This window comes from Nomia melanderi, chromosome 9, assembly GCF_051020985.1.
Source record: "Nomia melanderi isolate GNS246 chromosome 9, iyNomMela1, whole genome shotgun sequence".
Lineage (NCBI taxonomy): Eukaryota > Metazoa > Arthropoda > Insecta > Hymenoptera > Halictidae > Nomia > Nomia melanderi.
The window spans coordinates 1104970-1162471 of record NC_135007.1 but is presented as its reverse complement, the minus strand read 5'-3'; the positions used below and the strand labels follow the sequence as shown (position 1 = coordinate 1162471).

The window sequence follows — 57502 nt, the reverse complement described above, 5'->3', positions numbered from 1 at the left end:
CACAAATGTCCGCTTCTATTATGAATGTTTTTGACATTCCAAGCAGTAGCATAATTCTGTTTTACTTTAATTTTTTCATCAATTTTAATCGCTAGTATAATAATTATTTATAAAAGAAATTAGGAATATGTTATCGGGGTCGTAATTGTGAATAACTTTTTCCTGTACATGTTACCGCCAATCGGCCTTAGTTTTCGACATATACACGAAAACATGTTCGGGAAAAAGCAGTTACCATAATTATTCAGAAAAAGGCAATTTCTCATTAATATGTATTGTTAATATCATTGTTCTGTGTGTCTAGCATTTTACATTTTTTGACAATAACTATTGCTTCGAAAGTTATGATGCATTAAAATTTCACATCATGCTCCAATTGTTCACTTTCGCATTTGTTTATTGATGTTGTTTCTTACTATATGTACACACAAGTTTCATTTAAATACTAGAAATAGATGTTAGTGTGCCTCCGACCGCATTATTGCTTCATAATTGGAAAAATCATTCGATTCTAATAACATTATTAATAATTATAAAGTGATAATGTAGGTTGCAGCTCCATATCGAAAAAATTAGCCCAATTGATACCAATCTATATTTTCTAAGCAACATTCATTTCTACATATTATATGAAACAATTCCTGTAAATAAAGTTAAGTCAACCAGCTGCAATTTAACTCGAATGCGACGTACCAAATACAGTATGTCGAATATATTTTTATGCAAATCTTTAAAACTAAGGTCGAGCGGCTCTAACATGTATTGATAGCAGCCGTTCAGAATTAAGCTCCCATTAAACAATATACTTCAAGGTTGTCTAAGTCAGTGACGAATCGCTAATGGCGATTGAAATCAATGAAGTTTAGTTTACTCTTTAAGAAATGTGAAATATATTTTTATAAATATCTCGGAAACTAAGGTTGAGCGGCAGTTACATTTATAGGGAAAAGTTGTTCAGTATGACGTTTCTGACAACACACTTCACGGTCATTGAAATTCATAAGGAGGCCCTTTTTCGAAATAATTACCAATAATTATTTGTATCCAAATTTTACAAATTCGTATAATCTTTTTAAATATAGTTTCTAATGTTATTACATTTAAAGTATTGTTGCGCTTTAAATTATTTAATTTAAAACTTTTTAATTGCGTTTTCAATTCTTTCTACACGAAATATTCCTCTTCTTTTATTTAGTACAATAGTTTGCAAAAAATGATGGAAATACCTGTATTATAGGTCTTATAAGAAGACAACATCGATCTGTAGTTGTCCTTCAAGGTTATTCTATTTAAAGATCTAAATATTAAAAATGTTGACAAAAGTTTCAGCTTTTTAAGACTAATAATAAATACTAACGATAAGCATATAACTCGAACATCAAAATGTTTAACTTGTGTGATGAAAACGCAGGAAATTTAACACGTTTTTGCCGGCGCTTTTTCTATATATGGTGTTTCATATTAGCTGTGAAACACTGGTGGTACATCCCGTCGTAAACACGTTGCAAGTCGACAAATTGTATCGTAGAAATGAAAGCAATGGATGTTTAATTTAAATTCCGCTCCTATTTCTACTGGTAACACTGGAAAAGATTGCAGCGCCATATATCCAAGGTGCATAGCGGCTACACACCACACATCTGCATATATGCAATGTATGTGTATATGTATATTTTTATCTTATTAGTAGCTTGAAAATGTGCTACTAAGATGGATATGGAATATTTTAAACAGTATTTGAGTGTTTAGTGTATAGTTTTATTGAAGTTTATAAGTATTTTCACACTTGTTTAAAACGGTAAGGAGCTGATTGGTCAGTTCTACTAGCTTTGATATCAATTCGGCATGATATTATATCATTGTATAGCGTGCCTATGTACTATGTATTCAATATGATAAGGTTACGACCACATAGGGGAATTTATTTTAAGTGCTATTAAGTGAATAAAAAAATGCGTATCTATACTATCAAAAGGGGCTAGTGATTAGTCACTTTTGCATACGTAAGCTGGCGCGATTAGTATTTAACATATATAGGAAGTGGTATGACTCGTACACATGAATGTAACACACGCGTTACTGTCCAGTTGACAGTTTAATTAATTAAATTAAGTAAAGGCATTAACTTTCTTCGGTGCACATCGTGACTACTAGTTATTTGATATATGCCAAAGTCGTTGCTTTTTTACTCAAATGTGCAACTAATGATGACTTAGAAAAAGATCGTTTTACATTGCTTCAACGCTTCGTCACGTTCGTACTTTAAGGTTAAAAGGTAATACATTTGTATTTTATTATGTTATATTGTCACGTACTGTATTTAATATTTGATAAAATAAAACATTTATCATATTACAGTTTAAAAATATATATCATACATCAATATTTTTACAAAAAATCTACTGGTATGAAATCAATTATCAAATCTCAAATATGTTTTCATGGCTCAATGTTTCACGTGCAATTTGTAATTTGTTATATAAATTAAGGAATTGTCGGTAGTGTAAGCTATATGTGAATATTTATATGTAAATGTTATTTTGAAAATAAATATGAATATGATGATTATTACTATAATCTAACATTGTATTTGATTAGAATTTTTATTATGTAATGTAAAGGCTAAAATCTAATTTTATGAAATAATTTAAAAATATTAATGTACACTGAAGTTTTAAATATATACAAATATGTAGAACATATTAAATGTTAAACATGATTGTACAAATTATTTCATTTATTTATTGTAGTGTTCATAAATTCAATGTAAATAATTTTGTGTGCATGTAAAAGTTTATCTATGTTGCTAAGATTAATATTTTTTTAAAAGATTTTTTTGGGTTGAAAATTTATATAATCAAAGTATGTCTTTTAAACATAATTAAAATATGTATGCATATGATCAATTGAATAATTTATTGTGTTATATAATAATAGATATAAAAGTTTTAATGGTAGTATATTACGATTATAACAGATCTCTTCTTCTGTTCTTTATAAACAGAAAATTTTTGAATAGATATGTTAAAAGTTCCTTATTTTTATTAAGAAAATTATTTTCTTTTATTCCATAGTTAGAAAGACATTTAAATACTATTATGTGTATATATAGAATATCCCTAATATATTTTGAAATACTTATAAGATACTTGTTATGATTAACAATAGCAATATTATGTTGTTAATGAGATTTTAAACATATAATCTTTACATTAATATTATTAATGTATGTGCATAATGTTAATAGTTAGAGAATATTTTTCAGATTTATTGGAGATCTATGGATCAATAGAAGTTGATACATTTTATTGTAGCTGTTATTATTACTATCATGAAGTATTTGTAAAAGTAGTAGTTAAATATTAGTAGATAATATGTGTTAATCATCATAGTTACAGAGGCATTATTTGAGACTTTTAGAACATTCCACATATATTATCTTGTAGATGTTTGTTTTACGGATATGCATACATTATATATTGTAAAATTATACAATTGATTTTAATGTATAATGATTTAAAACATAAATAAATGTAGATATGGTGACAAAAAATATATTATATAAATGTAGCTTCACAGTTTTTGTTTGTATCACAGCTACTGAATTTTTATAGATACTAATAAATTATTATGGTTGTAAGGAATTTTAACAATTGTTTTTGTGTATTAACATAATAATTAGATAGTAGCCTTTTATTATCTCATAAAAATTCTAATGATGTATAATCAGATTGACTCGCACTTAACAAATTCAGTGTTAGTAAACATTACATATAGTAATTAAGTTATAGTTTTCTTCTAGCTATTATGAATATTTTCACTTAATAATATTTACAAATTATTTGCAAATCTTTTCTGTAACTTTATCTACCTACTGTATTTTTTTTACAGATATGAACAAATTCTAATTACTAAAATTGCATGGTACCTAATATTTTGATAATAATTTTTTTATAGGTGAAAATGGCTTAGAATTTTCAAAGTTACATTTATGTTTTCAAATACCAAGTTGTATTTTTTCTATCTTCAATAAGTAAGCAAATTTATATCTATACATAATTCCAATAACTTATAATACAAGGCTATTTGATATTAAATAATCAAGTGAAATAATTTTATAATTAAATCTTATTTTATGGGAAGCAATTGAAGCGGTAAATTGTCTACACAAGCCTTTTCAGTTTTAAATTAATCGTAATACTTGTTGTAATCATTTTTTATTTTGTATCTTCTGGCATTCTTAGCTTTTTTGAGTACACAGCATCTTTTTTGTATTAAAATAAATCAATTGATAATTAATCAATAATCAAGAAAAGTTATAAACTTAATATGTCCATTTCCTACAAATTTAAGAGAATTTTATTAAATATATGGAATATAGAGATCAGCATATCTGAACTAACATTGAATCTGCTATGAACTAACTTGAAGATTGACACTTTTGTGACAGGAAATGCAGTCCTATGTCATTTCAAATTCTTTAACTGAATACATTTTATTAAACAAAAAATATTTTCTATACACATTTTTGATGTTTAATCTTTTAAAACTTTGAATAACAAATGAATGTATCATACTGAGATGTAATATTTTTTATATTCACATACTTACAAATAACAGAACTCAGCTGAATTAGCATACTCAGATACAGACTTTTGGAAATTATATGCCATACTTTAACATAATTGTAGGAATTTGAGAGTTGTTCCTTTTGTATTGATTTCATATAATTCATCTACAATTGTTTATATTTTAGTATATTGAATATCTTCAAGAAATTAAAGAATTGATATATTCAGTTGATGCAAAAGTTTTGACGTTTTTGTACAAGAAATAAAAAGAGTTCTCAATTGTTCACTGACTAAACCAAAACAAAGTAACAATAAAGAAAGAAGTGTCCTTCATATACCTTATAATAGTTTGAAAACAGATGTTATTTATTTAGAAAGAAATTTTTTTGTTAACCACGTACAAAAAATATCAAAATTTTTGCATCAACTCAATAATTTATTATGCATCTGTTGTTCCAAGAACTCAATAAGAAATATTAATTAATGCACTAGTACTGTGATTTTGATTACATGTACCTGGTGAGAAAGAATTATTATAAAGATACATACAAGATTCAAAATACTTGGATGCATATAACGGTATCACATGACCCAACATGTTACAGGAATCAAGCTTTCAGTTTTTACATGCAATACATAAATTATTTAGTATTACTAGTTGAACTATGATTTAAAAGTAATTGTTTATAATATTGGGATCACAAGGTGGTATTAAAGTATGAGGTGTCCCAATTTATTGGAGGGACCTCTTGACAGTGGATTTTTCACATGGAAACTATGAAAAAAAATTACTGTTTTCATGCATAGAAGCCTCTATCAAGAAATCTTCCCAATAAATTGAGACGACTCTTATACTAATGGTAACATTACAGTTGGATCGTAAATATAGAAAGATATAAAAATCAGTTTTGGTTTAGCAGTTATTGAAGAATGTTTTGTTAGTTGTCTTTAGATCATGTTAGTTAGTTTCCACTTTATTTATATCATTTACTTCAGGATACAAAATTTCATTAGTAAATTTAGTACTGCATATTTCACATATAGTTACCACATTGTTCTTATTTTAAAACTACTATTACTCTTATTCATATAGAAATTTACCTATAAAAGTAAAATTAATAATGTGAACAAACATTAAAATTGCATATAAGGATAAATATTTGAGATAGACCACAGAGTTTTTGAAATAATTAATTCACTACACAGCATATGTTATATTCTAAATATTTGTAGGAAACTTCAAATATAATAAAAAATGTTCTATAAATTTTTATCTGATCTGCTTCAATTTTACAATAATAACACTCTACTATGAAAGTTTGAAATTGGTGGGATTAGTTTACGTGTATTACTGAGATAATTGTATTTAAATAGGTATAAATTGGCCAGTTTAGGCATGTGCCTTAGAATGATTTATTCTTGAAAGTAGTGTATCTGTAATTATACTGTAAAGATAAAATTACTATTCTATCAAGGTTTTTCATGGAACAATAGTAGAAAATTAATAAAAAATAAGAGATTTATTATACAGTGGAAAATATAACTGCATAAAAGTAAATGGATAGATATTATTTCTTTTTTGGAAGGTTTATGCTGTGTCAAAATTCCATAGAGTCTTGTTGTAAACCATGTACATTTCAATGCGAGAATTGGTTACTGAGTCACTCGAAAAGCTGAATATGATGCAATCCTGGGTTGTTATGCTGTACCTATGTGCATGAGGTAAGCTCATTTCTATGTGCATCTTGAATTTGCTAAATTTCATATCAACTAACACATATTAAGATCTTTTTTTGCATTTTTGCTTAGTAATAAACCGATAGAATTAGTAAATTTCATAAATGGCATAAATTTAAAATAATTTAAATGAACAAACTAAAATTTTTTATAACTTATAAGCATTATTATTGTAAAACAGAAGCAGATAAGACATAATGCAATAAAATTTCTCATCTGTTTGTAATCTTTTACTACTTTTTAAAATAATTCGATATATGTGTCATATGTATATTACATGTATATGACAAATACCATGTATTAAAAACAGTGAAAGTAGTTGTTCAAGTAGCTATCATTCAAGAAGTTTATAAAATTTCTAAAAGTTTTATAGATCTATAGTCTGTACAATGTTTTTCCCCATTAATTCCAAACATTAAAGATATTGTTCATATTTGTTATAACTATTATTATTCTAATCATATCTGTATTTTCACATTATGTACATTGCATTATGTTACTACATTTTTCACTTGTTTCAATAAAACTATGTATGTTCCTGTAAAGTTTCTACTAGGGTAACTGTAGTCAATATTTGAATCCGTGATGAGCAAAACGCATTTCAAAGGGTATTCCAATTATAAATATTTTACTAATTTGTAATTTAGTTTGTGCTCAAACTATAGAATACTCTTATCCGATGTCCTTGTTAATAAAGAATACTCACATTTTTTATATTTAATTGATTCAATGAACACTAAATACATTACAGTTTTATATTTGCTGCATAACTATATGACAAGTACTCTTACTCACTTATTCTCAAACTAAATACATTGGTATCAGTGATAGGTAATGTTAAATGCTTTTGTAATTTAAATGTGTGTTACATTCTTCAAAAGAATGTAAACATATTAGAACTCTCTTATACAGTATTAAAATAAGCAAATACATCTATGATATTTATTTCATAATATTATGCTACGCTACATTACAGTTCAATACTGTACAAAAGAATTTTAATATGTTTACCTTCTTTTAAAGAATATAATTTGTATTTAAATTATGAAAGCATTTAACGTTACGTTTTACTATTATTCACGCAGGTAGTTATATGTAATTACATTAATGTGTCATTAATAAAATATGTTTAATTAATTGTATGTTCTTATTGACCTACAACACGTGAATATTAATTAATTAACTGGACCAAAGAGATTTTGAGAAAGTAATTTATTTTTTATATACAGCAAAAATACAACATTTTGTATCTTCAGCAAACAAAAATATGAAATACTATTATATTTGGTATTCTATGAGTTCTTAAATATAAATTACAGGAGTATTTTGTATTCAATAACCTAATCAAATATAAAATACAATAAAAGTATTATATATTTTACACTTATTTTAATTATGAAAGCATTTGATACTGCCCGTCACTGATCTGAGATAATTAAATGATTACCAATGTATAAGTAGTTGGATAATTTTTCTATCTTTTTATATAAACATGAAACAAATACAATTGTTGAATAGGGGGGATATAAACTCACTTTTAAGATTAGATTTTCAATGTAATAATAATGTTAACAATTATTGTAGAAAAGACTATTAACGTTCATTATATTAATAATAATTCTAAAAGTTTTGATTTATATTTGTTGTATTATGTTATACATCTTTATTACCTTTATTTTATTACATAAATATTCTAGTGTTGATTTTATGTTTAACTCAAAGTAGAAGATATTAATAAATATTATATGAAAACTTATAATAGTGTATTTCATATATATTTTTTTCTAATTTGTAGTATTTATTTAATAGTTAGATGTAGTGAAATAGAATTATTGGTCTTATTAATGTTTGTGATCAATATTACTCAAGTGATTAAATATATTTAATACTTGTGCCTTTTTTACAATTCGCATACAAACTATTTATTCTGTAGATAATTTATATAATTTATTATTACAATAATATAAATTCTATTTAATGCTATTAACCAAATATTTGTTTATATTTTAATGTTTTCCAGAATTCTCAAGACTAGTATTTGTTACCGTTTTTCAAATAATAAAAAAAAAATTATATTGGTATATTAAAAGGTGTATCCACTCAAATTTATTAACGTATTATGATAATATATTTTTCAAGTATCAAATTTAAATATCTGAAGGAATATTATAATAACAAGGACAATTAAATTTCATACAAAATTAATGAAAAGAATTTAATACATTTTAGATAACAGTTTTCCTCGATTATTAGCTACAAATTTTAATTATGAAAAATTGAAAATACTACAAAATACTTAAACAAAACTGAAAATCGATTTGCTTATTTACGTAAAAAGAAAATAAGTGACTCCTTAACACTAGAACTACCGCACTCGTCAAAATGACGGGTTTCAGTTTTCTCATTTCGTATTTATCGATATCTTAAAAGTGCTAAATATTCGAAATGATTTTAAAAATAAATAATTTTACTCGGATACTATAGTAAATGTATGAAGAAACATATTAATTCTAGTGTTAAATCCCTTTATATTTTTCATTACCTTTTTCATTATATTTCATATCCATGAGAAAATCGGGAAGAGGTGTAGTATGAATTCCCAATTTGCATCTTTAGCTAGATACGCGCGCTCTCACACGCATACACATACACGTTCCTGCGTTGAAAGGAGGATCCGCGATTATAACCGCCGATCACAAACGGGCAGCATTGATCTTTAATATTGCAGTGGTGACGGATCGGCAATGCTTTGACAGTGGCAGCAAACGTGTTAAATGACCGTTTCGTGCGATCTTAAACATCACTACATCAGCGAAGTAATATATTAATTAAAGAAATTCAGTTCAATTAATTATGTAAAATTATTCGGTTGCGGTGTCGAGTCTCCATTGATACTAATATTTTTTAAATCGATTGAAGTTTCGATTAAAATAGCGGAAAGGTTCGATGTCGGATAGATTTGAGCATTCAGTTTTTCGAAACAAGTCTAGAAAGCTTGAGCGTTGGCCTCAAATCAAATCGGGTTCAGGTGCAGGTGATTCGGATAAATTGAGACACGTGCGACTAAAAAGTGGGGCAAACTCGATCAAACCCGTCTGTTACCGAACTTTGTAACACTATTAGTGGTAGTGCAGTGTTGTATATTTAGGATGGCTTTGTTAGCCGCCATGAGACATTCGCCACCATCGTGTCTTTGCTAATAAAGTCTGTGAAAGATATTTTAACAGGCACGCTAAAAGACACCCGTAAAGGCAGCCAAATACCTAAATCTGGCTTAACTTTACTCTGTTTGATGTGAAGGTAAAATCTCTTGTGAAATTCGTTGTTGACCACGGTATATCCCAAATATACTTATATACTTCCTAAATATCAGGTTTGCTTCATTCTCTCGATAAAAATTTACTAACAAGTTAAAGAGGCGACCATAAACAGAGTGAAAGAAATATAAAGATTTAATTGTATCGTTTTAGAAGAGGGTAGATGGTTTGAATATATATACTTTATCCAATCTAAGGAGGATAACGATTTTCATTAAGGATTGAGACTTTTTCAGTAATGTTAGTGTATTTAAGATGTTCAACACAAATTCTATTTGTATTTTATATTGCACGTGAAACTAATAGCCATAACCATATGAACATTTTAATCTGTTTATTATATTTTGTTGAATATATATTTCTAGCTGTTTATATCTTTTGCTTACTTTAATACAGTGTATCCTATTTAAATTTGAAGTCACTGATAATTTTTTGCATACAAATAGTAAATATTAAAGTACGTTCGAGATATACAGCGACATAATTTGGTTAAAACTATAAGTATTTTTTGACTTTCAAAATTGAATTTAAACATGAAAGTTCTCGTTAACTTTCACCGTAATCATTCTCGTCTGCATTTTATGTGTTGTAGTTGTTGCTTTCACGCGCTTCTTTACGTCAACGTTATTACTTTCATGAAAGTTCCTTGCTAATTTTTGTATGTATGCGATTACGGAAATTTTTCTCTATACATTTCAATAGATTTTTTTAAACAATAATGGCTTTTGTTGGAAATTACAATCGTAACCATTTTCTAAATAACTCAATTTTTTTAATAACTCATTGCAAACAATTGATCAGTTTACTGACGAATTGAATGATAACGATCAGGCTTTCTAGATACTTGTAGAAACATAAGAAACATATGAAGCATGATACAAACAAACGAGGACTTCTGCCGGGTCTAAAAATAAACAAGAAATATAGAACAATCTGCTTTTATCGCAGATTTTACTTTATTGACAGAATGGATTTTCAAAATTTGTTATGTACACTTACATAACTAATAATTGTCGAGCTATATTGTAATACTAACCGTTTGTGCGTATAGTGTAAATTTGATACGAGTTATTAAGTTCAAAGAAGTTGAAAAATAAATCTTATCAGTAATTCTTTGTCTTATCAATTAAGGAATTATTGAAACAGACATTTGTTGCATGAAAAGTTTTGCTTGTTTCTTTATGGGAATATCTTCAAATGAATAATTAACACTTAGGCAACTGCCCGAAAAGAAACTATAACCTTTTTATTAACTTTAATTAAACTGATTAAACAATTTGATTAAAAATTTTGTTTCATAAAAGCAAGAAAGGAATTTAATGAATTGCGAATATCCTTAGTTCAAGACTTATTAAATAAGAGAAAAAAAATAAATAAAGTAAATGACAATGCGTTGCTAAGGTAAAAGTGGAAGATCTCCCTATTCGGTTGGCTACGTGTCCAGTTTCGATTAATTCAGATTTTCAATATTACTTAAATCAAATATTTGAAATTACTATATAAGCATTGCGTATAAACTTAATAGACATTACAATGTCGCGTAACGACCATTAGGTATCTAAGGGTACAGAATTGTTTCAGAATTTAATAGTCTCTAAGAACTGTTTTGTTTTCGCTATTCTAAACTTCTTTTTTACGGAGAAATTTTTAATGCTCACAGTCACACATTTATGACATTTTTCAAAGTCATCCCTAAAGTAATTAAAACATATCTATTCATAAAAAAATTCAAGTTGTTATTTAAACTTACATGCGTTACATTTCACGTCGTAACTGTAATTTTAATTAGGGTCATTATAGGTGGGATAGCCAGTTTAATTACCTTGCATAAATAATTGATAAAATTACAGTTACAATTGATGTTTTTTCATTTGTAATTGTAATTATGGTTGATTATTTTGTAAGAAAGTAATTAATGTATATTTAGAAATGAAATCTAGTGTTTTAATTCTTTTCGTTTTCATTTAATGTGAACCTCTTCCGGAATTACTTCATAATGAAGAATATTATTTGATGTTGATAGATAACCACAGATAGTATAAAGTGTTATGTGATGTCAGCTAATAATCGCTGATCAGCAAAATCACGCAGGGGAAAGTGGGGTAAAATAAAACGCTTTTTGTTGAATCGTAATAACAAAATATCTGGAGCAATAAACGCATGAAACATTGTTTGGAAGTCTTAAGTAGTCTTTTGGCTGTAAGGAAATAAAAGAATTTTTTAATAAGAATATTTAGTTAGGAAAGAAAATACGATTATTATTTATTGAAATATCCGCTTCATAAAAATGGCAGGGTAAAACGGAAGACTCATGTCAAATCATGAAAAATACAAAATCTTTATTTTTACTAAATCAAAATTGCTAGTTCAATACATTGAATTGTTAGCTGATATAAATCAACTATAAATACATATGATTTTATGAACAACAATCGCAAGTAAATGTGTCATTCTTTTCTGCACTGTTGCAATCTAATTGATCACTTTTTATCTCATCTTCGATTCTAATTTGCTATTCATTAATAAGATTATATGTAACCAATTAAAACCGTAGACAAAGCACATAGCAAGAAACTTTTGTTGCCCCGGTGCTAAAGTGTTCTGTTTTAGCTCGCGTATCATAAATTAGAAAAGCATTTAAAATTTACTGTATGTCATGACATAAAGAAATAACTTAAGTGTTAAAAATATAACTAATGCGCTGCTCTGCAGTCGATTTCAAACTACATAGAGGTCTTATTAGAACCATGTCATTTAATATCAGTTTGATACGAACTCTTTACCTATGAAAAACATTATTGTCCCGTTTTACCTGACCGTTCCGTTTTACCCTATTTTCACTGATAGGTGACAACGGTCCTCAAACTGTTGTATGAACTTAACTTCTTTGCGAGAAAATATGAACCTAAATATTCCATACTTAAAATTCCAATTTTTTGTCATAATAGGCGAAAATGAACTAAATGAGTGTAAGAGCTTACGAAGAAACATATTTTAATATTTTTTACATGTTTCGTCGTGAAACAGATTACAAAGCAGTCGATCATGAAAAGGTCGTGTCACGGCTTCGCACGGGCCTGGTTTATAACAGTTTTTTTCAATTATGCTTTGCAATTTGTCCGCTTAGACATTTAGCAAATTTGTATATCATGGTATGGTTAGCAAATGGGTGCAGCTTCTAGCGAGGTTACATTGTGAGTTGTTTCTTTGTGCAATTCCTCATTTAGTAAGTCGTTTGGATGCTTCCTTTTTAGTCTCCTTTCGACTGTTGTTCTATGTGTTTCCTTGATGAGGAGGTTGGGATGGTTGTACATTTTTTCTGGCTGCTTCTTGACGTATGTTGTTATTTCTTCTTTTACAGTTCGAATGACATACCATGTCAAAAACGTATTATAGATTATTATAGATACGTATATATTATAGAAACGTATTATAGATTATAGTGCTTATTTTTTCTATGTGGCTTTTGGCTGCCATTCTCCAAAGTACTATTCCATAAGTCCAAATGAGCTTTATTATTATTTTATAGATTTGTAGTTTGTTTTCAGGGTTGAGTTTGATATTCCTGCTCGTTAGCCAGTGCATTTGTCTCCTTTTACTTCGAATGTTTTCGCACATTGCCTTTGTGATGTTTCCATGTAGGTTTTGAGTCTAATCGTAGGTCCAGGTATTTTACTTGTTTGACTCGTGAGATAACTATTATCTAGCATGATGTTAGGTACTTTTTGTTTTTTTGGACTTTCCGCTCCGTTGAAAAATGCCCCTGTCATAAAGCAGGAAATTTTTTATATAAATACTCGCATATAGGCCCGATGTAGCGAGAGATTCCGCCGTTGCCAGACCTGCGCTTTTCCCAAAAAACTCATCGGCCTCTTGCACCTACCTCGGTGGTCATTCTCCTTCCATGCATCGGAGAAAGGGACGAAATTCGTTGCCGTAAGGCCCCCATATACGTTGAAACTTGCGGCGATCACTACAAGTGATGGGTTTGAGTCTTCCAAAGTTTAATGGTACATGTTGCACTTAAACAAAAAGTGAAAACAACTCAGACCCACCGTTTGTTGCGATGCCTGCATCACCGTATGTTTCATCGTGTGTGGGGGCTTTCTTTAGGGGTACAAGAGCATCGATGAGTATATTCGAAAACAATAGTACAACACTTTCGATTAGACGCATCAGGTTCAACGTTTGCAACTATCGATAACTTCATCATTCTTTCTCGCGAACATCTCAGTTAAACACACCACTGGCTCCACGACGCGGATCCAGGTGTCCAAGTTTAATTAGGTCGGCGGCTCAAGATCGTTCGAGGATAAAACGTGCCGACGTTCGAGAACGCGTACACGCCTCGACGATACATTATACAAGTATACATTTTTTATTTGTAAACTTTCTTAAACTCCTTAATCTTTCGAGTGATTCTATATTGGATTTTAATGTTTCGCAAAAAATATAAGTAAAACAAAATAGGAATAAACACATGTACAGTGAGTCACAATATTCGTACCTTCTGAACTGCCGAATTTAGAAGATTGGTATTTATTTACAATGCAAATTTCAAAGTTTTCATCAACAGGAATATTTGTTGGAATTACAAAGCTTTCAAATTTATATATACTTTATTGCAAAACAACATGTCCATATAGTAAAAATGTAATTTTACACAAAAAGAAACAAAATCGGTCTCACAAGCCTAATGATTTAGATCGTTTCAAAAGTATTATAAAATGCGAAGAAGGCTCAACCAAATATTAGTTATTAATACATTAATTGTATTTTTAGTATAACTTGTATAGGTACGAAAACTCTTGTGAGACCAATTTTAAAAATTACATTAGTAAAATTACATTCTTGTTATATTGACATGTTGTTTTGCAATAAAGTTTATATAAGTTTGAATGCTTCGTAATTCCAACATGTATTCCTGTCGATAAGAACTTTGAAATTTGCATTATAAACAAATATCAATGGTTTAAATTCGGCAGTTCAGGAGGTATGAACACTCTTGTGACTCATTGTATTTATAAAACCACGTAAAAATTCTACTTATCGTCACGAAAAGTATTAACTATGCATGTTTAATATTTTATAGGTACAGAGATATATTCAAAAAGTAGAAAAAATTGTGTTATTTATATTTCTGCCGCTATTAAATCAAATTATATAGAATTGTTGTCATCCTCTTTGGTAGTGCAACAATTATTGACGTGCAGTGTAACACTTATTCCACTTTGTACTGGAATTACATTAATTTCTGACAAAAATGATAAAAAATTATTCAAGTTTTACGTTCCTAATACGAAAATGAATTTGTTTAAGTCAATTAGTTTGATTTATATGAATTTAAAAAGTAGTATATGTAAATAAAAAATAATGTAAATATGATCAGAATAATCCGTAGAGAAATGCATCATGAAAAAAATGAGCCTTATTTGAAATTAATTGATCAATTATTTATTGAGCTATCGTGCATACAAATTGAAAATGTAGTTTCTAGATACAGTTTAAATTTTTTATTTCAATAATCAAATTCCATTTAAGTTTCTGTATGTTTCTCTCTTTGTTTTAAATATTTTTGAGTTGAATATCCATGCGTCTTTTAACATGTCCAACATGTTTACTTTTCTCAATTTTGATACTTTCACTAAACTATTGCTATTATCACCAGTCATTATTGCGTAACACTGAACAACTTTCTAAGTTTGTTACTTTCTCGAATATGACTAAATGATTTTAAGAACATATTTTTGAAGCGTTATACTATTCATATAAACAGAAAAGCAAGAATTGATTTTTTGATATACGAGATTTTTGTCTTAAGTATCTTAAAAATTACGTTAACGTTTACTTTTATTTTTTACATTAATATTGGATTTTCGTTGCCAATAAAACCGTTTAACCAATTTACTGTGTTTGACAAGTATACACGTTACCTTAAAGCTCGAAATGGTACTAATTCTTTCAACGCTGAATTCTTTATTTTTTCAGAAAAATATATCATTCTTCTGTTTTGCCTTGGTTTTTCATTAAAATATCCTATGTGCATTCGTCCTTGGTTTGACGAGTATAGGTTTCATTTTTTCATTTTATTGCATGAAAAACGAGAAATTTTTTAAACTAAATTCCACGGTTAACTGATTACCATAAATATAATAATATTTATATATTTTGCGCATGAATCAATGGCAAACAATAACATACTAAAACTCGTATAGATATTCGTTCTAACGTAATAATTATTTTATTTTAAAATTAAGTTAAACATTTTTCTTAAGTATAGCCCTGTGCACGATGACTACGGTTATTGTATGTAAAACGAGAACCTCGTCCTGTCTTCGGCTTCTTGGAATCCGTTTGTAGGTGACCCATTTCATTGCAATTAAATTAAAGAAAATTCCTCTCGTCGCAGCTGACTTTTCTCTGACCAGTATAGTTAATTTTCTTGGTCTCCTATGATATTTCCTCTGTTCTTTATTTATTAGAGAAATATTGTAGAATAGGGGAACCAAAATTTTCTCTCCGAAGTCGAAACGTCTAATCCGGGCCTAGTCACGTAAGTGAGCATTTAGGTCAATCGTAATGTGGTTTGCCAAATACGCTATATTCCCAAAAATAATGCACCTATTGACATCTTTAAATAACTTGACTTGAGATAAAACCACTTTAGAATTTTGCCCCACAAATTTCAGCTAAAATGCGAATGTAATTTTCGTCTTATAGGTTGGTTTCCTCTCAAGGGGCTATTTCCATTTGGAGTTCACTGATTTCAAATGATTTGCAAAGTAAAAAATTGTTGGATCATTATATTAGATCATATAATCACATCATAGATCATAGATCATATTATATAAGACCAAGAATTTTATAATTTTGTACAAATGTTTGGTAATGTTTCAAACGTTTTGGTCATCTTTATGCAGATATCCTTAACTGTTGTCTAATACAAAAATGTTTTGGTAATTGTTACGTAGTTGTCTTTATTATTCATTATAATATTCTATATCTTTTATATATGTTCAGTTTCAATGTATGTTACATCTCACGTCGCATTTACCTAGAAAGAAAGACAAAAATAATTGTAATCTATGTAAAAATAGCTATTTTGTTAACCAAAATTATGTTAATACAAGCAACAATGTAGAGATACAATTGAGTATAGGAAAATATTGTATACAGTATATATAAGATCTTAAAAACTATACACGATTATAACTAAAAGTTACGACAGAGCTACTAATACCTTTTATGATGACCTTTTCACCCACGCCAATCATCCGTCTATACCTAAAAATAATCCCCTTCCTGTACTTAGACACTTTTCTTTAAGTAGCTTTGAGACCCTCTGTCTGTCAAGGTCCTTTTCCACTGCGTTGTGTCTTTCAACCAGTTAACTGCGTTTGACGAGTATACACGTCGTCTTTAAGCTTGAAATGATATTAATTCTTTAATATGAATTCTTTATGTTTTCAGAGAAATATGTCATTTTTCGTTGTTTTGCCTTGGTTTTTCATTAAAATATATCCTGTGTGCATTCGTCCTGCATTTGATGAGTACACGCTTCATTTTTTTATTTCATTGTACGTAAAATGAGAGATTTTTTAAACTAAATTTCACAGTTAATACGTTGACTGCCACAGTGGTCACCGATGACCGGAGCTTCCAAATGACTTTAAAACAATTATACCTCGTAAGAGAACTGACATCCAATAAAAATGTTCAACTAAATGTTTAACAATAGTGTAACTTAAGAATTGTAGTACCAAATAATTGATAATCATTTCTTTGTATCTTCGCTGCAAAAAAACATTACACATGAAGCTGAAGCTTTTCGTAACAGTCAACGTGTTAACAGGTTAACACGTTAAGTGCCCAGCCCGACTTGTTTGTCGTTCCGTTCAGGCCCAGACGCGGCCGTCACCACTAACGGACGAGCCGAAATATCGGCTTGAAGACCGGAGTTTTCTCAATGTTATAATAATAATTCCCGAATATTAGGTTCAAAGGTGGCAAAGAATTTAACACAAAAAGTTAGCACCTTCTGCAATGAATGTAAAAGCAAACCACACCTCTGTTTACCCTGTTTTAATAAACTACATTAACTTTTTTTAAATATTATATTCTTTTTTTTTCAAGTCTTGAGTGAACAAAAAGCGATGTCGCCTAAGCAAAATATTTAGTCTCATATCAGTGCGTAAGGACCGACGCGCGCGGTCGTGTAATATGAACCTAAAGTCCGCATGGACCGGCCGCGCCTGAACGAAAAGTCTAACGCCGGTCCCTAGGGACCGGCGTGGCGTTTAACGTGTTAACACTTAACCATCCCATAGGATAAAAACACTTGTTTAGACTTTCTTGGAGATTAAAATCACTTCTAAATTGTTAACAATGCTGGAAAAGCAGTTATTTTATCGATTTCAGTCCTTGAAACAGTTATGGAGGATCGATATTTCTAAGAATTGTTGTAATACGCCAACATTTCCGTCTATATATATCTATTTCGATTATGGTCGTTTATGTATAGAATATCGGTCATAGGACCGTTATTTTTTCGGCCCTTCATAATTATTTTACTTGAGCCCATTATATATGGTAAAGTGGGGCTGAAAATCCGGTGGGTAAGAAGTCCCGAGTTGATAATCACTATTTGCTTATCAGTTGACTGAGCGTTGCAATACACAATTCAGTCAACAATTGTTAGAAAACATTGCAAACGTTGCTATTCGATTTTAAGCATTTTTATGACTTTGTGTCACAACGATTTTGTGCTTATTTGTATCCAAGAGTAAAAAAAAAGTGCGTTACGTTTTTTCTTGTTTCTCATAAATTATTGTTTAACAGCGAATTAAGTAAGTGTATTAATAGCAATATGTACATGCTTCGATTTATTTCTGGGTAATATTTTTTTCAATGTATATGTTACAGTAAATTTGACTAATCCGGCAATAGTACCCTGGAAATTATGCATAATCACCAATAACATTGGAGAATGATTATACATAATCACCGAGGGTTATGTGTAACTCCCGCTTTATCATATTGCCCGGAACATATATATCGAAAAAGGTATGGATATACGTACCATTGGGGCAAAAAGTCGCTTATTGGAACTTATTACCCAGTATAGAGATTTATCGTCCCTTCATTCAAAATCCATTTATACGAGTGCTGTGCCACAAACTGCAAACTAATCGCGGCATTAAACCTTTGAATATAATGAAATACGTTGCAAAAGGGATAATAGATAACAAAATGAAATTATGTAGAGTAGCTAAAGAATAATTGCTAGAGAATAAGTCGTATATGCGAAGAAGGATATATTAAATATTTATTAAAGCTTTTTTAATTAGAATAGAGTTCCTTACTTACTTAATTTTATATTACATAGAAAGTCAGTTGTAAAGTAGTAGGAACTTGTTGACCCGTGTATAGGGCGGAAAGTCCATTTTGAGTGAACAAAAATTTTATACTATAACTTAATAAAAAAATAATAATATCAATCACGAAGCAGTGCAAAAGTAAAGTACGATTATTATGGTTTACGAAAAATAAAAAGACATTCCTGGATTATCATTTTATTAAATTTTACAATTATTTATACGAAAAACAGGATTTTTATTTCCACTCTACCCCAACAGTTATTAACAGTTATTGGCTGGTCCGTTTCAAGCCCGTGTTATTAATCCTAACAGTTATTTGGAATTTTAATTTTACTGTTATCAATAACTACAGCATGTTCAGGTTATGTTTTACCTTAAGGACAAATATCTTTTTGAGGAACTACTGTTACTACAAATTTATTATCAACAATCTTTATAGATTTATATATTTTTTCTGGGGTCATATGTTAGTAGAATTTATAGTTCACCTTCTCTTTCTGCAAACTTGCAATATATTGCCAGCCGTCAACAAAAATGCTCTGCCTTAACCACCGGTCGATTTAGTGTTAAAAGTACAATATATTACAAACCCACGCTTAAAAGATATATTTACAGGAAAAACATATTTTATTTTGAAATTATGTTCCCCGGTTCTACAATGTTCAACCGAGGGTGGATACAGTGTGACACTTTTGCGACGAGGATTAATAACAAAAAGTTTTATCAAAATGGATGTGTGCGGGTTTGAAAGGTTTCCTTGCAGGATACGTTTTTCCGTACGGTACACAACGCCTATTTTGTTTATAAACAGTAGCTATGTGACGTTTAAGAGTTACTAGATTAAAGAAAAGTGAAATATATTTTATCCACAATACTTGGATAAATCATCAGTGTAAAAAAATGTATCGTAATCACCGTGTTCTTAATCTATTAATATATTCAATAGCCTTTATTGAATTAGTTTCGAAGAGATCATTTAACACTTTACTCTATGCTATCAAAGAATAGGTTAAACCAGGTATTATAGTTGTATCAGATTGGTGGAAAGCGCATAAACGAGAAGGCTATAAACAGTTGAGTATGAAGCATAAAATGAGCTATGTAGATTCACATAATGGAGCATTAAGTCTAAAAGATGTTAAACATTGTTGGCACGATACTTTGTTATATCTATAGGTATAGCATATAGAGCCAATATTCCACGATATGGGACACGGAAGGAGCATCATGTCGGTTATATAAGTCAGTTTTATATGCGACGCAAATATGATTTCGAAACAAAAATTGCAGCATTGTTGACGTAATAGCAGACATTTTTTCAGTTTCCGTTCATAATGTTACGAAGCAAAGTTTAGTATTATATTTTTTCATGCTAAATCTAACCCAATCCTACTCCTAACTTAATTGAAAAATAACTCAAATATGAAATTAATTTATGATTTATATACAGGGTGGACCACAAAGCGTGATCAGCTTAGGTTATTCTGCTGCTGGCGGATCGACCGAAATTTTTTTAGCTAAAACAACGTAGTTCGAGGGGAGCTTTAAGATGATTCTACTAAATTTTTTGTCAACCCTTTTTTTCCAGACTTATCAAGGTCATCTTCAGTTTTTTACAGAGTACACGTACAATTTTTTTACACCCATCTTTTGGAGGGTACTGAGATGAATTCGATAAGCATCATAACAAATATTTTTTTTTGAATCTAAAAAGATTGAAGAAAAATCTTAGTTGGAAGAGCTTTGCAAGATTCTTAAAGATTATTAAAGAGGAATGGCAAGCCACACTGTTGTACACTTTCTAGAGCTGTTGATAGATTAGTATTGGTCATTATTGACTTGGTCTTTCACGTACTATTCGTAAACATTTAGTTCTGTACCCTGCGATACATTTAATGATAATGGACATGAAGTGTTAGTAGTGTTTCGTGATCTGCGTGTACTGAAGTGGACCTTGATAACTCTGGAAAAAAAAGGGTTGACAAAAACTTTGGTATAATCATGTTAAAGCTCTTCTTGAACCATGTTATTTTAGATCACGCTTCGTGGTCTACCTTGTATATTACATTCTGTAGTTCATGCGCCAGATTTAGTTTAGATTGGGGTGAGTTGACTTAGCTCAACCGTTGTAAAACGGTCAGCTACTGGTTAATGTTAAGTTCCAAAATTATAAATTGCAGTTATTATTTTATTTATTACGAAATTAAAATATTTACTTATTTAAAAATTTATTACAAATCAAACCCAACCATAATTTAACTAAAATGTAAGCTAAATCCCGAAGAAACTACAAAATAGTATATAAGTACATAATGTTAAAAATATTTATGCATATATCTCAAAAACTAAGGCCGAACGACGGTAACACGTATAAGGAAAAGTTGTTCAGAATATAAACATGAAATATCTTTATATATTTCTTTCTAGATAAATGAAAATACGTAAATCGCAACATACATTGAAATTGTACATACATTCGAAAATATAGAAGAGTTTAATAAATAATAAAGATAATTGCATGACAATTATAGTATGTCATCTTGAAACATTACCAAACATGTTACTGATTTTCTGAAAATTGTACAAAATTCATGCCTTAACAAATAATATATGAAAGTAGATATAGGAATTCCTATAGGAAGATTCTGTTTCATAGTTTGTTGGCATAATACGTATGTTGTTAATGTGATAATATGGTTGGACTGAAATGTTTCTTTATACCAAAGACATTGTTTACATATGTTTTATACATTGTATTTTTCTGTTCAATGTAATTTCTGTGAGCAGAGCACGTTATATTTGCACTTGTGCTACTACACTGGCTGTTGACAGAAGTTGTGTTATTTTTTACAACATTGTAAAAGACTACGATACCTTCTAAAGTACGTTCTCGATAACATCTTTTACAATACATATACATACAGTTCATAAACATACGGGATTTTAAAGTATTCAGAAGTATCCAACTTTTTAAGACATTACTTACAAAATGTTCTCTTTGTTAACCTTTTGTAGCTGAATACCAAATTCAAAACCACAGAATCAAGAAAAAAATTATCAAACCTAATGGTTTTCGAAATATTTGAATACATGTTCCATTTTTTACATTAAATGTTATTTCCAACCCGTTAAAAAGAATGATTGTCAGTGAAAGATTATTCATCGAACATATTTTTTTACAGTTATTTCTCATGAAAACTTATCAGAATTTTTATGAGAAAAGTTGCAACCAATCTTCCTCTTTGAAATTCTATGTTATTAATACAAAATAAAAGTGTAGAATTTTTTTCGGAAACTTCATTGCGTACCTCCAATTTATTTTTATATAAAGAAGAAATTGCTTGTTTGAATATAATTAAGCTACTTTTTATTTAATTGCAGAATTATCAACCAAACGATACCATGTTGGAAAATACCACTGCCATTCAGCGTGTGAAGGACTCAATTCCTGTTAACGGTGCTCAACCAAATATAGAAGCAAAGAAATCGTTTACACAATTTTCAAGAGATCGAAATAATTTAAATAAGGAATGTTCTATAGATCCCGAATGTCTAACATTGTGGCAACATCCAATTACTACTCTCAATTACTTTTTTCGGGAACTCTTTAGTAATATACTCAGTCTAGGAAATAAGACATTACTTTATAAAAAAACAGTATGGAGTATAGTTTCATTAATTGTGTTGTTTCTGGTGTTAAGTAGAATTGTTGGCCCTCATCAACAGGTAAATGTTTAATATTTTTAAATTGTTATTTCTTAAACATTTTAAGTTATTTTAAAATTTTCCTTTATGACGAAATTCATAAATTTGGATAGAACACACGATTTTAGTTTTTAAAGTACAAACTTTCTCTTTGCCTAAACAGAGCGTCATTTACTGATCAGTGTACCAAACAATATTACCAAACTGTTGATAGTGTATGATATTTATGTATTCAACCATGAAATCACATATACTGTTAAGCTTGGTTTTTCATAAAATTTATTAGCATTTTTTATTCGTATTAAAAATAGATCACAAAGAAAAAAATCCATTCCATTTTGCTTTCAAATTAGCTTCTTCAGAATTGTATTCTAATTTTTTGCTACTGATGTAGAAAAGGTTCTGCAAAATATTTTTACGATTTGTTTGAGGCTTTCGCGGCCAGGAATACTGTGAGAAGTGTTTAAAATTTCCGGGTGTAAGCCATGTCCATTAGAAATTGCAATAAGTATCATCAGAGGGTTTGAGGACTCACTGATACCGGTTAGCCAGAATCAGTGATTTCTATTTAAGTATACTTTGCTCCGAATTACGGCTGGGTAATCACCAACACAGTGTTTTTAATTGATCAATTTTTGTTTCTAATCAATTAATCAGAAGAAGCACCCTAATTCAGAATAGTTACAACCCACGGATGACACACAAGGAAACAAAAAGAACAGGAAACACGCATCACAACTTACCTCGCTTCCAAAAACCTTTCACTTCACAGACCTTCCTCCTCAACATACAAGAAGTTACAAATAGAATCGGTAAAACACAATCTGTGTCTACAAGATACCATGCCTTTGCAGAAAAGTTTACATCTGTGAAACTGGCAGAAACGTGAGCACACAACTCAAACAATATGACAGATGCTCCAGATTGCGATACACACAATCAGCCGTGGTTGAACACCAGATAACTACGGCACATAAAATCCTGTATGACAAAACTAAAATAAAGCAAAAACCATAGGTTTCTGTCAGAGGAAACACAGAGGAACACTGAAAATCACGAAACATCACAACAATTACAACAGGGACTGTGGTTACCAACTTACAAGGGAACCTTTTTAACCAACACACTCTGATATTGAAAAAACTAACATGAGATATAGTTTTTAAGAAAATATTTAACATTTATTTTTCTTATCAGCCAACATCCAGTTTAAACGAGTGAAAACACCCCTCAAAGTTGAGGGTTGAAAGTATATTTTTTTACAGTATTTCTGAAACTAGAGAGCGCAGAAAAGAAGTTTTCTTTGTAAATTATTCATCTTAAAACTAGATTTATTTTCTGCGCCCCCTAGTTTCAGAGATATTGTAAAAAATATACTTTCAACCCTCGACTTTAAGGGGTGTTTTCACTCGTTTAAACGGGATGTTGGTTTATAAGAAAAATAAATGTTAAATATTTTCTTAAAAACTATGTCTCACATAGGTTTTTTCAAAATCGACGTGTGCTGATTAAAAAGGTTCCCTTGTCAGCTCAATTTGGATCACCCACCTCGTATTTTTTATTGATCAGTTGACCAATTAAAAACACCGGATTGGTGATCATTCACCCGTAACTCTGAGCAAGGTATGCTTAAATAGGAAGCACTGATTCTAGCTAATGAGTATTAGCGAGTCTTCAAACTCCCTGATGATGCCAGCTGCAATACTAGTGAAATGTCGGGGAACAATTCCTAATGGGCACGGCTTACACCTGGAAACTTTGAACAAATATTTTTAGTTTATCGTCATGTCCATTGAACTACCTGTCACAAAACAATGCTATCGAATATCTTGTATTTGAATATTCAGTAGGTAATTCTTTCAGATTTTCGAGCTAAATTTGTAACCCGTTTTTCTTCATTATCTTCAGTTTCTATGAAATTTAATTTTAAAAACAAAAATTGAAATTTTTTGAATTTATAGAAATTGTGTTACATCTATAAATTTCCGAATAAACTGAAACATATTAGAACAAATTATTACGTCACAATTGCCTTACCTGGTTGAAAAAACGTTTAGACATGGTTAATGCATGTAATAATGTGTGAATGTATATAATTCTATTTGGGAGATTTTATAAAATCATTTTTGGAAGAAGTATTCCTATAACTATTATAATTAATGCATAAATAATTTTCAAGGTTAAAATTTCTTTCGTGTCTTTCTATTAAGATTATACAGAGAACTGACTTTGAGATGTATATTCGATGCAAAAGAACCTAAAAGAATCGTCTATTGAATGTTGAATATACAAGAAATGTGTAATTTGTTGAATAATGTTGTCTAATCAGAGCCTCCTGATATATAATTCGTCATTCTTAAAACGAAGTTTTTCTACTAGTTTGAACTCTATACTGATTAACAATTTCCAAACATAACATTATTAATATGTTTTATAAGGATGAAAAACTCTATCGATTAATGTATTTAAAATTAGAATTTTACGTTAAAGAAAAAATGCAACTGCACTTTGCAACTACACCGATACACAAAAATGCTTAAAAGTTTCATAAAAATCTGTAATCTTTAACAACATTTAATTTTGTCCTATGACAGTTTTTTCTATATCAATTTTTTCAAAGATACAGCTGGGTCCAGTTCCGTGGAACACCCTATACAATAAATGAAAGTAGTTTATGAGTTGTATAACATTAAACATTGGAGTATTCGAATATTCCTTGAATTAAACTAAAAACGCAACCCGTGTGATAATAACTTCATAAGCTTCTACAGTAAATTGCTAATCCTATAGTTTAGAAAAAGACCTTCCATACTTTATATTTTTAATTCATAAAAAACTATACATTGCTAAACTGTTTGTAATAAAAATTGAAATTAAAGTAATACATATTACGCGAGTACATTATAAATTGCATTTTAAAAACCACTCCTGACTGATTGCATGTGTTTATGAACTTATATCTCCCGCAAAACGCAGACAATGAAAATATGTGCATATCTTAATGTAGAATGATTGAAGAAAGTCTGCATACATCGTAAACTATTTAACTAATGTGGTATTATTTTGTAATGGCAAAACTAATATGAATTTTTTAATAATATTAATATAATTTTCATCCTATAACTGTTTGTAAATGTTGAAAACAGAATTAATTTAATTATTTACTAATACAATATTTATATATTTTTATTTTTGTCCTAAAATATGTTCTAATTTGTTTTTCTTCATTATTAATTGTTTTTGCATTTTTCGATTAAACATTATTACCACTATAGGAGATCAAACATTGATATTATATTCTACACTTTCATTTTTGTTCTCATTACAAGTAATGTAGCAAAGTAAGTAACCTTGACATTGAAGATAACGTATGTCATAATAAATTAATTTGAATCTGAATGTATTGTAGTTGAAATGGAGTTATCAGGATCACTTATTTTAGTATCGTACAGATAAATATTAACTTCACGTATTAACGAATTAATTAAAACATCAATATTTTATACCTTTCGTTTTTATTTTTCTTTAGTCTACATTATCAAAATGATTTGCTTTATTACATCGTTTACTTCCAATAAAAAAAGACAACAATGAACATTCATAACACTTTTTATGTGTGCCAATTATACGAATAAACTTTCGATGTAAACAGAATGTTTGCATTTCAAAAGCATAGAATTTCGGGGTCTATCTTTATACTATGATCATTTTCCATAATTCGGAAGAGTAGAATATGATACCAAAATATTGAAACTATTTCGTTGTGAACCTGTAATATACAGTTTCTTTCTCACAGCACGCTCACACGATGTTTGCTACAATTTGCCATCATTCGTTTTGAATTGTTATTATTTGCTATTAATTTTGAAGTTACTTTTCTCTGCATATGTCTTTTAACAGGGTGTATTTAATTCTAACTATGTTTTTGAAAGAATTAATTTTTTCAATAACATCTGTGTCAACTTTTTTTTAACGGAATGTTGAATACACTAATTGATTTATCTAAGCATTTCCCATAGAAAGTATTAACCTATTTATATAGATAAACTGGTAGGTTCAAAAATACTTTAATTCAAATACTGCCATTTCTATTAGAATTGACTACAAGAAATTCAAAGACGTGAAAGATGATTTAATGCTGTCGATCAATATAATTACTTAAAACTCAAGTACTTAAATATTTACATATGAGCCACGATGATTTAACTCATTTTTAATATTCGCTTCACCAAATGTTATCATGTTATAAACAAAAATTCATTTACAAAAAATTAATTGGACTTTGATATCTCTTCCATTACTGTATCTACAGAAAAATTATTTATTAATTCACATTAAATGATATAAATAATTAAAATATTCTTTTTATCACTTTAATCCCTTGTGAGACATTTTACTGTATCCAATAAAACGAAACAGTGTGTACATGAAACTATTTTCTTACTTTGGGTTAAATCGAAGTATATAGCGAATTATTTTATTTTACTATTTATTGTAAAAATTACTTATTATTTTTACTAATAATTATTTCTTAATTATTACAAAATGATGATCCAGTGTTGCCATTATAAAATAATTACATGTTACTAATTAAATCTGAAATACAACAATGTAATCAAAACTTTGAACGAAAGTATTATACTTACATTTGTTAGACAGTAATAATGATAAAACTTTGGTTTTTTTTCTAAATAATAACAGAACTCAAAATTTAAACTGTAAGAGTACAGTTTTATTATATTCATTACAAAATCATATCATTTGATAGAATTTTTATTTTTTTATTCTGCAGTATAACCATTAAACATACGCAAGAGTAACCGAACATAACTGGATTTTCTTGATCTTTACTTTTTTTACCCAAAATTTATTTATTTTCGAGTGCAACATATTATGTGATACCTTTTTAATTACAAATTATAATAAAAGTGGCCAGTTGTAGATTTTGATCAATTTTCAAAATGGACGATGAAAGTTTTTTATGGAATATGATTTTACATGTTTTAAGGAATTCGAACTGCATAATTGTTTATTTTGGAGACACAGAGAAAGTTTTAAAAAATAAGTGTTTACTTTACTCTGCTGTCGTTATTAGAACTTGATAATCAGGGTTGTTTCCTTCAGATGACGATGCCAAAAATAAGTACGCTTAGATGATCAATGTCGATCATACGCAAAAATTCATAAAATTATCGTTATATAGGAACACAAATTGAAACCCCGTTGGGTCATCTTTGTATTCATAATAGTACAATTAATTTGAATGATAATTCATTTAAATTACCTTTTCTCAAGTTACTTTTATCGGTTAGTATCAAACCAAAAATTACGAAGGCCTAGTTTATTGCCATTCACCAGAAGGGTTTGTTTAGTATTAAATAATGTAATGAAGATATCATCAATTAACGGAAGATGCCCTTTTTTAATGCAAAAAGATTTAATCACATCTCAAATCGTTCGAATAATAGGAATTAAAGATTATAATACAAAACGATTAAACTTCAAGCAGTTCGAATGACTTCGAGTATATTTGAATATCACGTGTTCAATGCAAATATGTTGGAACGTCATAGATTTGGATAAATATTTACATTAAATGACATTGAAGAAATAGCCAGGATCGTAAATTACACAGATACCACAGTGTTTTTTCTATAGCGATTAATCAAAGTTTAAAAACATAATTGCAGTTATCTTTGACTTGAAAAATATTCTCACATGTCCATTAATATATACAAAAGGCTTATTTATTACTAAGGAAATAATCGAATATTCAAAAATGGTTCACTGTTTGTCATTGTTAAATAATACACTAAAATCGTTTCAATAATAAAAAAAACACATAGTTTTATATTTCTATATTAGTAAATCTAATATTAGATTGCACATTAAATTTGGAAACATAATATTGATCACACGTATTATTTTCAATGATCATTACAAAAATCGGTCCCAATATATAGAATTTATTATAAACTTATTGATTATAAATAGAATAAGATAAAAAATGAATGTACAATATAAAATTGACATAGTCTTTGTACTCAGTATAGGAAACTCACATTAATATTATTAAATATTTTTATATTTTCAGATTTTGAAAGCATGGGAGACCAAAGTGATTTGGTGGTTATATTGGATAGGTTTAGGTGTCCTTTCTAGTGTAGGGCTTGGTACAGGCTTACATACTTTTGTACTTTATTTAGGTCCACATATAGCAGCTGTTACAATGGCTGCATATGAATGTGGTGCGCTTAATTTCCCTGAACCACCATATCCCGATCAAATAATATGTCCTACGAAAATTGATCCAATGTGGTCAGCAGGCATATTAAATATTATGCGAAAAGTGCGCATAGAAGCTATGCTTTGGGGTGCTGGTACAGCTCTTGGTGAATTACCACCATATTTTATGGCTAGAGCTGCGCGAACTAGCCGACAGAATAATAAAAATGAAAAATTTGATCAGGAAGATTTGAAAGAACTGGAAGCATTAGAAGCATTAGAAAATGGTGAAAATGTATCATTATTGATACGTATAAAACTAACTATGAAACATTTTGTACAAAAAGCAGGTTTTTGGGGAATCCTTGCTTGTGCTTCAGTAAGTAAAAATGATTTTCTTAAAATGTTACTTTTTTTTTTACAATGTTCTATTCTTCCATAATATATTAAATACAATTTACCTTTAATATGTGCTATATATGTGAATACAATTTGAAGTATATCAATTTTATATTTCCTTATAATTACCTCCTTTTGGAAAGTTAGCGATTTTTTATTATCAAGACAAATCTTTTACAGATTCCCAATCCATTATTTGATTTGGCTGGCCTGACATGTGGTCATTACCTAATTCCTTTTTGGACATTTTTTGGTGCAACACTTATAGGGAAAGCTATTATAAAAATGCATATTCAACAGCTTGCAGTAATTATAGCTTTTAATGAGGAACTTCTAGATAAATTTATTAAGTTATTGGCAATTGTACCATATGTTGGTTCTAAATTCCAAGAGCCTTTGAAAAAGTATCTTATTCAACAGAAGAAGAAACTGCATGAAAAATCTGCGGTATGGGGCCTTTACTTTCATTAATTGAATGGGTGTCTAGAAGAAGGGCCTATGTTACATTTCATAAATTTTAGAAGACGGCTGAAAAAAGAATTATACTAAGAAAAAATACTATTCACTGAACAGACGATTGATATAACATAAGTCTTTCCTCCAAATTGAAAACTGAGAATAATGATCAAATAATAGTAATTTATTACTTTTTAAAAATGCAAATTTGAAGCAAGCCCGTTTGTTTTTGTTTGCTAGTGGGCAACAAATTTCTATGTAGAATCAGTAAATTATTAGGTTTTTGTATGTCGACTGAAATTTGTAACAGAGACCATTTTTTTCGTATAGTCGTCAATGTTTACCTATGTTTTATGTTTAATTTCTGATATATGTGGTAATAATTAAAAATGAAGTCTTTGTAGAAACGTTTTTTATATCACATTTTGTCTTTTTTTGTGTTTTTTTTTTAAGAAAAAATAACTTTCAAACATTTTTTAACAAAGGCCCTTCTTTTAAGCATCCATTCAATTATGTTTTGCATATTTGAATGTTTATTAATATACATCTTACTTACAGGATGGGACAACAACCATTTCATGGTTATTTGATAAATTTGTGATGTTGATGGTATGTTATTTCCTAGTGACCATTATTCATGCATTGGCAAGAAATTATCATCGTAAACGAACTAAATTGTCTACTGATTAAAAGTTAATAAATATAGGATGTATAATGTAAACGTAAAATCAATTATTAAACAAACTACATATGAAATTGCTGTTATAGCATATATAATTAGGATATTAAAAATAATGATTCGGTAAAATTTTTAACTGCACAATACCACGTTTGCAAGATAAAATAACAAAGTGAAGAATAAATTATGAAAAATTTAATGTTAAGTTCTAATTTTCTAAAATACTGTAAACATTAAAGATACCCTCGTAACTGTAACATGTATGTTTATGGAAATGTACATACACATGTCAGAGAAGATTTTTAAATATCATGTAACATATAGTGTATGCATTTTACTTTTACATGTAACTTTCATAAAGACAATGGAACATACAATTTCAGAATTGTTTGTAGAATTTGTAATGTTTATAACTTCATTTGTAATGGGTTTAAGAATGATACAAATTTAGCTAAGGGTACACTTTTTATAAATATTATATTATTTTAAGTATACGTAATGATTATTAAATATATTTGTCAGTATTCCATAATAAAAGGGAAAAATATTTCTGTGGTTTAGTATGTAGAAAGATGAAGTCAGTTTCATGGGTTGATCGTAGCACTGTAACTATTTTTTCTGCATTATTTACTTCTTGTTTATATTCAAATCATGAAAAGCTGGCAATTTAAACTTGTTTATTTGGAAACAGGTACCTACGAAATGACTAATATGATACTGTTAATTTTCAAATATACTTTGAAAAAATGTTTAATATTCATTAATATATTTAAAGTGACTGTCGTATATGGCCTTTAAATATATAATAAAATTATCTGTCTTGGTTTGTTATAAAATATTATATTTTTACGATACAATATTATTCCAATTATCCATATGTGATAGGTTGACAAGCTTTTGTTTGCAGAACCAGGCCATTATTCGGATGGTTTGACTTTAATTGTACACTCTTAATATAGATAAATATTTTCTTTTCCATTGTAATGCATTTACCAAACACATGTGTTGTAATTTGTAATTTACATATATTTTGAAGGGATAAAATTAAATACAAATTAAAGACAGTTTGAAAGATTCATTTATTTTAAGTCTCTTCTGTATTGCAATGTGTGAAGTTAATTATAATTAAAAATTTCTAACTTGCAATTATCCAAATTCGACAATTTCTAACTGTTCACATTTTAATCTATTTAACATTTTATTAAACCAAATGTATCTGGTGCTATTATAATAAATATTACAATTTTGGAAAAAATGATGAAAATGAAAAATCGGAAACTGTATTTCTAACACTTTACACTCTTTTTCTTTAGAAAACATACGTATGCGTGAATGATGCTACAGTTGCAATTGTTCGTAAGTGATTACAGAAATTTGAAATAAGTGAAGTTAGCGTGAGAAATAAAAGATTCGCAAGTAAACATGTTCGACATTTTAAGAATCACTATCCACACTCACACATAAAATGTTTCTATTAAATTTTTTTTCCATAACGTACAATACAATAAATTTATTATTAACTGCGAAACGATAGTTCCTTACACGTATGTCTTTTACCTATTACGTACTTGACAGAAGTTGTTAAACCTGAAGTAGGACCTTATGCTTTAATCATTCTTATAAAGCTATAGAAGGAAGAAAGATTTTGTCTTTGCAACAATACACAAAATGATTTGCACTATTTTTTGACAACAAATCACTAATAAAAGATCGTAATTTTTCCGAATAATCTAATATAGATTTGATATTAATTACTGAATTATAGATTTTTAAGCATTTATATCAAATATAAATATGAGAAATGTAATAAAATATAAATCCTAATTAAATTTTGTATTATTTTCACTATAACACAAACAAAAAATCACGATCGGTGGAAATAAATTTGTGTTTAATTGTCATTCTTCCTTAACTAAACGAGAAAAACTATGTTCTAGATACTAATCCACGCAATAGTAATTGCATTTTATAAATTAATTTTTCCTGTAGCATTCTTTTAAATATAATTTTCTTTCAAATTTTATTCGCCTTTCGAAATATGGTCAACTTCATTTTACATTTTTTATTACTTTACTATCATATTTACCATAAGTAATTCTGTATTTATGATTTCTTGGGATCTTTCTTCTCCTAGAGAATGATATCTCATACAAGTTTTAAGTGCTCGAGAGGGTACAAGTTTGATACCTTTTTAACATCCTGCTTCACCTACATCTATGGCAGAGCGGAGATTTTATATTTTTTGTGGAACCGAAGTAAAATTGCAACGAAATGTTTTCCTCTCTTATGACGCGTTTTCATTATCATTTACTCCAGTGGAGGGATTGTTCATGTATGCAATGATGGTAAATGTACTGAAAATATACTAGTTTTTGGATAAAATGTTTGAAATGCGAGAAGCGGGAAATACATTAAAAAGTAATTATATTCCGACCTCAATATATTCTTTAGTTTTTCGTTTTTAAATAATTCATTAGTTTCTCGTACTTACATAATTTGTTTGTCCGTTTACATCATTATATAATAAATACGTATTTTTTAACCAGTTAACTGCGTTTAAATATGTCATTTTTCGTTGTTTTGCCTTGGTTTTTCATTAAAATATATCCTGGGTGCATTCGTCTTGTGTTTGACGAGTACACACTTCTTTTTTTGATCTTATTGCGCGCAAAACGAGAGATTTTTTAAACTAAATTCTATAGTTAGTATTCGAACGGGTATCTGATATTCTAACTAGGTCGGGAATTGTAAGGGTAAATTCGAGGTTCCTAAAATGTTGAAAATATGAGCCGTGTTTCGACACGAAAGTAGAACAACGATTAAATTCCGAGTATATTGAACACAATATTTTATAAATGTAAAGTTTCCAATTCCTTCCCGATCCAGGTATCAAGTATCCGAAATTTTCGGTTTCTGCCAGGAATTGAAATATTCTTAAAATAACTGTTTGGACCTGTTAGATATTGGTTCCGACTGAAACAGCTATGAAGAACCAAAATAAAGTCATAACTGTTATTCGGTATATAGGTTTCGGTTCCGATTTTTCAGAATCTATATTACATCGGTTCTATTACTGTTATTTTTCGGTTTTGTACTTCCGTACTGTATTTCTTTCAGAACTGAAAAATAACAGTTATGATTTTATTTCGGTTCTTTATAACTGTTTCAAGAACCTAAACCTAAGAGTTGCTTTCGGAAATCCTATCCGACCCGAAAATTCTACAACCCGATAAGGTCCACATTTTCAAGTACCCGCATATTTCTAGTATTTCTTAAAAACTGTTGAACATCATTGTTGCTACAATATTATGAAATTTCTAAGTTAATTGTAATAAAAGAGCGCGATTATTTTGTTACTAATGATTATTAAGGTAATTATTCCCATTGATTACATCTGTTTGCATTGCTTTTGTTATTCATTTGTCATAATTACAAAATTAGTTATAAATTATATTCCTTAACCTCTAACATGATTTTATGTTAATTATTATTTATAATCATTAGTTCGATTAATTCCTCGGCGTTACTTGAAATCCACCAGACTTTAAAAATCTTAAAAATTTCTAAAATCACGAATGAACCTATATATTTTTTTTTAATTTTGAATTTTATGAAATAATCAGTTTCACAAGAATCGCAAGTATTTATCACCTCCACTTTTTCAGTACCAGCGCTGACTATAGTCAGATATGTGTAACTTTTTGAAAATGTGCTTTTAAAATTGTGGAGTGCTATTAACACTAAAACTACCAAGAAGTTAAAGTGACTTTTCTTAATTCTTTTATAGAAACTCCAAGAGTGCATGTATTAAGATTTTCAATTGAGTTTGCGCATTGCTACACTAATTTCTCTAATAGTTTCGCAGAGAAACATCTATTCTTTTGAATAATTGCGAAAAGAAGACGTCAGAAATGGGTAATTTTGACCCGTTTGGTAGTTTTAGTGTTAAAGAAAAAATAACAGAATTAAAGATCTTTTTGTGTGGTGTGGCTAGAGCAACGAAAAGGTATAGTGTTTTATATCAGTGCACGTGTAGTCATGGATGCTGTATCGTAATATTGACATAAATTTAAGCATAAACAGAACTGTTAGAAAGCGAGTGAATTGCATTTTTCGATCCGTTGCATTCTTCCGATCTTAATCATCGTCGTGTGAGCATGTCCATACGACTACGACCAAGGTATCATTTGTAAAATTAATAAATTGTTAGGGGTACCCATAGATAATGTCGTTTCATAAAACTAGTTTACTTAAATTTTTTAAATCGTATATGAAACACTCAGTCAATGAGATAATCTCCGTAATTGTCTACGACATTTTGGCATCTGGAAACGAGCTTTCGTATGCCCCTTTTATAGAAATTCCTTGACTTTTCATTAAAATACTTTTGAATTCCATTGTTGACGTCTTCATAAGTGGACAATTTTTTAGTATCTAAAAAATGTTGTAGAAATCTGGTTTCCGGTTTGGATTTCACACATAACCCATTTTTCGTTCCCCATAACTAAACGAATTGCATGTAGCAACTCTCAGATACTCGATTGTCTGTGCTAAGAACATGTGGAACCCACCTTCCGCATCAGCATACTTTTTCAATTTTGTGAATGTGTTCTTGAACTGTAAACCACAATACATCAAGAATTTCTGCAATCTCTTCAATTGTCAAACTCAGATCTTTTTCAACTATAGCCCCCAATTCGTTGTCTTTAAGAGGAGACGAACTTCCAGATTTTTCATCGTGTTGCGTATAAAAGTCCCCGTTCCAAAATTTAGTGAACCATCGTTGACATTTCCAGACACTTAGGGCTTCGGAAAAACACAATTAATATTGATTGTTGTAACGGCAGCATAGTTTTTACGAAATTCATAAAGCATACAATGTCGGATATGCTCTTTCATCACTTTATCTGAAGTTATTCTTTTTAAATGATATTGAGTCTCGTACATATATGTTTTATTTGAACGAGGCAGAATGTAATATGCATTTTATTTGAACGAGACTTATGGATGAACGAACGAACGGGAGAGAATGAACGAAGTGAATGTTACATGCTTTTTCCATTATTTTTCCATTTTGTTTCATCTTAACACGTTCTGACGGGTTTTTATGCGTTTCGTTCGCGTGCTCGTTTTTCGATGGGTTTTTAAAACGTGCACGAGTTTTTGTGAGTTTTTAGAGAACGCCGTGCATGGCTTTTGTTTCAGTGATGGCGGTAACAGGTCGGGCGGTCAGATGCAACGGGGTGGTGTCGACGAGCTGACCAGCTTCGATATTCCGATTTTTAATTCCGTCGATTCAGCACTGTGAGCACGTTTACCGTTTTAGCTGACCAAAAGTCAATTACTAAAATTGTGCCTAAACTGAAAATTTGTTTCCCTAAGATAGTTGAATGCATGAGGAATAAGATACCAATAGCATTTTTTTATCTGCTTGTTCATAAGCTCCTGGGTTTTGTTGAAAGTTCGAAGTTTTCGTTACGCTCGATTTGCTCTTTTAATTCTTCGAAACATTTTTGTGTGTTTTAAAAAAAATGTATATATTTTTTACCAGGGTGAAAGCTTTACAGGTAAGTATATACTGTACTTTAAATAATACATGATCGTTTTATTATCCATCTCTCTTTAATGGTTTATATTTATGCATTATGTATAAGCAATGATAGTACTTATGAGTATAATACTTCACGAATGACTTTGCTTCATGTACTCTCATAGTTAGCAGAGATTTCTCTTCATCGTAGAAAAAAAAATTTGCTCCAATTTACCCCTCTTTTTTTAGACCATTTTTTTTTTCCATCAATCCATCGAAAAAGGTTCCGAGACACATTAATATAGTTTTCAATCGAAAATTGAAGATAGTTGCGTGAAATATACTAAAAAACCGGTAGTGACTCTGACTGCTAACGATTGCCTCTCCTCAATGCAATGCAACTGCAACTTTTTTTACAAACAGTGTATAAATAATAGAGGAATGTGAATTTAAAATTAATATAAATATCTAAATAAAATAAAGTAACATGTTTACACGAATAAATCGGCTAGTTGCGGCTACACTAACGATTTTTTAACTTTATTTATGGTTAATAAATTTGTAACTGTATCTTTCAATTTTCTTGTTTGGAGCATCTCTAACAACTAAATGAAAAATGGCATTAATCTTTTTCAGAAAATTTCATTCTTCACCTTTTGACTCGTAAAAAGGTCTCATATAGTTCCAATGAGTAACATCGACAGAAATTGGTTACTTTCCAATAGAGTGTAATAAACTGTTGCGATCCGATTTGATGATTATACGAAGTATCTGTTTACAGTCGGGGCAATACTTGTTCGGGGAAAACACGCTTCAAGGAACTCAAATTTTACGAGCGATACGTTTATGACCTATTCTTGATCAACATTTGAATGGGAGAGTCATAATAAATCGAATCAGCTACCATTGAGAAGATAAAACGTGGGACGATCATTGATAATGTTCAGTTTAGTACTATCTAATTTATACACGTAACTCAATTGCACAGTTTAGTAAGCATCCATTTATACATATAAGTCGATAAAGTTCTGTTGTTGCTAATAACAGATGGTTTAATGGTTGATCTTAAAAATATTTCTTATGGCGAATTCGAATGTGCAATCCGTTTTTCTCCATTACCCACAGTTGTTGAGAAAATTAATTCTAAATAAAAAACTTAATTTTTCAACTTTGAACCTTTGTTGTATCTTAATTATGAAAATTTCTGAAACTTTTCTTATACAACATTATTCTATGGATTTTCCTGAACACAATCATATAAATTTTAATGACATTATAAACATTTAAACATATTTGAAACAATGTTGAAAGGCAAAACGGCAACCGAAACGCGCCGGTTTTTGCGGATATTTTTCAATTTATTTTAAAAACTAAGCGCCTAAGAGAAAATATAATTCCAGCATGCGATAGAACAGGCATCCACCTTGCGAAATTCTTTAAAAAAACTTCCGTAATACATTTTGTTTTCAATTGAGAATGAAAAATAGTTTCGCGGAACATAAGGTACCGACAGTGATGTTCAATGTCTCACGTATGTATAAATCGGTTAACTGCGGCAGCGCTGTGCATCAGAAGAGACATGTGCTGACAACACTGAATTGGGGATATTTTGAAAAATTTTATTTTGTTTTATGAACGCGAAAGAACAATGTATTCTTTGTTTAAACCTTTTTTCGTTCTCAAGGTAATCCATGGGAGAGAAAAATTTGTTTCAAGGGGTGGTTCCACTCTTTCAAAAGGAAATTCGGCATGAAAGAATTGCAGTGTATTATGCTTGACTTACTCTACTTAGATAGAGTTTCATAATTTTTTGAATTTCTGAATTCGATAATTTCCCTTGTAAGTAAGTATTAAGTATTTAATTTTACCCCCCGAAGCCATCACCATTCTTATTTTCACGGTTCTTTTGTATTGTTTTTCAATTGTTACTTTTTAGTAATGTTGTTGTCGTTCACTCTCAGCTTTTTCAATATTACCTTTTCTTCTCTATTTTCTGTGACATGTTCAGTAATTTCGTGTTTATTTTCATTTTTCTCAAAAATTTTTGTAGCGTTACATCCGTGAAAGCATTCAATAACTCGAAAATATTTCTTCATAGATCCATATTCTTTAGATACTCTAAATTCTGTTTTAATTATTATTCATTAAATTGTTTATTAAACATTTTTTTCAGTTGATGACTGAATCCGAATTTAAGTGAAAGTTTATTACAAATTAATGTTTTTACTTCTCAATCGTCATAATTTTGTTGTAAACTCCAATACGTTTCTATCTTCTTCCCAATACACTACATTTCCTTCGATCAATTTTTCCTTCTAACGCAGTAAAGTTATTTCCATTATTTTCGATCTCATTCTCTCGTATTTTTTGTATCATAAAAATTATATGTTATATATTATAGAGTGATTTTGTTTTTACCGTGGCCGTCTTCCTATTATGACTACAATTTGATGCTCTTTTTCACTTGTCTTTGCTCAACAATTTAATTTCTTTTAAATTCGTTTATAATGTCTTAATGGCTCAATACAATGTAAATAAATTCTCTTTCCGCTCAGAAAGTATTAGCAAATCCACTCATTTCTAATACGTTATTATTCCTTTTCCGATTTTCTCTATTTTTTTAGTTGATTAAGTACTTAAAGTACTGATTCCATTTCTGATTATCGTATGGTAAGATCAAAATCACTATTTTTTCTTATTTAAAATTTATTTCACACGTTTTTACAGTATTACGTCTCTCACATAAGCGATTACATCCGTTTCCTCTTTTCAAAATCAATACACAAATCGTTCAGTGCCAACTCTCATTAACTATACGCTTGACAATCGACATACAACAACAAATCTGAATTCGACTTTTTATCAGGTTCAAGACTACAACAAACACATACCATTATTGTGGGAATCAATCTATTTTTTTACTGTCACGTCTTTTTGTACCACCAAAAGTGGCAAAGAAACGAAGGCGAACGAGATAAACGAAACATTCTGTATGTCAGTATATAATAATGTGTGCCTAGTTTCATAAAGAATATAAAATTGCTATACAAAACGTATTCGATAATGCATGGTTGACAATATTCATGACGAGGTAAAATTAAAACTATTATCATAAAGTTTTTAAATAATTTTATTATACGAACAATAATATGGATATTCAAAGCCTCGTTTATCGACAGATACGTTGTTTTACCTCCAGGAGAATATTCTATGATTTCTTGTCGTTTATCGACGGTCTTTTATTACTGATAACAGTTCCCTCAGTAAAGAAGCCTTCTACCAGTAAAGAGCAAAGGAAAGGGAATGCTTATTGTTGCTTTATTGCCGTTTTTCACCATTTGGAAGCAAATCACACGAGTCTGGCGCTAACGCAAGACCTTGTTTCAATGATTAAAGGTTTAACAGAAGTTTTTTTCATGTTAGATCACTTAAAATTAATCTTCTTCTTCATCGCCCGTACCAGTCAGCATCGCAATAAGACTTTGTGTATCGATGAAACCTTTGTCATCAATATACATATTGTCATATGCATCGTTGACTTCCTTCGCGCTAAATTTGTCGCCATAAGTCATCAAAGCGTGCCTCAATCTGTAAAAAATAACAGATTACTTTTCGTACCTCTAAAATACTGTTTTAAAATGTATGTACTCCATTTTGTAGATTATCAAGTTCTATATTATGAGTATATCAGACAATGTTATCAACAGGATATATCAGACTTAGATCGTATTTAAGTCATCATATATGTATCTATTACATATAACAAATAACGATCAAATGAAATATATATTTAGAAAATTACAACTGTTAATCGTTATTGGTAGAAAATCAAATACAAAAATATTATAAAGAAAGTTACTTAATACGACGCAAATAAAGTTTCTTACTCACCTTTCACCATCAATTTTACCATCTACATCAAAGGTGCTAAAGGCAGCTATTACTGTCTCGTCGTCATCCGCACCTGAACACATCAAATTTATTAACGTTATATTCCCGGGTTTGTTGAATGTAAATAATCGGAATATTAAAATTAACAAAATTTTTTCTGATACTTCATGTTAAAAATTAAAGTAATATCAATTATACTTTTTTCTATAGACTTTTAACTGAAAGCTTTTGTAAAAACTAGATACTATTATAAATAGAAGATCTTATGGATTGGCAAATACCTGATCCAGACATGCGAGTTGCGAACAGATTAAGTAATTGAGTGAAGTTGATTGGTCCAGGAGCTTCACTTAACATATCGTCGAGTTCCTTGTCAGTAACAAGACGACCAACGGAGTCGAAACACGCACGGAGGTCATTCTTTCCAATTATACCATCCTTATCTGCATCCATAAGTTGGAATGCCTAAAAACATAATTCCAAGAATTTACAATTTATTTGCTCTATACATAATGAATTAACACGGTTTTAGTTGTAATTTATTGTTTGTCATCTCTTTTATATAAACACTGGTTAGTAATTTTAAAGTCACTTGTATTATGATCCATTTATATTAACTTTTATTTGTACATATTTATTTACAGATGAATTGGTTGCTTCATAAATAATTTAAAAATATTGTAAAATTATAACAAACATGTGGTAAATATATTAAGAACTGATTTTACGAATAAAAATATCTGGACTGAAAGAATTGCAATCTCAATTTCAGATTTAAGTCGTTAATGGTCAAAGAATCTTTAAACTTCGACGATCTGATAACGGGGCGTGCGAGGCAAGTCAATATAAGGACGGACGGAGACAGATATGTATAAAAGACCTGAATCATTATTATTGAAGAATATTTAAAAAGAAACTAAAATTACCATTTTGTTATTTTTCATTTTCCTTTTCTATTGTCATGGAGAATTTTTCCTCAAACTTTCTTCCACTTATTAAGAAATATTTTCTACACATATAATGTGTTTATATATAGAAGATACATAATAAGTAAAAAAATTTTGTAGTATTGTGGTGGTGACTAACGAATAGTAACAGCAGTTTTATTCTGTTGAAAAGGCTTACTCAAATACGATAATCAACTTTGTTTCTTAATTGGTACTATATTTACAGATATTTATTGTATAGAATATTGTATAATTTCAGAAAAATAAATATGCTACATATGTATACATGTGCAGATGTTCGAATTTAGATGGTCGGGAGGAAATGAATTGAAATGATCTGTCTATATTATTAATAAAGAAATTATTATTCTGTTCAATTTTTAGTCTTGAGTAGTTATCGTTTATTTGTTAACACGTCTCTGTTTCTACTCGTTTTAAGCAGAAGTATTAGAAAACCATCAATACAACGCATATGCAAGATATTTAAGTTTATCTTCCTCTCTTTCTTATTTTCTAGAAAGGAGCAATTTAATTTTTATGAATTGCAGCTAAAATTATAATACATCGAAAACTTCCTACAGCAATACATAATATGGAAAGAAGAATTATTACAGCGTGTGGACGATTATCTTTTGTGAAAATAATGAAACGTGTTGTGCTACTAATTGAAAAGAATGTTATTTCATACTAGTTCCAAAAGTTAAATAAAAAAATTAGTTTACATGATCTTCAGTACTCTTGAAGAGTTTTTTTATGCGTGAATTATATGTTTCATTACATATACTACAATGTATTTTGTATAACATTTAAACTACAAACTTTTATATATTGCTGTGACCTGGATCGTTGAATTTATGATTAAAGTTAAGTGGTCTATACAAACAAATAAAATGTACAATTCCATTGAATAAAGCAAAGTTGAGTCTTATTGCATTAACCTATTACACACCAGCTACAATGAAATTATACAATTTTCACAGAAAGCATTTTTATAAAATTTTAATAATAGTAGCAATCTTTCTGGTTATAGAATTGGGTGAAATACTCTATATATGTAGGGTGGCTTAACTAAATCGTTCTTAGAGGTATTGTTCACCGTAAAATTTTCCTTTCGAAACAATAAGTTCTATTTGAAATATTTTTTCAAACAACGAACTGTTGGGAACATAATTACTGTTATGAACAGAATAAATTAGGATAACCTATATATTACACTTGTAATTACAGACACAACATAGTTGGCCTTCTTTTTGTCGACACTGAGTACCATTTAAATTGTTTCCAACTTACCTCTTTAAATTCAGCCACCTGTTTTTGAGTGAACATAGAGAACACACTGGATCCAGTGCGCTTCGCTTTTCGACTACCACGACTACTTGCTCTAGTCGAACCAGATTCTTTTGGTGTACTAGTAGGAGTTGGTGGTTTTTCTTCTGCCGGCGCTGGTTCAGGTTCCGGTGGAGGAGCCGCTGCTGGCTCCTCCTTCTTTTTGGTCTTCTTCTTCTTTTCCTTATCCGCCTAAAATTGTTTGGTAAATAAGCTGAATACTCTTACAGTTTGGTAAATAAATTAAATGTTCTTGTAGTTTGGTAAATACATTAAACGTCTTTATAGTTCGGTAAATAAATTAAATGTATTCGTGGTTTCGTAAAGAAATGAAATTTTTTGCCAGCAGTAAAATAAATACAGTCAACCGTGAATAACACGGTTAAATGGTTCTATATTATTCAGAACGGTATCATAAGGAATTTGAAAGTCATACGAATGTATCGATAATAAACTTTAACCAAACCGTGCAATTTTTGGCCTTGTTATACGAGGGTTTGCTGCAATTTTTAATCATATTACTCGAGACTCTGTGTAACTCGAGTACCTTGTTATTCGAGGGATGTTTGTACGCACGTTTGAATGAATCATTACAAAACTACGGATTTTTATGTATTTATAGGAAACTTGAAAGTGCAAAATTATACCGAATACGCATCATACAAATAAATATATAAAATGTCCAAAATATAGTAATTCTTATAATATTTGTCAGGTGAACCCATTTTCTATCGTATTTCCATTTTTTTCGTTGTATTTAAAAAAAAATTGAATTCTCATAAATATTCACAGTTCAATCATCTTTATATTACAAATATTTATGAAAATTTACGTTTTTATCATTTATATTCTATAAACTCAAGATCTACAGTTTAATCACCAATTTTCTTAAAACCTTATAAACAGATTACTTAGCAGATCTTAAGCTTTACAACAAACTGGTCTATTTAAAACTCACTAGAAAGAAACTTTCTTTTAATGTAATGGAGTGTTTAATTCCTGTATAATGCTAATTTCTATGAAACACAATATGAAAATGAGATACATTAAAAGTATTTTGTGTTCCTAACTTCTTTATAAAACAATACTACCTTGGTTAGTAAAAGAAAGTTGGTAAAGTTTAGTTGGTAAAGAGACTTTGGTAACCTACAATCGATGTATTTTAAATTTTGCAAATTTACAGAGGATTTCAAAGAGGATCCCAATATAACTCTCTATTATATTACTGAATATAATAATGTATTACATAAAATATAATTAACTATACATTTTTTGTCTACCTTGAATACCATAATAGATGTAAACAGATTGTCTAAGTAAACATTGGATGTATTCTTTTTTCTATAAAGTTGTGTGATTCTTTAAAATTTGTAATTTAATGGAAAAAAGTGGTTTTGCTATATTTAGTTCTTGTCGATTTTGATTGAGAAAACTAGTCGAATTTCTTAAAGGTCTTGTAAATGAAATAGAAACTGACAACTCATAATACTAACTGATGATTAAGACTATAAGTAGAAACCGGAGAAAAATTCTGAAATTATTACACAGCTAGAGTTTTTGAAGTACATACTTAAACTCGAAGTACATTAAAGTTTGCATTATTTCTTCTTAACGTCATTGTTGTTATACGTCTTATGAGGGAAAAATAACTGCAATTTGCACACATTGATATGCATTTTTAATTATTTTTTTTAAATACGTGTTTCATTATGCCCTTTCAGAATTTATCTACATCGGAAGAATCATCTTATTTTCAAAAATACTTTTGGTATTAATGTGTACGGTATTATATTAAAAAATTTTATTTTTCAAAACTAATTAATAATTCTTACAATATTTTTTATGTTTATAAACTTCACACGATAAAAGTTAAGCTGATACGCGTTTAAGACCTACATTTTTAGATCTGGGGATGTATTTTCTTACATTTCCTTTCCTGTACAAGATTATTATCTACACAGAAAATGCTACCATACCATTTGATATAATTAATTATTGTTCATGGTCATATTCAAGAACGAAAAAACTTCCAACCCCTAAATTCTAATCTTTATGAAATTTTGTAAGATTATACAACACATAAGAACTATGCATATAAGAAACCATTCCTTGTCAGGAATTTAAGAAGAAAAACCACCCTTGGAATTTAATAACGCCATTAATGTAATCATTGCACTACTAGGACCGTTATAAAACAATGAAAATAAAATTCTTTTACTTATATCATTTAAAAGGTAAATTGACTTTACATTTTAAATACATTGTTTTGATTACTTTGATTGATTATTTTATTCTTTTTTAATGTAAAAAGAAAAGAATCTTTTAACTACTTATTACGTAGGATTATAATACGTTATATAAATTTCATTTAATTTATTTACATATTCATACTTTTCTAAGCTAACATAAAGGCAATCAATATAATGATATCGTTATCTAATATTCTTTAAAATATTAGAGAATTACAGCTTAATGATTTTAATATTTATACATAAAATTGTTCGAATCGGCATAAAGTAGTAAAACAGCGAAAAGTTAAAATGAAATGAAAGAAAACATTTTATATGATACGTTCGTAATAAAAAGAAATATAAAAATAATTTAAATTCTTTAAACGATTGTATGTTAATTGTACACAAAAAGAATTTGTAACTGTAACAAAATTGTGACATAATAATTATCTAACTTTGAGGTAATCCTGAGTTAACGTAGGTATTACCGAGGAAAATTCGGAAGGCGTTACTCATACAGACTAATAATAGAATCTTCCTATCATCCGTGACTGAAAAGAAGCCAAGACATATATAGACCGTTTACTCCGAGCCGCCTCTCGAGTTACTACAGTTACGTAATTTTCGTATTTTTGTTATATACACGACGATCTCAAAAATGTTAATGGATATTATATAGAGCCAACTACTAGGTGGCATTTATCCAACGTAATCGTTTGTCTTACGAATTTTTAACAGTTACATTTGCAATTACTGTATCGTCACCAATTTTTAGGAAAACTTAAAACATAAATCAGTAGAAAAATAGATAAGAAAATAATGTAAAACTTTATTCCCTAAGGAACGAACAATATTCGCGTTTATGAAAATTTCCTTGGAATCTTCCCCGTATGTCCGACTCTACAACGTAAGGCAAAGGATTAAAACTGAGAAAGTAATGACAATGCGACTCAAGGAAACTACTTCGCTGCAAAATAATCGATATAAATATCGATACAAACATTATCACGTGTATAAATATGTTTGTGTACGATAAAACGTGAAACTGTGCTTCTAAACGTGATTCGGGCTTTGTTTCCACCAGATCAGATCGAATCGAGTGGCGAAGGTAAGGAACGCGGGGATTCCATGATCCTTAATGCGCTCATCGAGTAGGATTCACTGTTAGAGATAGATGGAACGATAATATCCGGCTAGGAACCTAACGAAGAGCACTGCTTACACTCTCTAAACACAATTCTCGACATTCCTGGTGCAAGTTTGCACTTTGATGGATTGATCACTCAATTCCCGACACAGTTTATATGGTTTCATCGACATGTTGAAAATTTAGCCTCGTAGGAACGGTAAAACGTCTTTCCAGCACTAGTCACAATTATGGTATTCAACATTCTCGTCTCGGTTTGCAGCATTGCACTGTTTTAGGGGATATTCGACGAAGATTTCTCGCTATGTTCCCTGATCGTATCAAGCGAAAGTCACAATGGCGTCTCGGTGCACGCGGTACCTACTTACCATGTCTACAGTTGGTTTGTAAGAGGATGGTACGAGATGGTCACAACGAACCAACTGTCCAAGTCATAGAGGTGAACTTGTCTAAGTAACTTTGGTAGATCTCCCCCACTACGGAACCGGTGCTTGAGCAGGGGTGTCTTGCCCGGGTACAACGCCAACGCCTATCTGACCATATTTAGTGCGAGCCACCTCAAAATAGCAACCCTTTCGATGTTTCGACTAAAACAGTTTGCTCAGGATTGTGCTACCGACGGCGTCTTACGGCCCTTTTTCGCAGCAAGCCTATGCTTTTCACCACGAAAATATGAGTCAAGGGTATCCCGGAAGAGAATATCTACGATAATGTTTGCTCTTGCGCTTCCTCACCTGTTGCAACGTGCAATGACGAACGAATTATTTTATTTGGCCGCCTTGTATTCTTTATCTAATTCCGTCTATTGCCTATAAATACGATACAAACGACAACTACCCAAAGCAAACATTCCACTCTGTTATGTGAACAATCATTAAATATTATACCTTCGTGTCATTACTTCGGTAATGCATTCCACAAGGAACATTTAACGAACGTCGAAAGTTATTTCGAAATGCTTGCGAGGTATTTAACCTGTTGTCTTATATTCTCTACCAACGAATCGAGAAAACTGAATCTTCACCAGAAATAAAGGTGTGCTACATTCTACAATTAGTTCCTGTATTCCTATAGAAATATCGAAGTACGCTAAACGTGCACAAGAAGAACCTCACCTAAAACTCGAAATTCTCTGTAATTGAAAAAACATTTTACAATGTCTTAATTATAAAATAAAAGGAAAACACTTTTTATAATATATTCTTAAAGTAACAGTAGTAAAACCGTGTAAATAATTCGTTACTCTAATTGTTATTCTTTAAATTATGTTATTCAACTTGTTTAAGTTACTTTTTCAAATCTGTTATTATCAACATTAAAGAAATACAATTTAGATTTCTAAAGTGTATTTTTTATGTAAAGCAACTATTTACAATCCATAATAATAATATACTTAGGATTGTTAACTTGCAATAGAGTTATAATTTTGTCTAATACTGATTTCAGTAATTAGCAGATTTGAATGTATATGTTCAACATACAACACTGTCAGTCATAATCAATTTCAAATAAATATTTCTTTCACTCACCTCAATATTCAATTAACACTTTATGTTTTTATGAATTATATAATTTTTATTTTCTATTCTAGAAAAAAGGCTGTCTTCATTCTAGATATCCTCCTTAATATTGTTTAAATAACTCGTTGGTGAAGTATAAATACTTTTTACAGTTGTCTCTGCATAAATATATATAGAGGATAAATTGGATCATTTAAATTTAATTTATAAGAGACAGAATTTCTATGAAAGTGGTACATTAAATTACCTTTGGAATACAACGTTCAAATATTTTCACTAACATTTTATGCATCAATTTGTAAGTCACTTTTAAACGACAGATCTTATGCATTTTCATCAGAATTAGCATAGACTTTTTTTCATTTTAAAATTAATAAATACCTTAATAGACAAAATAAATGTCTTTGACTTCGGTTTTTATGAATCCTATTCCTGAAAAGTTTATGTATACAATGGAAAACGAAGGTACATTCCTTCAGTGGAGAAAGAATATTTCAAATTAATATTCGTTTATATTAATATAGTATTAATGTAATATTAATATAGTGTTATGCTGATAACAATATTTGTACACATCTATAAACTGGCTGCCATAGTAAAAATCATCAACTATCTTTTTTAATAAAAATTTCTTTTCTTATATTTTCCTTCATGAATCGTCCCGGATTAATGTTCATCTATTACTTAATGAGTAAAAATTTATTATTATAGAGTAGTAGATTTCATACTACGAGTAAAACATAGAATATGAACATATATTAAAAGTTGAATAATATTGCAAATACTCGTTATACGATAAAATAATGTTAATACAACAAGAAAATTTTCATTGCTGATTCATTGTACTCCGTAAGGATTTCCGGTGTCCACACCAATGCCCGAAGTGCTTGGTTACCATAAATAACTGTCCGATATTCGAGAGCACAAAACATCGGTACATTTAAGATGCATCGTCGAATTTTCAAGATTACCGCATTAAACATTAAGTCCTCTTGTTTCACAATTTTACAGTTACATGAAATTTCATGTCATTTTTGTTTAATTAAACTTTTCCTTCTTCAGACTGCTAAAAGAATTGTTCATTGCTGTGCTTTTATAAACTGAGCTCCTGTGATAAATAAAATAATAGGAATAGTGGACTGTTTTACGATATAGCAATTAAAATAATATTCTTTTTTCATATATAGAATATCGTTCGAAAAATCTTTTCATGCACAATATGTACATGCAATACAATTATTAAGCGGTCATTTGAAAAGTGTATTAATATTAAACAATATCTTGAAGTTCATAAATCATAACGAAATAGAGAAATAAGAAGAGATATAAATAAACGAAAAATAATAGTAAACTGATACTAAGGAAGAAAATAATAATTATTTTTAGTAGTCCTATATTAAGATACTCTCCTACCCAGACGGATCGATATTTATTCACAGCTTATAAAAGTACCTTCAATGTTAGTCAACATTGTCTTTTTTAATAAATTATTACTGTATAATTTATAGCTGAATCGACTGTGAACGATTAATGTTAATTAAGTACATATTGATATCATATAAATTGTGTATTCACATATTTACATGATTACTTATTACCTGTACTATTAATTCCAAGTAATTATTCGGAGCTACGTTTTATAATTAATAAAAATAGTAAATATCGCTGGACAACAATTTAAGAAAATTCATTAATAAAGTAACATGTTACATGATGGTTTACTCACTCTGTTCATTTATCACAGTGTATCTCTATATATAAAAATTAAAAAATTAAAGTGGTATTCTGTAGAGTCTTATAAATTGTGAGAATAAACGTATTTAAGTATATTCTAAACGAATAATTTTTGGTATATTCAACTTTTCGAAGGTTATCACTAGTATATTTTTATAAAAAAAACATGAACCTGGAATTGGATAGAAATTTATTAGGTCGTATTAATACGTATCAAAAACGTATTTTTTATTTTACATATTGCATATGTTTAGTGCAAGTGTATGTTTCTTGAATATGTGCAAATGTAACGATTTGTCGAGCAAGAATAAATAAGACAGTCTTATAGATCAAACAGCTAGAATTAATAATAGTATCTAATTTGGAGGTAGTACAGTATTAACACGCTGACTGCCACGGTGGTCGTCGATGACCGGTTACAATAAGAAAATTAATATCGAATACAAGTATTTAATAACATAAGTAGCTAACTAATAGTGTAATATGAGTACTGTGATATCACATCACCAATAATCATCTCTAATAATTCTAAACTTTCCTTTATTATGAAAAAATAAGTATTGCTATACAAAACACTCGAAATTCTTCTGTTAGTCAACGTGCTAATATTCAGTAGGTAACAAGACAAAAACAACAGTATAATCTATATTACTGATAGATTACAGTTTATATCGTGGTTTAGTATGAATCCGATCTTTAAATGTTAAATGTATATCTACTTATTTTTAAGTAGTTAAATACTTATAACGAAAATTAAAAGTACTTAAATCCAAAAGGAATAAACGTTTAATAATCATGAAGTGGATTACATCTGTGTTAGATTATTATTATATGGTTCCAGTGAGAGGGAGAAAATATGTTGCGAAGCATGCGATAAGGAGATTCGATAAGACAATAAATTTCAAAGCAGATAGGTATAGTAGTACATAAAAAAATGTCTATGAATGTAATAAAATTGCTTCTATCACTACAAGTAATAATGTACAAAATAATTTTTTGATTATCCAGCAATAATTTATAAAAAATAATTTTTATGCCGATGAGTGTCAAGCTATGGTTGTTATTAACTTGTCTTGGTGACGTCTCAACAACAGAGTAGGCAGACATTTTTTTAAAAGATGCACTGGATAGTAAGATAGTAAATAATAAATAATGAATGATATAATAAAATAATTGATATTTTCTGGATATACATATACACATTTTTCTTATATATTTCTCAGACGTATTTCGCATATTTATTGCATGTATCTTGGATTATTATATATGCATAAACATCAGCAGTCTAGCCATCATAATTATGGCACTTTATATATCTCATTCACTTAAATTGTTATAGATGTTTAAAGTTGATACATTTAGCGTAAAATGTAAAAATTGTCCTTAACAGAGTACATTTGTTCCTTTTTTAAAATTATTAAAAAATTTTACATTACTCTAAAGATGATTTATTTTTATTTTGTCACAAGAATTTTTTATTTCTTGCATTTCAGTAATTAGTAGCGCTAGGTATAAATTAAGAAACTTACGACCGACGAAATACTCGTAATTTTATTATTCTGTACTTTTTAGTAATAAAAAGATGTTTAAATAGAGTCTACATTTTGCTATGTATTACTTATAAAAAGCGAAAACGAAAATAATCTTAAATACAGCCAATTTTTTTAAACATATAGCATACTTCCTCAAGGCATTGTATATATACACAGTTAGATATACTATTTAATTTCTAAAGTTACATCAACGCTAAAATAATATTGTTAAATATACTGGTATACTAGTATACTAGAAATTAAATAAAAAAAAATATTATCTTAACATCGGCTTCTTATTAAAAAACAACAAAAATTTTAGAAATTACTCTTTATTGGACACTTATTCATATTTTATTACTATTTTCATGACTATTTTCATGACTATTTTCGAAGGAGAAATTGATAAGTATAATATACAATCCCCAATGGTTCTGCTTGTGAATTGAAAAAATTGAATAAAAAGAATCAAATGAGCTAAAATTATGCTTATATGAATACATTATTTTTAGATTACATTTTCCAAATATTTTGGTTTAATTTTTCACTAAAAATGACAAAACCTTTCACATCTGGTCAGGCAGCTAACGTTGGCGCAAAATAAACGATCATTGTCCTATTGAACAGTGGCCTACTTATTCTTACTCACAGAAAATTTCGAGTGAATTTATAAAACAATGAAAAAGAATCTATTAAAAGCATTGATACTATAAAAAATATTGTGTATTAGAAAAATTCACAAGTTAATGTAAATCCAAATAGAAGTTTATCTAAGGAACATTACCACAATTTTTCAATGAAATTTTTACACATGTAGAGCATCGAAAAATAATCAATATTCAATATTATTATCTTCAAAATTGGAGTAGAAAAATCTGTTAATAAGATGAAATAAAAAGAACTTAAGGTGTATCGTTAAAAAAATCACTTAATAATGTTACAGTAAAAACAGTAAACTCACGCTTCAAAATGAATAAGTGAAAGGAATTCACCATTTACCAATATTGTTGATTACATCGTGTAACTGTGTATTATAAATGAATTACTTACCTCTTCGAGAATACATCGTGCCAAAATACATTTCTAGTTGAAATCCATTTTGATTTGTGTTGAATATGTTTTCTTCCTTCTTTTTTAAATATTATCCAGTTTCTATAATAAGATATTTGACTGTTGCATTTACATCCGATAAACAGTCATTACGCGATATATATGGGGTTGATGCAAAAGTTTGTACATTTTTTTATAAGAAATAAAAAGAAGAGTTTTCAACTATTCGCTGGTTAAACCAAAACTAAGTAAAAATTAATTACTTAATGAACACGTTATAATAATTTAAAACAGATGTTATTTCTTTCGAAGAACAAAACCTTTTGTGTGAACCATGCACAAAAAAACATCAAAATTGTTGCATCAACCCAACATTTTCCAGTCAATATTATCCAACATCTTATATCTATAACGTCTATGGTTAATTTTGGTTTAAGAATAGCTTTCGTAATTTCCTTTAATTTATCAAAATCATCCCACCATTGAGATTTTCTATATAATTTTATTTCTTCAAACTAATTTTATATAGGGTAGATTGAAGAGAATCGGATCACCAGGTGAATCGGATAAAAATAAGAGTATTGGCCATATTTATTACGTTATTATAGAAATGAGCATGCTGACTATCGATATTACTTCATACACCGTCCCTACATTTTAGATCCATTTTAGAATCCAGTACATCTTCAATCGTTTCAACGCATTCCTGGCTAGTTTAAAATACATAGTTTGAATTTCACATTTAAAATAACAATCTATGCTTGGAAATTCAAATGTGTTTATTATTATTAATCTCTAAGGTGTCTAAATTCAGTATTTAATGTACTTTAGATTATTATATTGTATTTTGTTCATTTATCGTATTCACTTTGAAATCTTTAGAAACGGAGCTATTCGGATCAGATCGTGCCAGGTCAATCGGATCATCGTTTTCCCTCATTTTCTTATGTCTGCGATTGTAAATATTATGATTATTTATATATAGACGTACAAAGAGACTCAAACAGGGATCATGGAGCCCACAAACAATAAAAGACACAATAATAAAAGTTAACTCTAAATAACTGATCATACGTCAAGTTCTGGACATTTATCGCATACCTTGTATAACCCTACAAAGACGATTTACTTATCGAATGAATAAAAAAACCAATTTTACGTTTGACTTCACTTGTCAATAAAATGATGCTTTTTGAGAAACAACGAAAGAAGTTAAAGACTAGGCCAAAGAAGGACACTATTAAAAGAAGGATGAAGACTAGTAAGGGCGGATGAATCAATAATATAAATACAAGATCTTCCAGAGAATAATATTGCATTTATTGCAATGAAAAATTGATCCACCTACCTTCGAAAGATTGGGTTCAACGCAATCTTTGCGAAGAGTCGTGCCACGAACACTGTACTAATAGCTGTAATGTTAAAAGGTAGTATATTTTCGACAAATATATAAATAATTGATTTTATTATCATTAAATTGTACAATTTTGAATTAAACAACAAATTTTTACAATAAATTGAATTTTTTTTTAGATCCAGGAATGACCAAAAAGAAACTAATAGTTATAACTAGGAATCAAATTTTTAAAATTTTGTTATTAACACATATTCGACTTTAATATCAGTAAAAAAATTATTAAAAAACTTAAAAACCTTCGTTTTATAAGCAAAAAACTGAAAAGTGAGAAATATGCGATTCACCTCGGAATTCTTCCTGACTCCGATTGTAGTTATGAAGACAATAATAATAATCGATGATGACCAATAAAGAGCAACTAGAAATATGTAGTCCAATGCGAGTTGCCACCATGTTATTACTACTTACGGTTATCCGTGAGGTGCTCGGGGTGAACAAAAATTACCTGGATATACGAGGTAAGTAGGATTTCTTACATATCTATTACAGTAGGATCCTCTATAACGCGAGATGTACGTTCCAATTACTTTGTAATTGAAATGAATTCCTTTTTGAAATAACACAATTAATTCTGCACAGAAATAATGACTGTTCCACAATACGTACTTTAAATAGCCGCCCCCCTATCTGACAAGAGTTAATACGAAACTGTGCTTCGAGTCAATTCAAAGACGTACATATTTTCATATCAGAAATAGGTCTTTTTCAGCAACTTTTTAATTGCGTTTTCCAGAGCAGTGGCACAATTTTTAGTTTACGTTATAGAGTGTCCTATTGTATTTCTCGTCTGGTTAAGCATTCGGGTACAATGGGGCCCCGGACTTACGTCCAAATTGGTTCTGGAGTGGGCAACGTAAGTCGAGACATAGAAGGTAAAGATTAAATAAACATGTATGTATGCATGTATTCGAACATATATATTTGAACATGTATTTATCAGATTAAGAGGTACATTTTCTTTTAAATGTTTAAAAATGATAGAAGAAATTACATTTAACGCATGTTTACGTAGAACCGAAAAAATCAAGGATGGCCTTCTTTTATTGTCATTAAAATACGTTCTTTATCTTTAAGAAACTCCCTCACAGTAGTTTTTGACAAACTTATTTTTTAGTTAATCTCTAAACCTTGTATTCCACTATAAACAAATTTTATTATCTCTAATTTAGTTTCTAAACTTATAGTATTTCTTTTTTAACAATATAATTTAAGGAAGAGGACATCTGATGCTGTGGTGCCATTAGACATACATAAATAATGGTCTTAATTCTGAATTAATTGCACTTGTGTACCTTATGTTTGCTGTATATATTTTTCTATAAGTTTCTATAAGGTTCTATAAGTATCGGAACTGTGTATAAACTATATAATCTGAAATTACTTATCCATAAAAATGTTATAAAATTAATCTATCGCACGACGGATTCTATACTCGAGTAAGCTTCAGACTGATTCAGTTAAAACTAAATAAATATTGATTAAAAACAATTAACTACCGCATTATATAGAGGCGATGTAACTGTGAAACGACGTAAATCAAAAAGACGTAACTTGGGGCCCCACTATATTCGATATGTTTTATGACTACAACGGAATTTATATTTTTGCGATAAACGATAAAATAATACAGTAATTATTTTAAATTAAATTTCTTAATTTTTAGACAAAAATACTAAAAAATCTATATTTTCTGGTAATAGGTTCGTTCGCTTTAAACTAACTAACTCTACCATCAATTATTTTATTAAGTACCTGGATACTTGGATAATAGGCTCATAGGTACTGAGTATCTCATATATTCGCTTAAATTTACTAGTTCTAATTTTTGGAACTGCATGTTTTGTTTACATGAATCTATTAATTACATTTATATTATGATTAATCAATTGTAGTATTCCAGTAATAGTTTCTATATATTTGTAATACTCCTATTGCATTAAAAAGACGTAAATTTAAAACAGGAAGTGTAACTGCCGAATGCACGTGCACAATTACACGTATGACAAAGTTTGTGATCGTTAATATGTGCAGAATGTTTTACCATTCATTTTCGTTCTGAAACATTTTTGTCTAACTTCAACCACGAAAAAGATATAGTTTGTAACAGTTGTGTGAATCGTCCTACATATTTCATAGATATTCAGAAATGTAGGAGAAGGTGGGGCAAGATAGAAATGCTAAGCAAAACTTATTGTATAATTTTATAAGATTGATTTATAAAACTTAATGGATAAAGTACAAAAAGATAATTTTGTAAATAACAGTTTTGTCTTATTCCATGTATGGGCAAGATAAGATGTATCTATTTGAACATATCACACATACGGGGTGCCAATTGAAAACAGAGATTTGAAGGATCCTAAGCCAGTCTTGTATAAGTACTTACTAAGGATTTTCTCCATGAGAAGGATCTTCCTCCCAACGTAAATTTGGGTACACTAAAATTTGCAGCTACTTTACGCTACTCCGATTTTCCTGTATAACTGCTTCAATAGCTTTCTGTACTGATTCTTCGGACCAACTATGTCTCCCTTTTCCTCTTTCCTACATCCAAATCATTTTATTTAAAAATTACACGACATTGCGGGAGCTCCTCAGCTTGTCCCAAATGCTGCATCGAAATTAATTTATTGATAACATCATTATTTGCTTACTCTGAAGGGAACCCTGAGAAATTGCCTATCTGATGATAATAAAGTGATAATGATTGAAAATTGTTACTAAACCACTAATGTTTAAAACACGCCAAAGAATAAGATCATAATCGTAAAAGTCAGAATTATGAAATTCATAATGACTGGCAAACACATAGCATTGAAATAAACTGACTGACTCTATTCAGTGATAACGTATCGTCTATTGTATAATTAATGTGTTTTAACACTAAACCTATCGAAGAAAACAAAAATTTTGTTCTTCGAAACAAATAACATCTGTTTTTAAACTATTATAACGTGTATAAAGGACACTTCATTCTTCTTTTTACTTAATTTTGGTCTATCGACATTTCATGTCACTCTATTCGTACCGTGACCGATTCTTTTAAAAAAGTTATATTTTTTATAACCCAGTATAAATAATAATCAATTTTCAATTTCTATTGAGTCGTGCATTGAACTCAGTAGAAGCGCTTATTTGTTTAACTTGCTTTTATATATAGTAAGAATTATATCATTTTACCCGTATAATTTGATTGAAAATCGTGCCATGTTATCTTTTACTTGTTTTATAAATTTGAGGAATTCGCACTTATTTCCTGGAATGATTCCAACAATAATAGTTTCTTTACAATTAATTTCTTGGCTAGTGAAACGCTTCTAAAAAGATTGTCTGTGGTTACCAGTGCACAGTATGTTCTGCTACACATTGTTATCAACTATTCGTGTAATCTTCCTTCAAATAATATAATAACGAGACTAATCCACTCTCAGACTATACCACATTCAGATAGCCGTTCTACTGTAACGAGTCTTTAAGTTTAGAAGACTAAATATCATAAACACTTCGATCGGTCAAACTGATCGATCGTGGTTGGTAGAACAGCTTACATATATTTCTCGAAAAAAAGAAAGTGAAAGCAGAAGGAAATATTAAAAAATATCATGTACGCATATTTTAGGAAAAGCTGCAAAAATAAATTGCGATATGATAACGTTTTATGTGGGAAATTGTATGCAAAAGTTTGGAACGATTAATTTGACCGGTCTCGGTAGGTTTAATGTTAATTTTTAATAATGTTGATGCATATGAGGATAGTAATGGAGGAAATTCGAAAGTAAAGTTCATTTTTTTGCTGACACTCTATATTTGTTACTTATAATATAATAGCTGATGTTAAGATAAATTCAATGATCTGCTACATCGAAGTCACCTTAACGCGTACTAGATGATATCACTTAGCTAAACGTCTCGTGACCATGTTATCTTCTTGTGCAAAACAAATTCAAATCTTAATCAAATATGCTTAGCCTGAGAAAAATGTTACTGCTGCAATAAATATAAAACATTCAAATATATTTCCGATGGTATTAATAATGTATTTTAATTTTCGTTTTCCACGGATGAACTTGTAATAACAAGAATATATTAATAATCTAATTAATATTCAATTAATAATCAATTAATATATGTTGAAAGAATGGAAATAGGAATTTGAGAATTTAAAGAACACAAATATATTGACTGGACGAAACAATTTATAAGCAAAGCGCGGACGTCAAACACAGGAATGCCATTGTTCCACGATGGAATGAAGAGACATAAGTACTACATTAATGTTTTGAAGCCAAAAGGATAATTGTAAGACGCACAAAAGAAGATAAGAAAATCATGTCATATGCATTGACGTGATTGCAATCTTATCAATTTATACCTTTACTATAGATATGTCAAACATATGGACTACCGACAAATGGTCTACGTTATAAATGGTAACCAATATGGTTGCATAACCTTTGTCAACACTGGACTTTTTAAAAATCAAAATTATATTAATTATATTAAAATTATACATATAATGTTAATAATAAAACACCTATACCAATTCGTAATGTGCCCTTTAATAGTAAACCAGTTTGATAATATAGCAGATCATTGAATTTGCCTGAACATCCGTTATGTTATAAATAAACACAAATTTCATTTAAGAAAGTTAATTTAAAAAAAGTTTTCAGTTTTTCAGAAAATTTCAGTTTCATTTAAGAAAATTAAC

The 57502-nt window shown here is 29.3% G+C and overlaps 2 protein-coding genes and 1 long non-coding RNA gene across 5 annotated transcripts; 2 read left to right on the top strand and 1 right to left on the bottom strand.

The window, feature by feature from the left end:
• Positions 1–1630: 1630 nt before the first annotated feature.
• Positions 1631–31615, top strand: LOC116431223 (Transport and Golgi organization 5). 3 transcript variants are annotated; one of them, XM_031986349.2, is made up of 6 exons: positions 1849–2275; positions 6158–6293; positions 22384–22728; positions 28802–29311; positions 29512–29778; positions 30346–31615. In XM_031986349.2, exons 3-6 carry the CDS (start codon positions 22405–22407, stop codon positions 30475–30477), a joined length of 1233 nt encoding a protein of 410 aa, XP_031842209.1. In that variant the 5' UTR covers positions 1849–2275; positions 6158–6293; positions 22384–22404; the 3' UTR covers positions 30478–31615. The 3 variants fall into 3 exon arrangements, with proteins under 3 accessions (XP_031842208.1, XP_031842209.1, XP_031842207.1); XM_031986348.2 differs by lacking the exons at positions 1849–2275; positions 6158–6293 and adding an exon at positions 1631–1798; XM_031986347.2 differs by lacking the exon at positions 6158–6293 and having other exon boundaries at positions 1866–2275; positions 30346–31530.
• Positions 31616–39108: 7493 nt separating this feature from the next.
• On the bottom strand, positions 39109–46076 carry Mlc2 (myosin regulatory light chain 2). Its single transcript, XM_031986350.2, has 5 exons — positions 45907–46076; positions 42125–42352; positions 40169–40352; positions 39888–39960; positions 39109–39584 (listed from the first exon to the last, which is right to left on the bottom strand). The coding sequence occupies exons 1-5, from the start codon at positions 45907–45909 to the stop codon at positions 39431–39433; spliced, it is 642 nt and encodes a 213-aa protein (XP_031842210.1). The 5' UTR covers positions 45910–46076; the 3' UTR covers positions 39109–39430.
• LOC116431225 (uncharacterized) lies at positions 40311–42132 on the top strand. The gene is made up of 3 exons (XR_004235876.2): positions 40311–40459; positions 40532–40589; positions 40660–42132. It is a non-coding gene; the product is annotated as an uncharacterized LOC116431225 (long non-coding RNA).
• Positions 46077–57502: the final 11426 nt, after the last annotated feature.

Bases quoted from the DNA above. Each gene is read 5' to 3' on its own strand.
- LOC116431223 (XM_031986348.2), top strand. From the start codon at position 22,405: ATGTTGGAAAATACCACTGCCATTCAGCGTGTGAAGGACTCAATTCCT. The intron at 22,729-28,801 runs GTAAATGTTTAA...TTATATTTTCAG, and splicing joins TTGTTGGCCCTCATCAACAG to ATTTTGAAAGCATGGGAGAC. The intron at 29,779-30,345 runs GTATGGGGCCTT...TCTTACTTACAG, and splicing joins AACTGCATGAAAAATCTGCG to GATGGGACAACAACCATTTC.
- Mlc2 (XM_031986350.2), bottom strand. The intron at 40,353-42,124 runs GTAAGTTGGAAA...TTATGTTTTTAG, and splicing joins AGGTGGCTGAATTTAAAGAG to GCATTCCAACTTATGGATGC. The intron at 39,961-40,168 runs GTATTTGCCAAT...TGATGTGTTCAG, and splicing joins AACTCGCATGTCTGGATCAG to GTGCGGATGACGACGAGACA.